Raw genomic sequence first — 72,089 nt, forward strand, 5'->3', positions numbered from 1 at the left:
AATTTTTATTGTTGCAGTTGCATGGTTTTTTCTTCAATCAAAACGGTTATCTTTTCCGAACCCTAACCAGGTAGTTTTGTGCCTAAACTGAGCAAAGCTATTATTATTATTACTAATATTAGTCTTTTAATTAAAGCTTTATAAATGATAGCAAAATGGACTTTACTGGAGCATTACAAGTTATTTATTAACTGCATACACAGTCTTTATAATAGAGTTACAACGAAAACTTATTAGCATTGAATTTTAAATAGCAAAACGTTCATCAGCTATCAATTAACTGTTTATTACTATCTGTATTAGAAAGTGTTACCAAGATGTTATCGTTAAAATATTTTATTATGTTTTAAATTTTTACTGTCTGAGTGAAAGAATCTGACGTCAATTCAACTCTCGCACAGATAATGAAATCCTGAATTTAACCTAAAATAAGAAAGTTCTACATTTTCGTATTCGCACAATAAACTCAAAGCTGTAACTAGCAGGAAGCAAAAAAAAAGCCTTTCTCTGTTAAAAGAGGTGAGTCTAATATTTTAACAAACACACTTATTTACTAGTTGTCTGAAAATATGATGAAATGCTCTGGAAGCAGCACCTGACGTTCACAAAATACTTTGTGCCAAATTATGTCTTGGCAGTAGGCACTTAGGGAAACAATAAAACAGTTTTGTTTTCAAGCTGTCGTCTGCAGTCCTCGTGGTGAGGTAGGTGTTTACTGTGGATTAATATTTGCCCCAGAATGAGAGCGGCAGCAGTATTCTCATCCAGTTATAAATACTCCAACTGGGTTTCCAGGATTAAGATAAAGGATGGATATTGTTTAGGGGAGGAGAGGTCACCTGACATTTTAACACGTACATATTTTGATTAAAGAAGGAACTGGAAAACCACTTGGCTTTTTTGAGATTTCTGCTATCTGAAGCCTTAGCTTACCTCATACATTTTCAAATTTAAAGTGACCACACAACATGTAAGTCAAAACTTTTGAAGTTGTTGTCCCTACTTTTTTCTGTGTGTTCCTGTTACATTCCTCCCTATAGTTCCCTCTTTCTCCCTCTGGTAATTTGACTGATTTCGGGGTTGTTTTTTCTTGCAGCTATGTGAGAATCGGAATGTGCTCAGTGAAGCAGCTCAATGTCTGCCCAGTATCAACAGTTGCCATGTGGCTCTGAGAAACCCTTTCTCACACAACAACAGTTTTGTTTATGCTTGGGTAGAGTCTTGACACTGCACTGTAAAAGAGGATTATGCAATCATACAGGTAGCAAGGAATGTTTTGCCATCTGCTAACCTCTGCTGCTCTATCAAAGTTTTTGCACAATAAGGAAGAAAAGTTCTAGTTGCTGTTTGGACAAACTGCTGTTTGTTATTAATTGAAGAAATATAACTTTATTCAGGTAAACATTTCGACTGGATTGCTGCAGTATGTCTACAGAGCACGATCACATACCTTGGCCTTGTAGAGGGAAACAGTGAGGCCACAGTGTACCCACAAGCATTAGCACTTGTAAAACACTGCAGGGAGCTGCCACATTTCAGACTGGGAAAAACAAGATGCTGTTCTTTCAACTTAGTATTTTAAGAGCTACTTTAAAAAAAATCTAGTTAGTTTTCAAAATGATGCATATTAAAATATGTTCTGAGACTGGATATGAAAAATATGTTTTATTGATATAAAATAAATAAAGGCAGAAATTCTTCAAGCACACAGGTGCATGAAAAAAAAATGTTCCGCAGACATTATAGAGATGAGCACAAGGTCCTCAAAGAGGTTAAAAAGAACCCAAGTGTTTCAACAAAACAACTAGAGAAATAGCTGTAACTTTATTTGATGTTTACTATAAAAAAGCACTAATAAAAAATGGTGTTACTGGACAGACACCAAGAAGGAAGCATTAAAACACTGCAGCACACTTGCAGAAAAACACCTGGATGTTCGTCAACAGGACTTAGATGTCCTGTGGAAAAACAACAACAAAAAAACCAGTTAAGGGCTGTGAAAAGAGTACTGCAATGCACCAAAATCTCAACTCAGCTCTGAGGGAGCATGTTTTGCTGCCTGGGAGCATGGACACCTTGCAATCAATTCACAATTGTATAAAGAACAGGAGTGTCAGGGCAGCAGTCCATGACCTGAATCTTAGAAGACAATAAGCCCGAGCATACAAGTAAATAAGCAAACTTAACTCAAGCTGTGTTATAGGATTGTTCCATCGATACACCCCACACACATACTGCTGAACAAACTTTTGGGTTTTGTGGGAGGAGTGGTCCAAAAGAACACCTTCCCATGCAAGACTCCAAGAAGCTTTGGGAAACTTCTGAGAGAGGTTGCTGCTGTCTTCAGTAAAGACATAAAAAGTATGAGTGTTTGTGCATTATTAGTTTAGTCAAATTAAGTTTGTCTAGATTTGCGACTTAGATGACAATCAGATCACATCTTATGAGCAATCAATTCCGAAAGCCTCGTAATTCCAAAGACTTTTCCTTGAAACTGTAATTAAAATTTAATTGAAAAATTAATGTGCAAACTGCAGCCTTTAAATCCCATTTACGTCCTCCGATCCCTCTCGGTAATTCTGCCAACACCACATCTTTATGATGAACCAATATCAGCCGGTATTTATTTTCAAAGTGACTGTATGTGACAGTGGTATTACAGAGCTGACGCTCGGCGATGAGGAAGAGGCAAACTATTTGTGTTTATCTATTTGCAAGAGGTCATATTACAGCAAGCAAATAACGCTGATAATATTTATTACTGCATCCAGAAAGTGCGAGTCATATTTACAGTAACTGTAGATCAAACATCTGCTGCGGCGCCGGCATTCATGTTTGTCTCTCTAAGCGAAAGACCTCTCGTAGAAAAAGGGAGGAAATCTACCGCTGGCAGCAGACGCTGAAGGACATTTGGATGCAAAACAAGAGGAAAATGTAGATATATACATATTACTGCCACAGAATTCCCTTTCACAACATTTCATATTCAGTAAGAACACGCTGGAGTAATACAATAACACTGGCAGACGGTTGGTTTACACGCTGAATTTCTGCGACGAGGGAATTAAATCAAAGTTGAAGTAAATTGTGTTTGACTTGAAAGAAGAAAGTTCGGAGAAAATGAACATGTCTGTTTTATCCATTTCATTTCCCTTCATGGGTCCTTTTCATTTCCCTCTGCCCAAAGAACAAAACCTGTCAAATATGATTTCTCGATCACTTCCTTCATTTCATCCCTTAAACCTTTGCAACATACATATACATACACATTTGAGCTGTTAGACTGGGTTATCTAAATTGAAAACATGGTGAGAATTTCCAAATATAAAGATCCTTCGTGTGCAGAACAAGGTAACTTGAGTGTCGGTATTTATGCCTTTAGCAGATGATTGCTCGAGTAATTTCTCTGGCTTTGATTGTGGCTGGAGTTCAGCACAAAGAGTGTGGGGTAATAGAAATGTCAGTATCAATGAGCAATGAAGGACAAAGATACAGTATATTTGATTCAGGCCAGTTTACTCAGATGGCTTTGTTACTGTATCTCCTTCACTCCCACACAACGTTGCTGCATAAACCCGATAGTCCTCTGAGTCAGAGTTGATGTAAACAACAAGGGAGCTTCATGTCCAGCCAGAGCCTAGCAGGATAATGGATATCAACCCGGCGACATGTGATTTGCATAGACAGCACAGAGGGATTAGGGTATGATCTGCAGCGTCTCAGAAAAGGCAAAGCAGAAATGTGCCGCTGTAATTTGTGAGCAACCCAAGCCTGCAGATTTGTTTTCATGTGATTCCAACCAGCAAATCCCGATCAGACAGTTATCCTGATAGGAGAAAAACATCCCAGCGTCACATTTAAATATCTGTGCTCCCAACTTTTATCAATGACAGACAGACAACAGTATGTCAAGCGAGCATCATTTGGTATTATGTACTCCTTTGCTCTATATCTGTGCAAAACAAACAAACAATAGGTCGCCTGATTTCTTTTTCATGTGTTTTTGGCCTGTTTTTTTTTTTAAATTCAGTGTTGTTGCCCTCTGACAGGCCTGCAGGGAAGTCATTTTTTAGAAGCAGGACGTGTCTATCTGAGTGTATTTTTAAAGGCCCAGGCAAGGCATGACATTATACCTTCTCCTGCTGCGCTAGCTGAAGGGGAATCCCCAGTGGCACCTTGTCGAGCGGCCATGTCAATTGTTTGTTTGCATACTGAATAGCTCCGGGCGTTGTGCTGTCGAGCTCAGAGAATAAGCAGCTCATCACTTCCCTTGGACAATCAGGAAATCTGTATGCCAACCAGGAAAACTCACAGGGACTGACAATCATGTAGCTGTCATTGAATGTAAATAAACACGTATGCCGGAGGACCGAAATGAAGCGGATGAGAAAAGTTCAAATAAAGAAAGAACAGAGAAATATGCAGAGCTGTGCAAAAGTCTCAAGTCGCTCTTTATTTCTTTATATTTAGCTTGAGTGTTTAAGGTCAAGACAATTCTAATGAGCTCAAAAGTCAAAGTTTGTTATGACCACCTTTATTCATCAACACAGCCTGAACTGTCTCAGGCATTTCTTTAAGTAGTCTTCAGGAATAGTTCTCCAGGCTTCTTAAAGGACAATCAAAGCTCTTCTTTGGATGTTTCGGCCTTTTGTTCTGTTCTCTGTCAGTATGATGCAGCTCTGGGAGGCCAGTCCATGACTGATAGTTTCCCATTGTGTGTTTTTATAACCAGGTATGTTTTTACTGCATTGGCAGTGTGTTTGGGATCATTCGTAAAAAAAAAAAGAAAAAAAAAAAATGAAGCAGTTGACAATCAAACTCTTCCAGATGGTATCCTATGTTTCAACTTTCACAAATCCCCCAACTCCACTGTCTGAAATGCAGCCGCAAACCGTAAGTTTATTGACCCTCACCCCCCTATTTCTTAAGGTCATAACTTTAAGATACTGTTCATCTCTTGGGCATCTTTCTTGGCCTTTAAACAATAATTCTGATGGCAAAAGAGCCAAACGGGACAGGCAAAAAGAAAAAAAGATACTGTTCATCTGCTACAGATAGTTTTTTAGTCCTGCGCCTTCTTCTTTAGTCCTCCACTCAATTCGTTTTCTTCAATTGTTTAAGGACAAATTGCACAGACGAGTTTTCGGGAAGTAGCTGTTTTAGGATCACCTTGTTGCTGGAAAAACACTATTTTATGTACCTCAACCTGTGTAATTTTTAACATTTTCATAGCTTAAATAAAAGAAAATGAAAATTGCTTTTATGTCATGCCTCAAAAAATATTTAAAAAGGTTTCATTGTGAAGTTGTTGACACCAACCTAGTTCATGCCTTGAATTGTGTGGCTTTTTATGCTTGAATGATTCATCAACATGTGAAATGTTAAATGGCATAACAGAAATTAATTAGTTCATTAATTAAAACAAAGATGTTTGTCGGTCAGTTATAGCAAATGTCCAAAGAAAGATTTTAAAGACCTTCAGAAACCATTGGTCGAGACCACTAGAGCCACTTGACAACAAAGAAACATGAAAGTCTGAATCCTTGGAGGCAAAATATAAATAAATGACGGGCAACTCAAAATTCTACACAGTGGTGTCAAGAGTATTGACATGGGGGCATGAGTTAGAATGAATTTTAACATTTAATCACTGTTGTGTATTGTTGTTTTATGCTCCTGTATCACAGTACACTGCAGGGAAGTTGTTGCTTAGCTTACTTAGCCATATTAGTGTCCTTGATCTCAACAAAAAAGGTGGTTTTAAAGATGAAAAGCAGCTCGTCACAGAGTTTTTACTTTTCTTTCGCTGCTGATAAGGTCAAAGATTACAAAAGCTTAACATGAAAGTAATTCCTGTTCTTTAATGTGGTAATAAACTATTTTCAATTAGTGTTTACCCTGAGGCCCAAAAGCTAAAACTTTGGGTTGAAAAGAATGATACATCTGAGTTTTACACTAAAATTTTTAGATTTAAAAATTAACACTGGGGACCACATTTAAAATCACTAAATCAGTTTTAGCTTTTGTCTTTCAGATGTCTAATGAAAAGTGACCTTAAATTTTTGGCAAGTGAGGAAGCCAAACTGTTCAGCAGATCTGCCAAATGCTTTCTGGAATTAAACAGTCTTCTGAATTAATACAATGCAATAATGCATTTTAAAGATTTGGATAGAGAACATGACCTGAATCCATATCATTTTCAACCAAGGGCGTAGATTTGGTTTTGGCATTGGTGGGGACGGATGATTCAACCACCGAACCCTGCCCTGTTTCCTTTTTTTTTCCTTTTTGTTTTTGCTTCTTGATAAAAGGAGAAATATATTTGCCTACATATGCTATTCTACCTGCTTTTAAACAATTTAAAATCACAATTCATAGTTTTATATGTAAATTATATAATGTTAAATTACTATTAAACAAATGACTAAGTATTTCAGGCTTTAGTTTACTTCAGCCATAATCCATATAAATCAGGTATCATACAAAAATAAAAATAGCTTCAAATACAGTCATGACAATAAAAGAATATGACTTTAAGGACTTAACAACATTACCTCAGTTATAGTCCACCAACATCTCTTACACATTAGCACTAAGGGAACACTGAATGACCTGGTGGGTTTTGTCCATAAAGCTACTCATCTAAGATTACCACAAAGTAAAAGATCTCTCAGCAAGATTATGCAACATTTTAGGCACACTGTTGCCCCTATCAAATCAGTGAGCTGAGATTTTCTATTCTAAACATAAACTACTGTTACAGCAACATGGACTACTGGTGTCCCACACAACTCAATGTCCACTATGTGAAGGAGCCAAACACATGCCTGCTCCTCTCGTTAACTGAGATAAACTGCTGGCATATTGGTTTTACATCTATACTGTCCAGTCTCTCCTGGTGGACATACAGCAGCATTGTTTAATCTCATTTGAGTCATTGTTGACCTTAGCTAACTTTTTAGTCTTCTGAGAGCACTGAAGCTTCTTTCAGCCTCAGTACATGCATTTTATCCTCAGATTAAAATTATTATTATGTGCTTGATGTGCCTCACCTTTGGCCCTGGCTCTTCCCCTCTGACTGCACTAGGACATATTGCCACCTGATAAAATAACAAATTGATTTGTGCCATATAAAAAGTGAGACATGTTAATTCAGATTCTTTGTCAAATATACACAAATGAAACAATTTACATCAGCAGCCTAACAATTGTCATGATAATAAATACTAGTTAATCTATAGCACCAAATCATCAGTCAGTCACCTGTGACCTCGCCTCTTCACCTCTGAGCTACAACATGGCAGAGCTGCCTCTGTCACCTGATGAATAACAGTGAGACATTCCACATACATTCAGTCACACATGTGCTTCAAATACAGTCATGAACCAACAAGTCATCATCCAATTTCATCTGTGATCTTGTGTCACCATTACTCTCTGAGCTTTGTGTTGGTTCTTCTGTCACCTGACAAATAGGACATACATGACAATAAGAATAAAATGTGGAGCTGCTTCAGTGTTTCTGTCACTTTGTGCAGATCTTGACTCATCAATAATGTTTGTAGGGTGAGTGCATTTTTAAAACAATTTGTGCAAACTGCACTACAAGGTGGATATTTACAAAATCATGACTACCTCATGATATTTGTCTCAAAAATTAACCCTATGAATATGTCAGTGCCATTAGGATGTAATTATTGTGTCACCAACATTATAATGTTAGACATATAATTCTAACAGCCTCTGTAAACTAATATCCTGGCTTGCTCAAAGCTGCTGTTTCCTCTGACAGTTTCAATCAAAATTAGAAATGCTGCACTGGGAGACTGAGAGAACTAATAGTGCTGCCTGCTGTGCAGTTAGTTTCCAAAACACATTATTAATGGGTAGATACAATTTTAGACTGATGTGGGCCAAAGCCTAGCATAGCCTGTAACGTTATTGTGACAGACACATTTTATGAGTTAATTTGGCTTTAAGTGACTTACAGGTTTCTTTGAAAAATACTTTCTTATATCCAGGTTCTTCCTTTTTGCTGCCATCCTCCTCTCCTCCTGGCAGCGCAGGCTTGCCGCTGCTAAAACTAAACAGAGCTCCCTGAAAGGCTCAGCCAATCACATTGGCCATATTTGTCACATGAGGTAGGACTCCAGTAGAGAACGTAATTTAACCCTTTCTGCACCGCTGGGTGAATGAGACGTTGACAGATCGTTTTTTTTTTCTTTCTATCGGGTTTGATTTTCTTTACTCGAATAGATCAAATTATTGGTGGGGACGGAAGGGACGTGGACGGAAGGGACGTGGACGGAAGGGACGTGGACGGAAGGGACGTGGACGGAAGGGACGTGGACGGAAGGGACGTGTCCCCACCAATAATCGCTGATTATTGGTGGGGACACGTCCTTTCCGTCCATGCCAAATCTACGCCCTTGTTTTCAACATAACCATGGCTCATGCTCAGTGCAGCAAATAAATAACATATGACAAAAAAAAAAGAAACATGGAAAATACAAACTTTTACCAAGTACTGAACAAGGAAAAAAAATAAGGCTGAGGTGGTGATACACAACGAATCTACAACTGAAAATCGAGATAAAGACAATTAGGAATGGCTGGAAAGCCTGAATGCAGGAAGTACAAAGAAAATGTGGAAAATGGGAGGTGAACTGCTGTGGGTGAACCATAAACAGCCTTAACAAAAACCACTGAAATGCTGTCATTGATCTGGCTGATCGGTAAGTGGGCTACTGAGATTGCTGTTTGGATGACTGAACAAAACACTGGCAGGAAAACAACCAACAAAGGCACAAAAAAAGGAAGCCTTAAAATACAGTATGTTAAAAACGCAACAGAAAGTGTTAACAAAAAAGCAAAATTACGATGCAAACACACATTTGGCTTCTTATTTCCGTTTTCAGTCAATCTATGAGTGAGTACACTTTCCCGATGAAAAGTAAAATTAACTATAACACGACGTGCTAACAAACAAGCTGTGTAGTGAATTTTGTGAATATCCCACAAAAAATCAGTTACTTTCATCCAGACAAACATGTAAGCGCCCATCAGTTGTGCCATGACCATACATGAGAAGCTGTCTTTTCTTTTTTAGCAGCTTGTTGTAAATACACTCTACATATACTGTAAGTAAAATCAATTTATATCTTCTGCAAAGCGAAGCCATTTTTTTTCCACAGCTGCAGTGAGAGAGCTATATGGCTGGCCCACTGGGCTGCCAGCTACCTTCTCCCTGGGGATAAATCCTAGAGCATCTTGTCTCAAAACACTACTTAGAATGGCCCTCTGGGACATGAGCTGCTAAGGGGCCCTGTCTGCAGGAGAAAACACCCACTTTTCTTTTTGCCTTGTGGAAGAGAATCAACAAGGTACTGTTCTTGTAGGATACCTCATTTTTAGCCTATTTTGAAAGATAACAATCATGTAAATTCCTATCTCGACTGACTATCCTACATTTCTTTTGCTACCAATTTGGAAACTGTGGACATAGAAACATTTAAATTCAACATAAATAGTGAAATTACATTCTTTTAGAACAAATACTGTCTTGATGTGGTCATGCTCTGCTTTTCTATTAAACAGTTGTCCAAATTGTAAGTGCGTGGAGTTTCACCTTTTCTGTCATCTTTTTTTTTTTTTTTTTTTTTTTTGCCTGTCCCATTTGGTTCTTTAGCCGTCAGAATTGTTGTCTGAAGACCAACAAGGATACCCAATGGATTTATTTTGCCAAATGGATCATCATGGCATTGCCGTATTGGTCCATTTGATCAACCTTTGTTTTTATTATTTATTTTATTTTATTTTCAGTTGTTACAGACGGGACAGACATGAGTGAAGGATAGGAAAGGGAGAAAGAAAGAGGAAGGAAAAGAAAAACAGAAGGGGAGAGGGACAGTGAGAAAGGGGGGGAAAAAAATATCTCCGGGATCACCTGTTGAGAGAAAAAGAGTAGAAAACAAGCAAAAAAACAAAACAAAACAAAGCAACATACTATACACAACACCATCGCATTAATCTAGCTAAGTGTAAACAGCAGCAAATACCAAATATTGAACGTTGTTGTGCAGCACACAGGACAGACAGCACACAATGTGCTTTGAGGTAGCAGCCAAGAAAGGTGTGATTCAAGTCTACGAACAGCAAACACCTGTGTGCACACCTGTGTGGATCGGCGCGCTTGTATTCAAATGGTTTCCCCATGTAATGGTCTGCAAGAGGATGTAGAGAGCCATAGCCCTGTCCCCCAGGGCATGAAGCAGGCATGGGGGAGATCCAGGCCCCAGACATCCAGAGGCCCCAGAGTGCAAGAGCCCAAGGAGGACCACCGGAGGGGCATCCGTGCCACCTTCATGGGAAGGGCTGAGGATCCCCAGACGAGGGGTCACCCAGTAGCCGCCAGGCAGAAACTAGAGGGGGCTGCACCGGCGTGCCCGCCGGCTCCGCCGGCAGCCAGCTGTGCCAGAGTGAACCGAGCCGCAGGCACAGAGGCCGGAGGCCCGAGGGCCCTCCGCGCCCCGGAAGAGGCCTGACCGAGCAGCAGGCGCCAGGCCCCGCCAAGTAGCCACCGGGAGTGAGCTGGCACATGACCTGAGCGCCCAGCCCCAGACACCAAGAACCAACAATGCACCGACCCCTGAGGGCATCAGTCACCGGCAGGGAGTGTGGTGAGGGGAGATAGGCCTCCACACTTGGAGGGCCTGGGAGTTCCCAGAGAGGTGGAGTCTAAGACCCGACCTGACATATAGACACAGACAAACAGGCACACACAGACACAGACATGCATTCCCACCCTCATGCACACATATACAAACACTCAGCACTCACCCAACGTAGGAATAAACGTAAATGGACATGTACACACAATCACACTCCCCAAACATACTCTATACCCCGGGTCCAGGTATCCTCGCCCCCAGAGGGGGAAACGGCACCCAGACCCAAGAGATGTTACCCTTCCCTCCGGGGTGGAGGCAAGCAGACCGCCCCAGGCTCCGCAGCAGCAGGGAGGCCAATCGGACAGCCAGCATCTCTTCCCAGCCCCCCCGCCCCGATGGCTAGCAGAGAACGGGGGTGTGTTAAGACCCCATACCCTCCTCCTCTCGCTCAAGTGTAGTGTTGCTGCGTGTTGCTCTAAAGTGTATTTAAAACAAGGGAGAGCATGGTGCTGCTGCCAGAGAGCAGCAGGTGTTAGCACGGCCCCTCCCGAGAACCCTCAATGTCTACATGGATTTAAAATTGAGAGGTGGGCACCGGCGCCAGAGGTAGGTTTGAATACACAGACCGTCTACTGGATGCCGTTAGCGTGCCCACCCTCAAGGCCCTATATATATATATATATATATATATATATATATATATACATATATATATATATACATATATATATATATATATATATGTGTGTGTGTGTGTTATGAGAGTGTAAGTAATGTGGATGTCTAAGTTGTGAGATAAAATTGAGGCACAGGTGGCCAGAAGAGGACAGAGGGGGGGGGAATGTCTCCCCTGCACCCTGGTGACACACCCGCACCCCAAAGCCCTACCTGTGTGGGTGGGTGTGGTGGAGCGGGAAGAGGGAGGCAGCCGGGGATGGGGAGGAAAAGAAGGGAGGGGAGGGTGTCCCTCCCTAGGGCCAGCTCCCCCGCTGACCCCAATAGGCACCCCCGTCCTCTGGTATCCACCAAGGCAAGGGAGCCCAGGCCCATCCAGACCGGGGCCTACGGCAGCAGCACCGCCAAGCCCCACAGGACCCGGGGCAGCCCACCCCACCCCACCCCACCCCACCACAGAGGAAACTGTACCCACCCCAACATTCAATCATCTCCCAGACTACACAAGACACAGACACCCAGGTTAAGTTTATTCTCCACCTCTCCTATGTCTCTCCCCCACCTGCAGAGTGGACTCCTGCAAAGATGGAACAACCTCCCTGCCAGTTGAAGAGCCCCCCGGTTAGGCCGATGCACAAGAGGCCCCCTGCGCCAGGGCTGAGCCCCCGTGCACCCACCCGCCCACAACCTCGGCGACACACCGACGAGGACCGAAGCCCCCAAGGCCCAGCCAGAGCCCCAGCACGGAGGCGAAGCACCCCCGAACCCCAAACCCCCACGCCCGCCCCGAATCCACTCAGGGGCAGCCAGGCCACCAGGCCAGTAACCTACGTCCGCCAGCACAGACCATCCTCCAGCCCCGCTGCACGCGGCCACGAGGGGAACAACCTCTGAGAGCGACCAGAGCCACTAACCAGGTTATGAACACAACCCCCGGGTTAAGCCCTCCAGGGATAACGTCTCTAGGGGTCCTCCAGGTGCCCTAAGCCCATCCCAACCTCCACATCAACCACAATAGCCAAGGCGGGACCAAACCACGACCCCCCAACCCCGCTAGGTGATGGAGCCGATCAAAGGAGCCCAGAGGGATTGATCTAATGTGGTGGCAGAGGCTATATCGAGACTAATGTGATCTATTAGATAGTTTCTATATTGGCTAGAATTAAGATTATTTTTATTTTTCCAGTTCATGAGGACCGTTTTCTTGGCGATGCATAGGGCAGTAAAAACCATGTGGACTGTATTAGTTTCTGTAGTGACATCATCCAAATTTCCCAACAAGCATACTAAAGGGGAGGTTGGAATTTTACATTTCAGACACTTTGATAAGTCTTCACATATCTCGTGCCAAAACTTCTGCACTGGTGGACAGAACCAAAGAGCGTGGATGTAATTGTCTGGTGTATTGCCTTGACAGTGTGAGCAGTTGTTGGCGGATGTAAAGCCCATCTTGAACATTCGATGACCTGTATAGTGCACTCTATGCAGTATTTTGTATTGTATTAATTGCAGATTGGGATTTTTAATCAATTTAAAGGTTTTTAAGCACATCTGAGACCAGACGTTTTGGTCTAAGCTGACTGATAAATCTGCTTCCCACTTTGCAATAGGAAGGGATATTGATTCATCTATTTTAGAAAGTGTTCTGTATATTTTAGATAATAGTTTGGGGGATTTAAGAGTAAGAAATTGAACCACACTTGGTGGTGTTTGTAATTCAACTTGACTGAGGTTAAATTTCTTTTTTACTATGGATTTAATTTGTTGATATTCTAAAAATCTTTTCTTGTTGATCCCATATTGTGTAACTAGTCTGTCAAATGGAATAAATTCTGTTCCCTCTAATAGATGTTCTAAGTATTTAATTCCTTTACAACTCCATTCTGGGAAATTAATCATATTATTGTTTTGTAATATGTCAGGGTTATTCCAGATAGGTGTACGTTCGCATGGGATTAATGAAGACTCCGTTATTTTTAGAAACTCCCACCATGCTGTCAGAGAAAAGCTGATGTTGATGCTTTTAAAGCATTCATGTCTTTTGATGTTTGAGCTAATAAATGGTAGGTCTGAAATCTCTAGATCATTGCATAGTGCCTGTTCAACATCTAGCCAGGGCTCATCTAAGAGGGTACATTTTAACCATTCTGAGATGAACTGAAGCCTGTTGGCTAAGAAGTATTGGTGAAAATTAGGCAGATCTAATCCTCCTCTATCCTTGGTTTTTTGTAGCGTTTTTAAGCTGATACGCGGGGGTTTATCTTTCCAAAGGAATTTAGAAATATGTGAATCCAGAGATCTGAACCAATCTTGTGATGGTTTGTTGGGGATCATTAAAAATAAGTAATTTATTTTTGGCAAGATCATCATTTTTATAGTGGCGACCCTTCCCATGAGTGATATGGGTAGAGATTTCCATCTAGTCAGATCGCCTTCTACTTTCTTTAGAAGTGGGATGTGGTTTAATTTAATTAAGTCTGAAAGCTTAGGAGAAACATTAATACCTAAATATTTAATATTTCCAGATTGTAGTGGGGCAGAAGATGAATTATGGAAGGAGCAGTTAATGGGAAGAACTGTAGATTTTGGCCAGTTAATTGAATAATCTGAAACTCTTGAAAACCAGTTTATTAGAGTAATTACCTCAGAGAGGTTGGTTTGTGAGTTTTGCAGAAAAAGCAACACATCATCCGCATAGAGACTGATTTTATGTTCTACGTTCTTACATTTTATGCCCTTAATTGTTGTAGCCTGTCTAAATGCTGCTGCTAGAGGTTCGATAAAAATTGCAAAAAGTGAAGGGGAGAGTGGGCATCCCTGTCTGGTGCCCCTCAGGAGACAAAAGCTGGAGGATGTCTGGTCATTTGTTCTGATATGAGCTGTTGGGGAATTGTATAATATTCTAAACCTTTTCTGTCATCTGCCAGCATCTGCTGGGCTGGCCCAGTGAAGCTGATCACTAACGTGATAAAAGATAAGTGTGCCCTGTGAGGCTACTATAAAATACCAAGATGAAAACAGGAACGAGCTAAAATGAATTGAAGCCACAGCTGAAACGTATCGGCATACTTTTCCCACTTGCCACTTATCTATACTTTTTCCCACTTCCTGTACTCTAATTTTAATAACTGCACTGTACTCTGCTTTGGTAACTATTGTCCATGATGTAAATATGTCATAATTTTGTTTCTGTTCTATGTCCTGTTCTGTTTGTATGTGGGCTTGTTTGTTTTTTGCTGCTGATAAAACAAAAGTTTTGGTGGACAATTAAAGGATTATTCTATTCTATTCTATTCTATTCTATTCTATGTGAAGGCAGAATAATTAGGAAGGAGTGTTAAATGAGTGTTTATGGCATTGCTGGAAAGAAAATAGAAAAACAAGTAATTTGGTAATGTATATGCTTTGTACCATGTAATAAACACTATCAGCGCCTTGGTAGATGAATGGTGCTTACACCTGCAAACACGATTATAGTATGTTAATGCTCAAATCATCACATTGTATCTTTTTTTGGTAGTAAGTTTATCTGAGTGTATGTGTTTTTCATCTTCATGCTGATCTAAAAAGCTCCTGAGCTACACATTAACAGTACAAACTTTTGTGTGACATTAAGCTTTGTTGCTCAGTGGCAGCATTACCACCTAAAGCCAGGCTTAGTGACCATTTAGCAACTACCTGGCAACTATCAGTGTCTGGGGAAAAAATGTGTATTCCCCAACTAGTCGGGGAGCCCTTGCTGAATGTTGCTTGCTGTCACAAGAGTAAATCGGTTGGAATGAGTGAAAAACTCCTTGTGATTGATTTGGTTGCTAATAGCTTGTCACTGTTCACTTTGAAGACGTCAACTTGTCCGGTAACTACTTGCTAAGTAGTCTTGATGCACGCTCAATCATCCAGGTAAGTAAATCCCAAAGGTTGATTCTGTTCATCTGGACGTAGAGTTTTCAATAGGAGAAACGCTTCGTCACTCATCCAAGTGACTTCTTCAGTCACTGGATTGAAAAAGTCAGACCGAACAAGTCACTTGGATGGTTGACGAAGCGTTTCTCCCACTGACAACACTCCATCAGAACAGAATCAACCTGTAATACTTGCTAAATAAGTGGTGAAACTGTGAAAAGTGCAACGGAGACTCTTCATCTTCCAAGCAAAAGGTGTGTCATTTGAGAAGTATTAGTTTTACTAAAGCAATTTGTTAGACTCAAAGCAACCAAAGCAATTACGAGGAGGTTTTGTGTTTTTTGTTGCAGCACCCTCTTTGGGTCAGATTTCATCAAGTGACAGGTAATCAATCTATTACCAACCTGTTGGGTAATACAAATTTTTCTTAACCAACCAGCATTTACTGAGTCTCTGTGTGATTAAGGCCTAACTATACATGTGTTTGGGCCTTAAGTTACTTTAGCATTATTCCCTCCCTTTTTGGTTTCTACCTAAACTGGAGGGAAATACTTTTGTATGTTACGTTTTAGCAGCTAAATGCTACATTACCTTTACAAAATATTCAGATTTTTTCCCCTCTAGTTTTTGGTACTGAACAAATAGTGTTCTTTTAAGTGATTTCTACCCATTGTGGCTGAAAACAGCAATAAATGTGAAAGTAGTCAAGTGTGAACCAAAGTAAAGTAGACCTTCAAATGAAAGCAATGTCTAGAAAGCTAGAAAGCTCCAAAGTGCAGACTTGGCTGCAATTTTATTTGAGCCCACACATATTCATTTCATCGTATTGAAATACTGTCCACAGCTGCTGTGATGCTGTTAATGTTGTTAAGGAGGATAGGAAAGCAGATTAACGAAAAAGGTGTTACTCCTCCCATTTTTATGTATATTTCTTTGTTACCGCCGACAACATCGCTGCAATTATTCAAAGCATCAACTCTTTCCCCTTGCCTGCTGATGCTCAGCACTCCTCTCTGCAGTTCGGTTGCTTGATATCTCCCAAGATAATTTGATGGGAAATTTATTTCATTTACACATCATACCACACTGGCAGTAATTAATTGTTCCGCAGGTTGGAGTACAATAGTTCACTGACTCCTTTGTGTGACTTCAGGCTCGTTACTGTTCCGTGATATGTGGTGAAAACTGGTAACAGATGTTGCCGTCAGCGAGCATGTCCACAATGATGACTGCAAAACAACAAATCCCTGGATTTAATCAACGGAAAGCTTCTATTTCGTTCTTTTTTGACAATAAGCTTCTTAGTGAATTTCTATTTTCCCTGATTACCTTTGACGTGATGGTGGAAATTATGTTTTAACCCTGCAGGTTTTTGGCAAACATCACTTCAGTGGTAGATATTTGAGCTACAAAACAGTATTGTGTTAAAAGCTGGTTTTAAATAAATGAATTTTATTCTCAAACCTGTTCTTTTTTTACTTTAATATCATCACATAATATGAACATGAGTAAATATTCACATACTTCCCTACTCTATCTTAAGTAATGAACAGAGTGACTCTCAAAACAGCATATTATTTCTCACAAAACTAGTCAAAGTGAACCAGTGGTTGCTCAGAGCACACCATCTGTACCCTCCCCACTTCCCCGTTTTTTCCATCACTTTATGCCGTGCACGAACATCACAGCCTTGAACTCGATTGCATTTACTTTTCAGATTTTCATGTCAACTAAAATGTTTGTGACTCTCACCGGCTATTTGACAGGCATATTTATCACTGTGCAGTGATTGAGCAGCAATGACACACTGAGGACATGTGGGTAATTGTCAGCTTGGTTTATAAACTTAAACTAAACATGTGAATATTGAAGCTTGCAAATTCTGAGAACGTGTGCACACAATCCTCCAAACCAGTGCAGTTTATATGAGGAACTGTTATATATTTACTGGTTGTTTGGACGATATGAGATTCATATCAGTTGAGTCAAATACTGAAGAGGTGTTGTTATACTCTGCATTACCTATGGGCTATGCAGATATTGATCTGGTGAGCCCACATTGCCTTTGCTAGTAGAACCAAGAATGTCCACATGTGCATAGCTTGAGGTATGTAGCAGGTCATGAAAGGGCTACTCATGTGATTAACAGGAAGCATCAATATCAAAACCTTATATTTAAGGCATTAAAATTCATGGTTCATGTATTATCTTTATATTTTCTATGACCAGATTTACCATTTTCCACAGCACATTTGTATTAGCTCTCCAGACTTATATTTTACAAAACAGTTTTCACAAGTAACTGAATTACATTTATCATTTGTCACGTCTTTAATACAATATTACGCATACACAACATGCCAACGCATAGCATAGATGCAGAGAGTTATTTGAAGCAGTGGAAGCTGTTTGTTTCAAGCTATGCTTAAGTCAGCAGGTAGAGTCTTCACCTTGACTGCAGTATCTAGGAGCAGGCAGCACATCACAATTTGTAGCTATAATGAATCTTAGTCCATTGCCCTTCATACTCTGCAACCCTCTTTAGTCCAGTCTCTTCCTCTTAAACCTAGTAAAGCAGTGCCAGTTTATAGACTGGCACTGCTTTGCCAGAGAAATACATTTCCCCCTGCTGATAAACATTCCCAACAACCATTCGTTTTCTTAATGGAATCGGCTGAAGGATGCTCAATAGCAGGCCCCATAAGCCTTCCTGTCCTTGTTGCATCTGTGCTAGAATCAATGGGACTGTTACCAGCAAAGCCCTTTTCCTTGTGCATTGCATGTCCTTTGGTTATGGGTGATGCGTTTTGTATTTTGAAAGCAGCAAACTTAAAAAGTTTCAGCTACCTGTTGTATTTTGGGCATCCATGTGTGGGTGGCATACTTTCAGAACGAGATGCTTTGATTGACTGAAAGAATTTTGTAATTAAATATGTTTATAAAAGGAAATAATCAACACAGTCAATTATATTCAAGTACATGAAAACATAAAACCCCAGGTCAGCTGTGTTTTTTTTTTCATACTCCTGCCAATAGACATGTATCTCACATTGTCAAGTCTTTACTATAGACTTCAGATAAGGATGGGTACAGCAAGGTGTGATGCGGCCTACTGATTGACTCGTGGCATATGTTTACTACCCTATTTGCTATTGGAAGTCAAGAAATTCTAAGTAAGGAGTGCAAAATACTGTGTGTTTATACACCAGTGTGTGCCTTTTGTCCCACCTCCCTCCCATCCAGTCAGACCAAATGGCTGCCCTGAGCCCGGTTCTGCCGAAGGTGTCCTCCTGTTGAAAGGGAGTTTTTCCTTCCTGTTGCCAATTGCTTGCTTATAGTGGGTTGTATTGACTTTAAAATATAAAGAGAATATATAGAGAATGCAAACGGTTTTCCTCAAACTGTTAAAACTGTCATGTAGCACCTTGAGGCAACAGTTTTTGCCATTTGGTGCAATTTTTGTGATAAAACTGACTTGAATTTCTAAACTCAAATTCTTGTCACTTGACTCCCCGCAAGTTCATGTCTGGAGAAAAAAGAAAGAACGAATGACAGCCTTCAAATCTTTTCAACCATGCAATAACTTCTAAACAACTGCCAGCCCAGTTTTTGAAAGGGTTATACTCACCAATTGAGTAAAAAAGCATGAGCGACCCGGGTTTCTGAGTAAGAGGTTAAGGTTTTTAAACAGGAATCTATTAAAGGCATTTTGAAAATATCATCGAGTGGCAACGTCGCAACCTTACAAGACAAACCGGTCTTCACGTTGTTGTGTCCATGGGTTAGAAGATCAAAACGTGAATCCCATCAGACTTGGGCTACGTACAGACGTACACGGGTATTTTTGAAAATGGAGATTTTCCGTTTTCATTTTAAAAAATAATCCCGCCCACACGTAAACGCAGAAATGAAGGAAAACGCTGCTAGGAACATGCCAAAGCAACAGGTGGCGATATATTCCTAACCATGCAGAAATGTTGGCCAATCAGAAGTCTAGAAGCCTTGGTGGGAAATAGTAAACAAAGCTGGGGCATAGAAGCAGAACCGAGTCGTATGTGTGAAGGAACAGTAACTGTGTGTGTATATGTAAGCATTTAAACACTGCAGAGAGTAAAATTAACAGTAACAGTATTGTAGAAATTCATTTCACTGAAACAATAACAATAACAGTGTGACGTCAAAAAATGCGCACACCTTTGACGCTGCGTTTTTCTCGTCCACACGTAAATGCAAAAACTGAGTTTTCAAAATTTTTTAAAAATCTCTGTTTTCAGTGACCGAAAACGCCGTTTACGTGTGGACGAAAGGTGCAAACGCATAGAAAAATCTGCGTTTTCAAAAATACCCGAGTACGTGTGGACGTAGCCTTGGTAAGAACCATCTGAGGAGCTGGAAGAGCTGCGCAGTTAGTGTGTACTGTATAAACCCACAGCAGGATGACGGGCTAATTGAAAACGAATTCACCCCAGGTGAAACCAATAAAGTCGGGGCTGATGATTACAATGGAGCTAAGCTTAATAGAGACAGGAAGTAAAAGTGACAACAGGGGAAAAATATACTGGTAATTGCAAAATAGAGCATAAAAAAGCCCATCACAGTTTTAGTGTTTCCAAATATTTTTCACAGAAAATATTCACAGTCTGTGGCTTCACTTTAATTTTGATGGATTAAATACAATTTTAGATTATTATTTTTTTTAATTTAGAGGTTGTTGTTGTTGTTTTTGTTTTTTACAGTTGTTACTAAACTGCTTCTAATTAAGACATACTAAAACATACCTCCATGATTTCATACAATATTCACAAATCAAAATGGTACACTGTCCATACGTATATATACTAGGGGTGCAACGATACTCAAAATTCACGGTTCGGTTCGATACTTTGGTGTCACGGTTCGATATTTTTTCGATACAAAAAATGTTCATGCCTTTTTAATTTGTCATTTATTAAAATTATAAATATATATTTTAACTCAAAAGTACAGTTTTTAAATTTAATGTTGCTGAAACAACAAAATAATAAAAAAATAAATCTATCTGATCGAGAAATCACTCATCTTTGGAAAAGAGAGTTTATAACAGAGAAATGGCTCTTTTCAAAATAAAAGTTACACTATACGCTTCTTCTGGGTGTGTTCAGTTTGCTCAGTAGGGATATATGAAAAATAAGAGGCAGTCTGTATGATTTGTTAAAAAGATCTATTAAGGCTGAATAACATCACAAAGGGAACTAAACATTTTCGAAACTCTTGATATCAGTTACTTTGTAGCTGAGGTGAAAATGTAAGATTGTTGTTTTTTTCACGTTACATAAATCATTCTGTGCTATTCTCACTTGAGAACCCATCACTGCATTGTGTGGTTTGTCTGAACTTTGAACACAAGCTGAAGCACTTTTTGGCAGACACGTAAAGTGACTTTGTCACTGGCGTTGCTCAGCTGCAGATTCATTGCTCGCTGAAGCAAATCTGACAAAAGGAGTAGAGGTCGAAAGAAAGGCGAGCTGATGTGGGAACGGAACATAATATAAAGTCTGTTAAAAACTTAATATGACTGAAGTGACACAAATTAGTAAGAGGGCCATCTAATCTGCGCGTTCCCATGTAGGCATAGTTCACAACAGGATTTTGGTCCCCTGCCATTACGGACTGTCACTGGAGCAAGGATGACGAGAAGGGACGTCTCTAATTAGCCCTTGTCAGCCAAATGACATTGTAATCACGTGATTCTGGTAATTACCTCGCTTTTACAATCTCGCCTCTCATCTTAGGTTGACACGTTAACACTTGTCACCGAAATGAACCTCTTGTATTTGGAGATTACTGGCTGAAGCCGGGAATGGAGGGAATGTAAAAATGGAAAGAAATATCTGCTTGAATCCTACACCGTTAAGCCCCGAGGCAACCTAATGTGAAAAAAGTCTTCTCATTTTATCATCTTTAGTGCGTAAAATTGAGAGGTTTTGGTGTATTTACGTGGACTTAAACAGTCTTGACACTGGCAAGCCTGTACTTATCTGTTTGCACACCTTTTAGGTAGCTTTGGTTGATCGGCCTGCCTTCCTGAACTTCTACCAACTGAGCTGGTTATATGTGAAATTAAAGACGGAAATTATTAAACAGCTGGCTGACGCTAAACACGGTTCCTGGACACAGGGCCGGGAGAAGGAATCATTTTCATCCCATCTTATCCAGCAAAATTGATTCAAGGACCTTTTCCGCATATTTCTGAGAGTCTTCATAGTTGCAGGTAGAGTGGGTTTTATAAAGAGGGGGGAAAAAAGACAAGATCAGCGATACAAAAAAACCCCATTTTAAGTCCAAATAAGGCGAGCTATCAAAACGTAGAAGAAATTATTTCCTTTTTTTCCTCCTCCGAGTAGAAGCATGTGTGCTTACCATGTATGAGAAACACTTTCTCTGGAGGATATTTCTGGAAATATAACACTTATTCTCATTACAGAGAATATGCTATATCCCTAACTCCATATAAGAACTCACTGAATTTTGAGTCCTGCAGTGGCCTGTGCTGAAAAAGAATTCCCAAGCAACTCTTGAAGCTTCTCTCTGCAGGGGGAAATCATTAGTTGGGACACAGGTGACATCATTTGAAAGCGTGACCCCGCAAGCTGCGTGGAAACCCTGGATCGGGAGACACATCATTGAATAATACCCGCCTCTATTTCTAAGTGAAGCACAGGGGACGGCAAGGGGGGAAGTGGCAGAGCATTATGCTAAAATATGTACCATTTCCATCATGGTCCGCTGGGCTTAGGCGGCTGTTGTTTGTGCTGCGGTGACTGTCTTGGTTTCTTGGTTCACTCCATCTCCAGCCTGGGCCTCATTATGTGTGACAGTGCTCTGAAAAAGCAGGTGGAGGCAGGAATGAAAGGAAGGGAGGGAGGAGGCTTGCTGTACGGAGATAGGCCGTCTCCTTCTCCTGATATCATGGATGAATCAATTGATGCTGCTTTGTGCACTTTTTCCTGCTGACCCAGCGCAATTGGGGGGAACGTATTCGGCCAGTTGCCTGTGGCATGGCAGCTAAAGTTGAGTTTAGCTCACTCTGTCACTATTACCTCCCCTCAAATCTGGGATTCTTGCTACCAAAAAAACCCCTCACACTTGAAAATTTGTGCATATACACCCCTCCCACACACACGAGCCATACCCTTCCTCTAAAATGCATTCCTCGCCTGTGGAGTTATAGCATTAGACTGTCTGCTAGATATTAGGGTTGTGAGGGTAAATCTAGATGATGGATGATCTCTGTTGTACTGTCAAAGCCAGTGCTTGATAAAAGAACAACACAGGACAGACGCACAAGACAAACGGATGGCAGAGGGAAAGTAAAACTCCCATCAATATCTGCTCTTACCCAATTCATAGCACTGAAGCTAATTGAATCGGCGCCTACAGTATACGGCATCGTTTCCACTTATAAGGGGCAGCTTGTTTATAATGTCACAGTGTCAGATGCTTTAAAACCAGCCAATACATTAAGCACACTGTTCACAGCAGCACCCACAAGGCAAACATTATTACAGGTCCTCAATCAAATGTTTTCACTTGCATGTTGTGTCAACTCACCAGGCATCTTCAGCCGACTGTGGGCAGAACAAACGCTGTCTTGTCTCTAAGAGGAATAAATATTGATATGCTCCAGTGGCCTAGTATGTTAATTAAATATGTGCTTATTGAAATTCAATGACAGCTGGAATTTCACAGTGAGCGGGGGGATCCAGCTTCTCCCCAAGAGTGTAAAACATAATTGGTTGACAGCAAAAAGTAACACACAATTAGTTAGGGAGGTTTAATTAATATTATTCAGGCAAGGTCCTCGGTTTAGATGCGTCCTGCAGCGCGTTTCCTCTCTGCTGTACAGATGCAGTAGATGCGGGGCTTTAGGCGAGCAGTTGACATGTGCAACAGGGGTCCGTGTTTGGAATTGTAACCTTCAGTGGAAAGAAAATAAAATCCCCCAGGAATCACAGTGTATATAATCAAAAAACCTGGGCTGCATTTAATTAAAGACCTTTTATGTATTTTTTAAAAAACACTGCCGTTTTAAGAACGATGCACAGCACCAAGTTAGCAACGAGCTAACTTTTTTTGGGTGGCAAACTTTGCATCTTTAATTAACACCAGTAATGCATTTTGCATGGCTGCAATAGCTGCAGCTGAGTGGAGACATCGCTGTGGATACAGAGCCCAGAGGATGGCATTAACAGAACATACTGATGCTGTCCTTACTTTGCTGAAGGACATCAAAAGCAATCTGAAACCTCCAACCTGAAGAAGTCACAGAATAATCAGTGCACTAAATCTGATTTTTTTTAGATCTCTAGTTCCTTTCCAGAAGTGAAGTAAAGCTTTAATAAACTCTTTATTTCACTAAAGTACATACTCTCAAGCTAATGGCTCTCTGCAGAGTAAAAATACAAAGGCAACCTCCTTGCACCTAGTTAAAATCCACAGCGCATCTCACCTGCAACACAGTAGGGGACTCATGTCAACTGGTTGCCAACTGCTTGCATTTTGGTCATATTCTTATACAAAAGAAAGGTTGCTGTGCAGCTGTGAAGTTCCGCAGTTAATTTCCCATCCTGCAGCAACTTTGTCACTGCTTGTAGAGGAATGTCTGTTCAAATCTGTGAGGTTCATGCTGGACTTTAAATGTGAGAACTTCTATTTACGTCGTGTCCAAATTCATGGGCTGCATCCTCCTGAGGCCGCATTTGTAGACCGATTACGTCTAAGAGACGCGCCGAAGGCTGTCCAAATTCGTAGACTCCTCCGAATGCAGCTGACAAATGCGTCCTCCTTTTCCCCGAATTTGAAGGATGGATCAGGTGTGTCCTTCGTGGCCCACCATATCCCAGAATTCATAGCGCGGCCCAGCCAAACTCCAGTTTCCAATAATGGCGGCCGCTACTAAGTTTTAAAATTACTCATACTAATGTTTCTGGGTCACAAAATAAACTTTTAACATATTTTCAGACGAGAAAGTAGCTGTGTAAACATCAAATATCTGCTCGGTTTATCAAGATATCGCATGTTTGCAAAAGTGCTTCGACGTTTCCAGAGACGTCTGCTACCCACCAGCTCAATAGCTAGCCGGGAGCTTGAGGGTCACTGAAGCCGCACAACTCCCGGCACATCATTTTCAGATCGCCGCGGACTTTCACTACTCGGGTTAAACGTAATATATAAGTCACTTAGACAACCTAAAAATGTTATTGTTGGGCTTTTTTCAGTGTTTTATTTGTTCGTGAGTAAATCGGTTTGGCTGAGATTAAAGTTATTAGATTAGATAAAATAAAACTTTATTAATCCCCCGGGTGGGTTCCTCCTTGGCTTTTACACAGCTGACTAAACGTCAAACAGAAAACTGATTAAACATAAGTATGAGATGATTGAGAATTTACGCCAGTGTCCTGTTATATTTTAGATAGCAAGGAGCAGACGGCCGAGTTTATTAAACTCCACCGAGACAGCGGTGACGCAAATCAGAAGGCTAGATCGTCCAATTTCCCCAGCCGTTTACTTCCGGCCTACCCGACCTTCTGAGGACCCGGCCCACGTAGACCACGAAGGCCGGGTCCTCAGGAGGATGCAGCCCATGAATTTGGACACAACCTTAATGTGAACTGTCTGTAGTTGACAATTCAATTCAGTTTTATTCATACAGCACCAAATCACAACAACAGTCTCCTCAAGGTGCTTAATATTATAAGGTAGACCCTACAATAACACATAAAACAACACATTTGCAGTTTTTGCATATTTGTCACCAGTTTTTGTCATAGTGGCTTCAAAGTGTCGTGGCTTATACATTTTTCCAACATGCAAACGATCCCGTGTTCAATCCTGGGAGGAGATAGTTTGGTCTGACACTTAGACCCTTTAGATTCCTAACAGGAAGTGTATCCTGTGCTAAAAAATGAAACATGGCTAATTAAACATGTGGTGTTACCTGCTGCGCTGACCCCTTGTAATGTAGTTGCTGAACTGATTCAATCACAAACTCATAGCAGACTCTTGTCTTATTGTCATTTTATCATAGTTTTGATTGCCTGTGAGAGAGTGAGGTCAAAGGGCACAAATACTAACAGTTATTATCTAGGATCATACAAAACACAGCAACAATTAGTTTAATACTCACTTGAAATCAATAATACTCAATCATCGTTAAAATGTCCCATTTTTTGAGCAGTTTGGACACTGCAAAGTATTCGACTTTGATCATTTGAAATCTTGTACCTGCTGGAGGCACCAAGGCTGAGCTGGATTTATTTTTCTATCCAAACTGCATATCGGAAAGCTTTAAAAAACGTTCTCGCTATTTGTAAGTCTGATAGGTAATGCCATACATTATTTCTAAAATGATGAAACCGACTATCCAGCATCTACGCCCACTTCACACCATGACTAGTTAAGAGGAGCTGCTCTTTCTAGCTCTGTTTTCAAAATCTGTTAATGTGTGGCTGAATCTTCCTTGGAAATGCTGTCATTATTGTTTTTAAATGGTGTCGCATCTACCACCTGTGGGAAAGACCTGCGTCTCAGATAAAGTAAATCACACGCTCAGACACGTAGCACCGGCTACACTGATGAGACTGATTAAGGTCTCATTTGACTTTAAACATTTTGTAAAGGTCTCAGTAAAGCTTGTGCCTGAGAACGTTTTTATCAGAGCAGCTGCTCCCTGAGCATTTATCCCACAGTAAGCCAATTCAACCTGAAGATCCCAAAACCTATAAACTTAATTCATGCTCACCTTCCCTTGCCCCAACTGTCTGTGCTTTCTTCCCACAGTGTCGCTGACACCTGGAGTCCTTCGTGAGTCATGTATCACACTCACTTAAATGGCCTCACATGGCTTATGGACAACAATCCGCTTTGTTTTGGACTGTTGTACGAAACATTAAAAAGCAATTTGCTGGCAGACCTATTGAGCAGACCTGCAATCAGTCCCCCAACATCACTCCCCTGGTGGATTGTTATTGTCATTGACTGGATGGGGGAGGGGGACCTCTGACAGTAGGCAGTTGGGAAATTACAAGCTTTATTGCGCTGGGCTCCACAAAAGGCAAATGGAAGTGAGTTTAAAGTTGGGACCATTGTGATAACACACAAATGCATAAAACGCAGACAATCAACATTTATTAATCTCCAAATTAGATACCAACACAAACAATGGGAAGAGCTGCCAGATTATCCCAAGTTAAATGGGACTCCTGCTTTGCATTTACCGGCATCCTATCAGGTTCTTGGCTTTAATTGGTCAAACTTGCAAAATCAAGATAATATGGTGGCAATATGGTTCACAATGCATTATATTACAGTACAGACTGAACAGTTTCATGACTACAGATCATCCTTCTCCGTCCTCTGTGTTTTGGACTTGTTTCCAGTTCAGTTAAATTCAGTTATATTATATTTATAAAGCACTAAATCAAGAGTTGTGTCAATAGTTAGCTGCTTCACTTCGAACAGTAAAGAAACTACAGTATTAGAATAAAAAGCTCAACAGTCAAATGGCCTCTTTAGAGCGAGCACCTGGTGACAGCAGGAAGGGGAAAAAAAAAAACACTTTTTTAACAGGAAGAAACCTCCAGAAAAACCAGGCTCAGGGAGGAGCAAGCATCTGCTACAACCTTGTGGCGGGGCGTGGTCTGCGGCACAGCTGTGTACCCACTCCTTGGTTGGGAGCGGCAGGTGCCCAGCAGGTGCCCGCACCCGTTCCAGCTCCCCGGAGGAGGGCCACCACCGGCTTACTCACCTGCCCAGCCAGAGATGGAGGTTGGAGCGCCAGAGGGTCCTGTCCAGCTGAAAATGGAGGTTGAGGAGGCAGCCGCTGGACGCGCAGATGGCCCCCAGACCCACCTCGTCACGTCTGCCGTAGAATACACAGGCGGCCCACTGAACTAACATCTCCCTATTACTGGGCCAAGGCCTGGTGACGCCAGTGGTCAGGGCTGATTCCCTCTCCCGCCCACAGGTGGGGTGGGGTTGGGGTTTAGTTTCGGCCAGATAGCTCCCAGGCCTCAGTCGGGCAATGGGGGTACGTGGCGGGGTGTGGTCTGCGGCGCAGCTGCCAGGGAGACAGACACACCTGGTCGGCATCCGCAATCACGCCTCACCGACATAAAGACTCTGTACTAGGACTGAAATGTAAAACATAATGTACCTGATTGAAAATGATGATATTGATAATTCAGCGTGCGACTTCTTTTTAATATATATTTACTACAGTACTGTTTAGCTATGAAGGCTGCATTTAGATTTTTTCCAAAGTGTCCTTGCCATAACAATGGGAGACAAACATTACAGATCAGGCAGCTGTTAATCTGACGTACTATATTGCTGCATCAATAAATCATTCATGTTATACACATAGTTACCCTGTATATTATGTGAAGTGATATTTTCAGGAGATAATGTATCGACTGTACAATACAAATTGTTCCTATCCCATCTAATGCCTTGGATCTTCCTTCTTCTCATGTTCCCAAGGACGAAATGAAATCTCAGTCCAGTGGGAATTCTGTGAATCTTGCTCAGGTTGGCGTCAGATTCCCAACATACACCAGCTTCTACTTTTGGCTGCCTTGGCCTCTATCAGCACACACATATCTCTTCACTCATTGTTTATTTCCCTGTACAGTAGACATCAAACAAACATGACCAGTCACGCTTTAATATCACACCAAACTAGATATTAAAACAAACAAAATATGAAAAAGTGGACTGTAAACCACACGTCTCTACAGCAAGTACTCGGCTACACCACACAGCTATTCAAGTAACAAATTAGAGATTAGTGGAACGCTGGATGACTGCTCTGTGCGCATTTGCATTTGTGTTTGAAAGGAATGTGGGTGAAGACGTGCTGAACAGGGGTTGTTTAGATTTAAGCTCTCTCTTCATTAGTCGAGCCTTGTTGCAGATGAATGCTCGCCCCAGGCAAGGCACCACAATCATTCAATGACACTGTTCATTCTTCTGTCCAGGCACTGATAAATGATCAAGAGTTTCTCCAACGCAGATGAGCTGAAGCACATGAAACAAAAGCAGCAGAAGTTTAAAGAGATAGGAAACAGTGATGACAACTGACCATTTGCTAAATCTCTCAACACAGCAGCCTCTCACGCTTTGGGTTTTTGAAGATGTTGAAGTCATACAGTACTGTGCAGCCACTCCTCATTTCTTTATATTCCAAGCAGCCAAATTAGTCTTGAGCAATAGTTCTCCAGGATTTCTGAAGGGATTTCACTGTGTTTCTTTTTACTTTTATTTTTACTTGACTGACTTTATCTGACTATTTTCAGAAGAATGTGTTTTTTGTGTTTGTCGGTTTTTTTTTAAGACACTTAACACAAACCTATGACTCAAGCATAGAAATGCACCTAACTTCATGGATGAACTACTGTTGTATCTACACATAACAGACAACTTAGCACAGAACCAATTTTAAATTGTGTCTTTAGACACTTTGTTACTGCAGCCTCTCACAAAAACATATTCCTTCTTTTTTTTTTTTTTGTTGTCTAAGAAAAAGATTACACTATTTGAAGTTAGCAGAAAACCAAGGGAGCAGAAAACTTGGACTATCTCAACATGTTGTCTCTAAAAAAAATTGAGGAAACTGGACAAGAAATGGCCCGCCAAAAAATTGTCGACAGTATCCAAATGTCATGTCATTGAGAAGTAGAAAAAAATCCAGCAAAAACCTGAAACATGACCTGTTGACAAGAAAGCTGCCAAAGAGACTTCAGGCTGTGTTGAAGAATAAAATTAGTCATACCAAGTACTGACTTTCAGGTTTGTTAGACTTGACCAAACCAGTGGTGTGCAGTGACTTTTACAGAAAGGCAAGCACAGACGATGAAATTATCAAAAGTAAAAGCAATTATTCTGCAGACGAATGTTCCCCATTGGTGTTATATGAATTGACATTACTGCTGAAGATGTTTAAGGCTGATTTCATTTTAAATACTTTATATTCTGTTTAATCTCCAGTAATGCATCCCATTCTATAAAGTCATATCTTTGGGCTGGCTGTCCTATGAGGACCACATATCTCTATAAGCCTACAGCTGTTAATGAGCTCAGAAAATGGCTTGAGAAGTGTGTGATCTGCTTAACTGTCAATATCTACAGGGGGATTAAAAATATTCAAGAAAAATCATTATCAGAAATGCTTTCTTAATCTCAAAACAAATTATGTGGACACATTAGGGAATCATGGGAAAAGTAAAGGTGGTGTGCTGGCAAAACAGTTGGTTCAAGACTTTTGCACAGTACTACTGTATATACATTGGGCTTTTAACAAGAGGGACCTCGCTAAATAAGTAGGATGTGGTTTTTAAAAAAAATAAAGAAAAAATAGACAATCAAATGTATGAAAACTGAATTGATTTAAATTGTGTGTTTATCTCTTCTGCCATGAGCTCCAGCCTTTTAAATTGAAGTTTTGCACGGTTTGCTGCTGTAAATGGTATGACTGTCTGCTAATCTGCTAAAAACACTGGTTAGTTCGGTACAGTTTATAAGTCTAACCTTTGCCTTTCCTTTCCCAGTCATCTTTATGGATAACCATCTGCTTGGAGGCTGGCTGTGCTGCCTGGGTCATGCACTTACGTTAGTATGCTTCAGTTTTGTGTTTTTTAATGTATTTATTTTTATTTTTTATTTTCACACATAGGACAACTTAGGGAAAATCGGGCAGGGATATTTCCGACAGCGTAGAAGACGACACGAGCCATTGCACACATATCGACCCCATTGGAACACACAACGCACAATCCATCCACATACTGACTTCATACTAAGGAGCTGACAGGTTAAAGACAGGCTTATAACTTTTTACTGCCTCTGTTAGATGATGTCTATAAAACCAAACTAGTTACAAGTGGAAAAACTGTCAACTGGAAAAGAAAACTGGTAACTCTGCCACTTTGATTTTTTCCTTAGTTCCTTATTTTTTTTTGTCAGCCTGAGAAGATGGAAAGCTGAACTGGTGAATACCATGAACCGTGTACCCATCCAGTCTACGTATAAGAAACGTGAGGTTTTTAATTTCAAATTTATAAAGATCCTAATAGGAGTTGCTACAATCTTGAAAGGACAAGAGGCCTGATACACTGATGTGTAATTACACGTGATACAAACCATTGAAATCACAAAGACACACTATGTCAGGAGCTCCTCCTAATAAAATACAACCATGTGAGATCTGTGACCAATGATTTGATGTCTCCATATTATGAATAATTTTACATCTGGTCACAGGAGTGATTATATTATTGATGTAGTCAACGCAGATTTGTCATGGACATAATAGTGCTTCACTGGTTCTTGCCAAATGATTACATTAATAACCATAGAAGGAACAATAGAAACAATAGATTGGTGTTTTCTAAGGCTGCCCAGCATTATGTGTGGTACAATATTCTGCACATACTGCTGCTGCATGTGATTTGACTGATCAAACATCAGTGAGATTTATTGCATTTGCCTTAAAATGTTTTTGAATAAGCAACCAGTGGGACGGTTTGGTTTATGTGTCAGTCACTTCAGTGAGAACCTTTGTACTACCTTTATATTTATACCTGATATTACTCAAAACTGATTTGTTTGATTTCTTTTAAAAATGGTGCAGTTAAAGATCATGGTGACAGCTGTTTTCAGCAACTAAAGGACAGGAAATGCTGCCACAGGCAAGTCTAAGGACCCTGCAACTCAGGGCGCTAATTACCACACATTTCCTCTTGCTTGGCAGTTTATGCCTTGTACAGAGTCATCACATAGCTGGGACAGAAGGAATTAAGACAAACTTTGAGCCTTGCATTTCCCAGCACAGATGATAATTTTCCAGGCAATTAAGATGAGCTGCGTTTGAGAAGGTGAGGTCACCGCATGCTCATGGGTAGTGTGATAAAACCAGCACAGCACTGTTGTTGGCAATGTAAAATGCTGCTTGTCAGCTGTCCTACAAGCTTGGGTAATTGACCAAGGTTTTAGACAAATTACCAATATCAAAGAGTCATTACATTCTTTAAAATGAGATTCCCTAATGAAAACTTTTCCTAAGTGCTGCGGTCTTAAACAGTGTCCACCGGTTGTGATTTCATCAGTTTCAAAGCCACTCACAGTGTCATGCGCGATGTCTTGCTTGTCCAAGCCAAATGGCCATTTTATTCCATATTCAGCAAATTGAAACTTTAATGCAAAGTACATTACATTGCTATATATGGTTGCTTTATGTTAAGAGGTGCGACAACCAGCAGAATGGGCTAAAACAGCTAGTCAAGTAAAACTACTGTCTACTGCAAGTTTTAGCCTTTCTTGGTCTTTTGTGTCTAAGCTAGGCCGGGAAGACCCAAGTAACGCAGGTCTAGAGACCGGCTGAATTAACTGAATTAACTTCCAACCACAGGTTGGAAGTTTAAATGTTAAAGGGAAAAAAAAATTATTTCCTGACTGGTTGACAAGTGGCTGCTGGAAGTTGCTTAATCATGCAGCCCTAAAGAATGTTTAGTGACTTCCTGGCAACCATGACTAAGCAAATTAATTTGGGTGTAAAGAGTTATTTTTTGCTGCAAAACCTCGTTACAATTCAATTCACTTTTATTTATATAGCGCCAAATCACTTGGCGCTATATATTGTACAGTAGATCATACAATAATAGATTCAGAGAAAACCCAACAATCATATGACCCCCTATGAGCAAGCACTTTGGTGACAGTGGGAAGGAAAAACTCCCTTTTAACAGGAAGAAACCTCCGTCAAAACCAGGCTCAGGGAGGGGCGGCCATCTGCTGCGTCCGGTTGGGGTGAGAGAAGTTACAATTTTTCGTCAGTTATTGTGGTCACCTGTAGTTTGCATGAAAGATGCCAACTTGTCTGCAAACACTTTACTGCTTGCAGAGTATGAAATGGAGAACACTTGTATTCAATGTAAACAACATTTAGGCAAATAGGGATGGGTATTGATAAGATTTTCACGATTCCGATTCCATTTTCGATTCTGTTTAACGATTCGATTCTTTATCGATTCTTTTTAAAAAAGGAGATCACTAAGGTCGAATAGATTAGAACTTTGTTTTATATCTTCTCTTTGAACAAGATAGAAATTTAGAAGTAACATGGCCTTACAAACCCAACAGTGAGATCTTAAGAGATCCAACCTACGGCTCTTCAATGGGGTGTCACAGGGTCCCCAGGAAAAAAAATTGTAAATGTAAAATAATAAAATAAATATTCTTCTGTGGCAATAACAAAGTATAACATAAATTATTCTGTAGCAATTACACAAGAATATCCAGTAATGTCCCTGCATACAATTAAACACATTCACTTACCAAAAATTGGGGCATCTGCTGTGGCAAATGGGTGCAAGCCTTTTACCACAAACTTAGTCTCTGCTCGGTGACATTCGTCTATCCTGGCCTGAAAGGGGACGCTACCGGTAGACTGTAGCGACAACTGCCAGCATCTGCGCCAGCCAGACTCTGTCTGTCTCTCTCTCTTATCACCTAAATGCACAGCAATGGCAGGTTTTGTAATAAGGCAGATCGCGCTAACATAATATGCACTGTTAGTTGATTATTTACCTGCCGCATTAACAGGAGAGGACATGCAAACGTTACCGCTGCTGCTGGGTTGAGATTCAAGAGTCCGGAGCGGAATTAAAAACATGACATTTATTTTAAGGTTATCGCGTGTTTTGTGAGCAAATTCTTTTGCATATTCGTAGTGTTTCCTCCCTTAAATGAAATATCTACTTTGCAAGTATTGCAAGTTGTCCTGTTGTCATCCATTCTCGTAAAGTATAATCAAACTTTTGAGCGTTTGAGCCGCTTAGGCGCCGTGTTTCCTGCCAGGTAAATGACGCTCCGCAACGTGGTGACGTCATTTGGTGCGACTGGAATCGATAAGGGAATCGTTTGCAAAAATGGCAAACAATTCCAAGGAATTGAAAAAGTGGGAACCGGTTCTCAACAAGAACCAGTTTTCGATACCCATCCCTATAGGTAAGTGTTCTCCATCTCCAGTTTGCATGGCACTTTTTTAGAGTTTCAATAGACAAGCAGTTGTGAAGTTTTTGCAGATAAGTTGGCATCTTTCATGCAAACTACAGACGACCAATCCAATCAGCTAGAGACAAAAGCAATCACAAGGCAGTTTTGGGCGTGACACCCTATTTGTAACCAATTTCCCCTGGTGACAGCCAACAACCATTCAACAACCAGTTGGGGAATACATATTTTGACTGGAGGTTGCCACGGGGTCATTGACGGTCTTAACGGTGGCTAACATTCATTTTCATGAACCACTTACGGGCACATAGAGGTCCAGAACATCTCCCAGTTTGTCAGCCACATTAGAGTAGACTAAAAAAGTTATCTAGTGATTGATTTAAAAGATTCATGCTACAGTTTGTATGGTCATTTATGGTCCCAGGAGAATGAATTCTACTCACTTTGACCCCCTTAATCATTCCTCTGCAAAACTATTAAGTTGACATTTCTAATGAAGAAACTGATAGTCATGTCTCTTTCATGAATATGTTTATGATCCAGTCATCTTGCCAGAATTTTCATTTGTCCAATACTTTGACTTATGATGAGTTACCTGCAACATTAATTGCATTCCAATCAGCCTCAATTGCTCTTTGTAATTGCACCTAATTAGCAAATGATAGCCAGATAACTATGATGAATGCTATAGGCTACACTGCCAAGTGAGTATGTGTCACAATGAGCATCTTATCACACTGATGTTAGCTTTTAGCTCCAAGCAACATTTCGTATAACTAGCATAGAAATACAGTGTTGACTGCCGATGAATGCAGCAGTATGTCACCATATGTGGAGCCCACTCCTCCTAATGCATGTGCTGTATGTCTCTCAGAACAAGATATCCATCCACTATTAGCATAGTTTCAGAAAAAAATAAACAAAAGTTTAAACTTTAAAAATCATCGTTTGCACATTTAATGGGATTCCGCTTTTAACTGCATTTCTGATATTTTGCCTCCTACATGTTACTTACAAGTTGCAGATTATTTGCAAAAATGAGTTCAGTTGTACAGCTGGAAATATACACCATCTCACAGTTCAGCACAACTTGATTTATGAATTTTAACAAAGCGTACTAAAGGTATGCAATGCTTCAAGTAAAGTTAAAACAAAACTACCCAAAACTGAGTTATATATAATAAAAAAAAACAGGAATAACCTTCTCTACTTTATCAAAAGCTTTCAGTGCGCTCTAACATGAATCCAGCCAGGGCACCTTGGTTTTGCTTTGGTTATCAAAGGTGTTCTTCACCAAAACACAAAGCTCACTCATTAAACTCATGCAGGTATTTTAAAATTCTAAACAATCTTTGAAATTGCCCTCGGAGTATTGGCATCTAGAGGACACTGGTAGTGTTAAAAACAGCTGGGTTGAAGATCACTGTTCGCAACCCACGTGAATTTGGAATACCCCCCCCCCAGAAAAAAAAGAAGCTATCAGCACTAATCCTGAAGGTTATCAAGAGTTCAGAAGCTCACAGACAGAAACTTTGATGCATCCTTTCTGTGTTCGCGGGAGCATACTGAGATGTTCCAATTTGATAGTTTCACTTTCGAATGAGACGACAAGGACGGGCTCACGCATATATATCGAGCATACCACACAGACTTTTTTTTAAAGACATAACTTCATTAAGTTAGAAAAAAAATCTGTCTCTGAGGGGAGTTTCAGATGTAATAGACTATTGCTTTCTACAGCGCCGCTGATCCCAGATGAGAAGAGGCGGCTTTGTTGCCATTATCTTACTAGGTTCCATCTGGGCTTCCTTTTGCTTGTATTCATAACCCAACACACTTCACTCATCTTCCATGTTAAATAATTTAGCAGCACATACCGCATTAATGGGGGCGATGAATCTCTGGGAGATGAGAGGTGGAGAGTGGTTATTTATGTACGATATCAACAGGGGAATTAGGCATTGTGTTTCAAATGAACAGGAGATGAAAAATATAGGGATTTGAACCGTGGGTTATGCTGAGAATGTGCCAGAAAACAAGCTGTGCGTGAAAAGTTGTGCTGGAAATTTGGTAAGCAGGCATGTAAAGAAGAAGGAATGGAGAAGTCGTGCATGGATGCATTACTCAGGACATCAGTATGCATGCAAGGAAACTGCACAAAGTAAATAGGAAGAGTGCATTTTAGGAACATGTAGGAAGTTTTTCTCAGGCTGCTAAGGATTTGTTTTTTACACAGTAAAGTCACTAAAGACAATTTCTGTATGAATTAAGAGATCATAGTAGAGTATTGTAGCATTGTTTTCTTTTTCCTATGACGTGCATTCAGTTTGCACAGGAAAATGTCAGCTGTGGCCATTCAAAACAAACAAAACAAGTTCATTTCAGTTAAATAAATGGCTCTCAGTACATCAAGTATGCAACAGCAGGCTAACCTCTATCATCCACAGTGCATAATTATTAACTTAAGCACATAACATGACTTTGAGCCGATTGTTCCTGTGCAATATTTTAGCATTGATTAACGACAGTTCACAATTAGTACCAATACAAATACTGCACGAAGAAGGATGAAAGCTGTACAGCAGCAGAAATTAGCATCCAGAAAATGTCACGATGTTGCCCACATGCAGAGCAATAACACAGCCAGCCGCCTCAGCATCCTCATAGTTTTCTGATATTGCCTAAGCACACAAACCAGCAAGTGTTTGCAGCTGTTTTACATATATTTACTGCAGTCTGAAAATCAGAAAAAAAGGCTGGGAAGTGGAGTGGAAACTTAAATGGGTTGTCTCAATGAACAAAGTGCATCAGATATATACGTTTAATATGCTATTGCGTGTCTTAGAACTGCGATGGGGGGTTTTGTGTTTGTTTTAAATAAACACCAGATACTCCTTGACCCCAGAACTGACTTGCAATTATAATAGAAAACATAAATTCCCAGTGCCAAAGGAATAGTGGTGAATTGTGTGCATATTTTTACTCATGCATTACATGCATTTTGGTTTAGAGATCTTGAAATGTGTAGAAAATCTACTTTCTTTTTAGTTTTGTGGCAGAGCATACAGTGAAAAAGAAACTCCCACCAATGGCCTTAAGCAGCATCTTACTCAGGAACTTGAAATAAGCAAATAACAAAAATGAAAAAGAAAAAAAAAAAAAGGGGGGGGGGGGGGGTGTACAATGACACAGTGCAAAGCCACGTTCGCCTTATAGTCATGTTGGTCCTGGGTTCAAATCCCTTGGTTGGCCGGGGCCTTACTGTGTAGAGTTTGCACGTTCTCCCCTGTGTCTCACTCTAGCTTCCCCCCACAGTTCAAAGACCAGCATATTAGGCTAATTGGTGACTCTTAATTTAAAATGAATACTTAAACTGTAGGTGTAAATGTGAGCGTGAATGGTTGCTTGTCTCTCTGGAGATTAGCTGCTCGACGTGTACCTCCACTCGTCCACTGACAGCTGGGATCAGCTCCAACCCACTCGTGAGCCCACTCGTGAGCCTGAATTGGATAAGTGGATGGATGGTGAAAATATAAGTATAATATTAAAATCCACTTTTAGACTGTCCCGTGTACTGTAATTAGTATAATTTAAAAGGCTGGACACACTGATGTTCATAAGTAAATAGGTAAACATATAAATGTTTATTTTCTAGTGGGAATTTCTGTGTCATGAAGAGACACAGCTATGTAAGTTTCAAAAATAACAAAGAAGGAGCCCAACAGTTGCAATGGACCGACTAAGGGATTGGGGCACACTCTGTATGCAACTTGTATCCATGCCTATGCAGCTTTCCCCTCCATGGTTTCGGGTCCAACTCAGAGGATTTAGAGAAACAGAGAAGCAGCAAACTTTCACCAAAAGTTTACATACAGTTTTATTTGAGACAAGCAGAGGGCAAAGCTGTCATGCATCTTTGTCTTCTTCAGGAGCGGACTGCTTTCGTTTAAGCCTATTTAGTGTACTGAGAGCAAACATTTGTACTGCAAGCTGTCTTTGGCCTACTCCCTAACCACTTCTAAGTACATTTACAAGTACACTATAGAGGCACTGAAGAGGCACCCTTATTAAACTCTTCATCAGTAATTAACCTACCATCTATCCTCTCCCCGTGATCATGCTAACGAGCAATCTAATAATCCCTAGTGACTTGTAAAGTGCATGCGTCATGAATCACTCAAAGTAACTCACCCTGTCCATAGATGGGTCCATGCTGTGTCTATATGTCTGATATATTGTTACATTATTTCCTTTTTTACATTTCAAAATATCAGTTTACAATTTAAGTAAAACAAATGAAGACGATTTCCTCTGTTTCTGAGGGGGGGATGCACACAAACAGTGTGTGTTTGTGTGCGTCCCCCCCATTACCTTGAATGACATGTGCATTCTCACTTTAACTTTGCCTTCACTTTTAATTAGTGGATACATATTTTAAGTTGACCGAACCCCAATTGCGCACCATTTGTGTGTCCTCTGGCAACAGCGAACAACTTCTTGATTTTTTTCTTTCTATTTGAAACAAATGTGGGTATTTTTCAGCCTGTTCTGACAGTATAGCTCCTTTATCATTCAGCAGGCGCACACACTTCAGCAGGAGCTGCATTACAGTAATTGATATTTGTATCCTGAGACAGTTAAGTAAAACAACCTCTCTGGCTCAAGGCATGAGGAGTTCCCTGAAATGTAAATGGAGCTTGAAGAAGGCTGGGAGTGATTTAGGAGTCAGTGACATCCGCACTCTTTTTTGCTAAGTCAGTGAAAGTGCTGAGTGCAGGGCGCCAGGTCTGTCGGTTACTCTCTCCCTCTCCTTTTCCTTCTCCCAGTCATCGGCTCCCCTTTTTTTTTTATATCACACCCTCTCCGTTTCTGTCTTAAGACAGCACACTCAGCCACATTAGAAACATCAACTCAAAGGGGCACTTACAGGCTCATTATAGGCACAGGAAATAGTTTTAAAAATCTCCTATGAGAACGATCCTCTTGTAGCCATTGTCCTAGGTAGTCAACCCAGCATTTTGTATTCTGAAGTTCTGGTTATTAAATTTTATATAACTAATAAGTATATTAGTTAGTCTTGAGTTTTGTATCCTTTGGTGCATCTGTGCTCGTTGTTTCCCTTCTATCTAAATACCTGTTGTGTATGTATTGTCCGATCCCTTTATTCTCATTGATGTACCCTCCTTCGCAGTATGTTTTCCTGTTATTTTGAAGGTTTGGTTTTCCTGGTTGTGTTACTCCTGTTATTTTGTACTTTGTTTGAATTTAATAAAAGACCACTTTTTAGTTTCTCTCATGTTTCTGAGTTCTGTGTTTGGACACTGCTCCTGCTTGCTACACAGCCAGTCTTGACAGTTAATTCTCTCTTGGACCAAGATGGGACCACAGACTGGCAGCAAACCAAACCAGGGTTAACAGATGTGTATGTGGTTTAACTACACGACGGTGTAATAAAGACATAAAGTACAATGACACAAAATATACTGTTGAAAATATGCTGTTAAAAAAAATTCATTCTTTCAGCTGTGTCTTCAAAACAAAGAAGATATGTTTGCACATGACAGCACACAGTTGAGTCAGCGCCATTGCAGGCAAAAAGAGATTATTGTTCCATCTGAAGTTATTAACAGGGAGGCAGACCTGCACCAACAGCGCCAGTACACAACAGATCAGACATCAGAAACAACATTGACATTGATGAAGTCAGAAATGGAATGAAAATGAGCTAGGGTGGAGGCGGGTTCCAAAGTAGCTTGCAGAGGGCTGGCATTGAGATCAGCTTTAATCAGATGATGTGGTACCACCATGGGCTAAGTTTGACTTTATGGCCTGCAGGAACACCTTACTCTATGTCAAAAATGTATTTCCATCCGGACATTTTCTGGAGGGTGGAGGATGACGGGTAAGATACTCCCTGGATGACTTACCACTTTGTCACAGTGGTAACACATCGTCTGCTATGCTGACGATATACAGATCTACTTTGAACTAAATGATGATCTTGCTTTGTCCTTGCACTGTTTCCAAGAGTGCATGCGCGAGGTCAAAGAATGGCTCCTAGCAAACTCTCTTATCCTAAATGATAAGAAAATGGAAATCGTGGTATTTGGCAGCAACGTTCCTTGTGGCCAACTTCGTGATCCCTTACCAGCTCCCTTTCTGACACTATTAGCAATCTGGGCGTGTTGCTTGACAGCTCGTTCAAACTCGATAAACAAGTGCCTGCTGTAGTTAGATCTAGTTTCTACCAACTCCGTCTCATCTCTAAGGCTAGGCAGTATGTTCTGCATAAGGACTTGGAAAAGCTCATCCACGCCTTTGTGACCTCAAGGCTGGATTACTGCAACTCACTTTATTTTGGTCTTCCTTCATAGACTGCAGACAGTCCAAAATGCTGCGGCACGCATTCTGACCAGAACTGGGAAGTTTGCCTGTATCACTCCTGTTCTAGCTGATCTGCATTGGCTACTGATAAAATACCGCATCCAATTTAAAATACTGCTGCTTACGTTTAAAATTACCAACAACACAGCACCGAGCTACCTTAAGGAACTCCTTAAATCGTATGTTCCTGCCAGAGCATTAAGATCATCTACTCAGCTACTCTTGGTGCAGCCTAGATCTCGGCTGAAGTCTACAGGTGACCGGGCGTTTGCCCTGGCTGCACCAGAGTTGTGGAATAACCTTCCGATTGTGATCCGGGCGTCCGATTCTATAATAAAAACTTATTTGTTTAATCTCGCCTTTCCTGCTTGTTAATGCTCGCACCTGACTCTTAGACTTACTCTATTTTTTCTTATACATATTTTTTATGGCTTGTGCTTTTATTATGTTTTTATTTTGATATGCATTTTATATTACCCCTGTGTATTAGTGGCATTGACCTGTGAGTATATTTGATACTTTGCTAAGGCCTTATAATACTCGTGTTACTTCTCTGTCTCTTATGTTAAGCACTTTGGTATACCGCTGGTTTTTAAATGTGCTCTATAAATAAAGATTGTTGTTGTTGTTGTTGTTGTAACACCTAGGCAACAATTCATACTCATATTCCAGCCTACAGTCAATTTTGATTCACTAACATGGGTGTCCTTGGACTGTGGGGGGAAGCTAGAGTACCCACAGAGAACCCACACAGACATGGGAAGAACATACAAACTCCATGCAGAAAAACCCCAAACTAGATTCAGTTAGTGTGAGGTAACTTAGAGAGAGAAAATAGGAATATCTAACCTATAATCGTTAGTTCACCTAACTAATGTTTATAGTTAGGTGAACATTATTTTTCCCATCTAATAGACAGTGTAAAAGATGAACACAGTTCATGTTAGGTAATCCATTTGTTTGTGAATTTCTATTATGAAGCCTTGTGTTGTGTGTCTTACTAAGTGTTTTGAAACTGGATGTTGCAATCTACATGAAAGTGCACATTCATTAACAATTCATTACTGAAAAGTCAAGAACCAATGAGTTTAACTTGGATGGTCCCTCTTTCTCTCATAGAATGACCCTAATTTACAAAAGGGTCTATATGTTCTATTTAATACACCCACAAAAATCAGTATAGTGGTCCTAGGTCAACAAACAAGCCAAGGTCATAGAGCAATGAGAGTTTAGGGCTGTTTTACACTGATTTCTGTAAAACTGTAAGTCTTTTTGGGAGCCCCTTTAGTGGTCATAAAGATGTTGCAGGTTTAAGACACCTACGCTTTGGCTTTGCATTTGTGATAAATAAATTTCTCATCAGCTAGAATTGCAAAATATTCACAGAGCATAGTATTTGCATACAGTAAGAAATTCTAATAATTATTGTTGTCAATTGTATTTTACCAGTTACTTGTTATGTATCCAGGACGGAGAGCCCGTGCTGCAGTGAATTTTGGCAGATAGGTAAAAAACTTTACAGTCAAGCTGTGGTCACAGTTGGATTCAGAAAAGTTTTCAGCAAAAACAGAGAAAAGTTATTGCTGTTTGGGTACAGAGGTGAACTTTTAGTTCTGTAGCTGAGTTCTGTTAAACATTTAGACAGTTTTATTTGTTTTTTGCTCAGAGCTATGGGAGAAGATTGATGCCAAAAGAAAAAAAGAATAAACCACTAGCCATCTTAGCCCAATTTTCAAAACTATGCCTCTCAGCACCACTAAAATTCAGAAATTATCATGATGTGTGTCTTCTTTGTTACAGAGAAATGAGAAAAAAAATGAAAAAATGTTTTATAGAGCTGAAACTCTTTCACTGCTGGGCCAATAGTATTTATCATCCACCTCCTGATCTCATTCCTCTAAAAAAAATACTTCTGCTTTCAAAATGTAGGTTTTATTAACCTTATTAAACTTCATCCTAACAACAAATATGTAACACATGAGAACTACTAAAAGCATGCAGTAAATAGAGCGCCAAATCCCAACAGTCACCTCAAAGCACTTTTATAGTCAACAATAGAAAGAAAACTCCATCAATCAAACAATCTCCTAAAAGAGTATTTGGTGACAGTGGAAAGGAAGAACTCCCTTTTAACAGGAAGAGACCTCAGAACCAGTATCCAGTATTATGTATCTGTTTGTGGATGTTTGTGTTAGTGTGTATACTAAACATTGTTTATGTCGGTTTGTCGTCCATATTTTTGTTCACATCGACCTTCTTCAATAAAGTCACCATTGGAGTACACATCCTCTTGCACATTTTAACCTCCTAAAACCATGCATGCATTTTAAATATCTCTTTGCTATTTGGGCTGATTGGGACCAGATGGTTGTAAAAACAAAGAATTACATGATTTTTTTTTTTTACCTGATTTTTGTTTCTGAGAAAAACAGAATCCACATATGAGGACATTCGCTTTAAATTTCAATAGGACAGTGTCAGTATAATGTCCTCATAAGTGGATATCTGGCCCTTGTAGAGCAAAATTTAGTATTTTGGTCTAGACAACCCAAAATGTGATGTCCACATATGTGGACGCCAGGTCCTAGGAGGTTAATTGGCTGCACCACAGTGGCTTTTACACATTTTTAACTAGAGAACAAGCCAGCCTCCACAATCACAGAAAGCTGTTTCAGAAACAAGACACAGGTAAAACCACTGGGCCTGGAAAAAAGCCAGAAAGGAAAACCAATAAAAATACATAAAAGAAGAGAGTAGCTCAATAAAAACAGGAAATAACTATAACAGAGACACTGAATGTATGCATAGACCAGACACAGACAAGAAAGTGTGAGATAATTCTTTTTTTCCAAGACAAAAACAAAGTACAGCAGAAAAACAAAAACACTGTCTGCTTATTTGGTATTATAGTGAAGGAGAAACTGCCTTCAGGGTTGATAGTCTAAATGCTGTAATCACTCTAAAATTAGTTAAAAGTACACACAAGGCAGTGACTTATTTAATTTCTCAACCCATAATGAATACTAGATTAAAATGAGTGAAAAGATAGTGTACCCCTGGAATAGTTAGGGTTTACTTCCTTTCTTTACCCACTTCTGCTATAGTCCAGCTCCCAGGGACCTGGCTAACCAGTACCGACCTCCTCCACTAACAAAAGCCTTTTGTGAAAGTCTTGAAACCCACTTATCTAGTTTTAATCTCTTTCACTCACTGTACTGATACAGTTCTATATAAAATGAATAGAAATGTTATGTACAACAGCCTATTCAAATTCGCATACAAGATAAAAAACGCAAATTCCTGGATATGTATGCTAAACGGAGAGTGGGTGCAGCAAACGGGATGCACAACCCCTGGTTAGCATGGATTCTGGGATGCTACAAGCGCACTTCTGCAAATTACAGAAATGCATCTTCCATTTTAAAACTCCTTTAAGTTTACTTCTTGTTTTCAGGGTTTTCAACAGAGCAGACATGCCAATGAGAGATAAATGAGGTGATTTAGCGTGGCAGTCAGATATAATAATGATGTCATTTGGGAAGCACTGCGTTCATATCCATGTATGGTAAGCGAACGTAGTAATGAAAAGGACAAAAATAGACAATCACTCGAATGTGATAAGGGGAAGATGGCTGGGGAGATGACACTAGCCAACTGCTGTAGAGAGAAACTCAGCTCTTGTTAATGTAAAATATGCTGAATGCTTCATTCTTCAAACAAACTCGCTCCTTTGATCATGTCGAGGTCCTTGGATGTACAGAGCAACCGCAGTAAACATGCTAATTTATTCCAAAGAAAAGGTTGTAGCATGTATTTACAATTAAATGTGAATTACCACAGGGAATACCACCTTTCGCTAACGCACAATTCCATCCCTCGCTCAGATAAAATTATAATGTCCTCTGTGGCAGTTAAACAAAACTCTGCAAATCTGAAATAAGCTTGTGTTCACATAATGGAACAAACACATGAAGAGCCCCGCTGGTTTGCCTTTGTGGCCTTATCTGACCAAGGCCAGCTCACGGCACGTCATGGGAGACTATGCGTGAGAGAGATCCAGTGTATCACATCTCGGTGACTGTGGGGAGTCAGTATCACACCAGATCTCCAGGTCATTTACCAGGGTGGGTGGTTTCATTAGTCTTCTTTGCAACAATACTCGCTGATTGCCATCTTGCTTCATGGTGATTTATAATTCTAGGCCTCTGGAGTTTGCAGAAATACCTAAAGCAACTGCTCAAATAAGATAAGAAGGGTTCTTTATGTATGGTGTTGTCTGTGGTGTACATCAGACGGGGAGAGGGAGAGAGAAGCCTCAGGGAGACACGTTACTTTATTTTTTTGCAAGCATTTACAGTTCTTGCCAGAGATGCAAGAATACAAGAAGGGCTGTTATTTCTAACTTCCGCAACAAACACTGGCTGCAAGTGAATGAGGCAGTTGTCAGGTTCAATTTGGTTAACGCGCGGTGTTACGCCACCTTTAGAGGATTGCACAGCATCTGTGAGAATAAAGCCAAACCTTAGACAAAAGGCTGCAATCATGGTACTTCTGTCATTTCAGAGGGAAAGATTCTGTCTTCATCATTGTACAATTTACATAAAATTGCACAGCCTTAAACCTGAACAGATTGAGAGAGGAGGAAAGGGAGGTGGGGAATCGCGCAATGGGCTTCAAAACCAAACAATTAGAGTGAAAATATGAAAAAAGAAACCCATTCAGCGGTGTAATGGTGTTAATTGGATAGCCAAAATTATATTTAATTACTCAAGGAACCCTTTCCTAAGAGGAACCAAGCATTAGCAACCCATTTGTTTTGTTGATGCCGTTCAGTTAGCTGTAAGAATTTAACCTACAGGCTCAAAGGTTCAGTCGTGTTTTTTTTTTAAGGTTGTTTTAATGACTTATGTTATATTTGATACGCAGTTAACTTCAAGCTGCTCTACCTTTACACCGAGACAGTCGCTGAGAGCAGAGAGCCATAAATTATGCACAAGAATTTTATTACTGCCGCAAAACAGCTAATGGTCCATGCATTTTCCCAGATTAACACTGGCACTGCTTATTGCTTCTCTGTAACTGTACACACATTCAATTCAGCTTTAGATTGTGGCCCCTTAGTTGTAAAGGTACATGTACTGTGCATATACATATAACGGAAAATCGGTGTTTGGTTTCATTTGAATGAGAATATCCATATGTGGTTACTTAACTCTTAGCTCATCTATTTCCCGTCTTCTACATGTTCTTACCTTTACAGGAAGACACAATCATGAGATAATCACGAGGCCATGTGGAGCCTCATTATACCCCTTGAATGTGCCTCAGGGGCACCGAATCGCTCCCCATTCACTCACTGTCAGAGCCCTCAAAGCAGATGAGGAAGATGCCCATCAATACGGCATCACATGCCGCTCCCACATATATAGGTTTGCGGCAGGGTTACACTGGCTTCCTTATTAAGTTAGCCACATGTCTCGGCACGTTAACTCACTATCTACGCGAACGGCTCATTATGGTTATGTAGGGCAACGCATCGCTCAGTCCCTCTTGCTCCCCTACCAATCAGAGGGGACAGGGCAGGAATTAGTCTGACCCTCAGCTGTGTGGATGAAAAACATAGCCTGGGGAACGTCTTTGGAAAGGACTTATAGTCTGACTTGGCCTTTACTGACGACTGAGGAGTGGACCACTCGTAATGTGTACTGCAGGAGAATTAGACGCTGCCTTATTTACAATTCGGTATCCTGTATGATTGCACTTTGCCCCGAAGACAGGAAATTATCCTCTGATGAAAAACAACAGCCATCAGCCCAGAGCCCTGAGTGGTTAACAGTAATTGGTGTTTTTCTTATTATGTCACAATTGATCAAATGCATGCTTGAACATGGTTCTAAAACAAAGCTTAGAAGGAAGGGCTGGAACTTGTAATAGACATAAACATAGTATATAGTCTCAGGCTAGTCTGCTTAATTACAACAGTCTGAAAGTAAAACTTATTCAACACAAAGAAGGCTGACGTGCAAGCAACAGCTAGTTTTTGTTAGCAACCTACGAACCAGCTGAAAATGTACTAAAGAGAACTGAACAGTGTGTGACATTGTTATGAATGCATGATACCGGAGTAATACACATCTGTAAGTCATCAAAAGACAAGTATAGTGTGAATATGAACACACACTCATGGTTTACATCTGGCAAATATTAAATGCTATTTGCCACCAACAGCACAGAGGCTTAAAAGTAAAGTTAGAAAACCTCCAACCTGAGAAATGATCATCATTTAAAAACTGCATTTTGCATTTACTCAGGTTAACGTGCAAGTGTGATATTCCAAAATAAGGAAGGGGACAAACATTTCTTACGGCACTATTTATAGAGAGATGTTTTTAATTAGTTTTTAATTTCAGCATGCTGGCAAGTTTCATTTTTTAACATATAGCTCAGGCTGAAAAGGATTCGGTTATAATTTTTAAAAATGCATTTTTATTTTGTGGAGATTATTCCTCAAAAAGAAGCCGACTTGCTGTATTTGTTTGTTCTCAGCTATTTAATCTAAAATACAAAGGTAGCCAGTAAGTACAGACAGGATGTAGAAAGAGATATCATACACTATTTCTCATATATTCGGTTCTTTTTACAAGCTCCATCATATCTTAAAAACTTTATCCCAATATTCCAATAAAGTATTTTGCTTTCAGAGGGCAGCCTTACATTGGGTTTAAAGTTTTGTTTTTTTAAACTATAATGGAAAAGCCAGTCTTTAGCTCCTATTCTCCTCTCCAGTATATGCAGTTCCCAGATTACAACTTTAGTTTTTGAGCTCCACTATCCTCCGTACTGCTAGATGACATCAACCAGGACAAAGGTGAACTGATCTAGGCTTCCTGTTTAATGTGAATTGCCTGGATCACCAAACTACCAATAAGCACTTAAGACAAAAGAAAACTGACTGTGTTACATTAAAAGTCAAACAATTGCACAGAATGTCTAAAGTCTGACAATAGAGGTTCAAACACTTAAAAAGTTGAATGCTCGCTCGGTGGATTTATGCTTTTCGGAAAATCTTGGTGGTACTAGCAGGCATAGCCTTGGCATGTTGTATATAACAATCCTGCATAATAGGTCACTCACATACCTCATGCTGACACACAGCCTGCCCACTTCCTTGACGCAGGCCATGATTCATTACTGAGATTCTCTAACTGATGTGCAAGGTCAACTTTATTTTAGAAACCATTTTCCATGCTTTTTTTTCCCAGAATATAAGTTTAAGACTTAGAAAGCTGGAAAAAAATGCCGTCCCAGTCTGGCTTGAAAAGAATTCAGGAAGAACAAGTGTATGCAGGAGGTGTACTCTCAGCGCAGATTAAACATTATATGTGAGACTAACTCTGTAAGAGAAGTACATCGTCCTTGCTTTAACCTCTGCCATTGTCTTATACCACGGTTGAAGTTCATGCATCATTTAGTTATTAAAGAATACTTTACAACGGGCCCACTTCAGATTGGATTTTCAGCTTAAGGGATCCTTTTCGTTCAATCTACCTAAGCTCCTAACTGAACCTGACAGCCAGTCGGCAAGAGCGGGAGGATGTGTCCACAGTTTAAGTTTAAAAGAAAACAGCCAACCTTATTTCACTGTACATTAAACCAATTAAAGGGGTGGGGAGGGATGAAAGGGGGGTGCGATTAAATGTTAGAACGATTTAGCCAAATGCTTGTCACGGCTGCACGTTTTACGATGGTTCACGTGTATTCATTTTAAATTTTTTTGGGGGGAGCAAAGACCAAATGAATCTGAATGTTACATGCTGATACTAGCGGCTGCCTACAGTTTGGTGCTGGGAAAATTCATTGAAAGAACGCAGACAGTTGCAAAAATAATGATGTTCATGAATAATGATAGAGGAGGTCTCAGAGGCTTCACATTTTTAGTGCCAGGCAGCTAGAAACTGGCAGGATGAGGCTTATCGGGCGTGTGCCACCAGATTCTTGGGGGAAAATACTACAAATCCTACTTGGCGGGAAAACAGTTGTGCGTGCGCGTGTTTGTGCGTGCGTCTGAGTGTGGAACATGGGCCTCCCCAACAGCAAGTCCTGAGGGTTTATGGGTACAACGTGTACGCATGAGCTTTGGCATACCAGCAATATACAGTGAGTGGTGAATAAATGAGAGCGAGAGAGAAAGAGAGGGAGACAGCGGGAGGGGAAGAGAAAAATACAAACTAATCCTCTGGATGATTTGGCATCACAAGTTCGGGGACAATAACAGCCATGGGGTTTTCTGACCCTGGACGCAGGCACCGCAGAAGTCCCACACCAGCACCAGCACCCAGGGCGATACATGGAAAGGGCATCTCTGTACAACATACTAGAGGCCAAGCAAATCAAACACAAACACGAAGAGAGAAAACAGGAAGAAGGAGAAACACAATAAACAAGTCAACTCTGTCATATTCCTGGTGGAAATAGTTAATGTCACTCCAACTCTGCTGAATCACTTAGGATGAGAGCATTACGGGAGATTGTGGGCATAGTGACCAGCACGGCGTCAACGGGATCATCACAGCGATGCAAAATCAAACAGCGTCTCGTTTTTTTGTTTTTTCTTGAAAGCACATCAGACGAGCGAAGAGCAGCGTCTGCTTGACCTTGATCTGAACTCTGTGTGTTTGACGCAGCATTTGTAACCAATAAAGGCTCCACGGACTCACGCTCCGATCTGAACTGGGAAGGCATTCAAGTTTTATCCCTACTGACTTTACGTGGGAGCTTAGATACACATACAGGAATTTTAAACATATAATGCCCCAGATTTCACAAATCCTGTAAAGAAAAGGCAGCTGAGCAGACACAGGGGATCGTATTTCTTATTCGTCTGTTTTCTTCCTTTCTGTCTCAGGGAGGATTCTGCAGGTTTGAATTATTAATTCTCTCTGCATTCGATTTGTATGGCTTGTCACTTTTATGAAATTATATGTGGAATCTCTCATTCTTCTGAGCACATTTTTTAAAATTCAATATCCACATTTCACCTTGCTAGAAATTCAAAAGCTTCAGCAAGTGCTATATACTGAAGTCATATTTTGAATTAAAAATAAATCTCATTTTTAGACACCTTATTCCAAGGGGATGTACAATTATTTTAAAAATGCACAGGAGGTTTTATTTTTCAAAGTCCAACATTATTAGCCAGATCCAAATATTTTTTCACATAATCACTGAGGCACCATTGAGAGTTAAAATTGTCATGTTTTTCAGCTTCAATAAAGTAATGAGTGTAGCTGTTCCTTTAAGTGTTACGATCAAGTGTATTGTCCACAGAAAAAGCAGCTTTATAAGATTTAAAAGATACAGTGGGAAAACTTTCAGTTGATTGGAGTAATCTGAATCATGTTTTATTACCCAAGTGTGTAATCCTAGCTAGGGTGGCCGCTGTAAGACAAACAACTCTGGTCGCCCTTCATCTCTAGTGAGTGTAGGTTTTCAAGCTGCTGTTTACCTCAGCTGCCAATATGCTCGGTGTCCACGTCTATTTACTCTGAAGGAAGTTGTAAAACTTTCTGAAAGAAGCCCGATACAAATCCAAGAAACAGCGAAGCTCACTTTTGCCAGATGACAGCGATACTAAAGTGAGTTGTTGAGGAAAATCCTGAACTTTCCTGTCTTTCAGTGCTGCTGTTAGCTAGCCTTAGTGAAGCTTTGCTTGAAGTGGACTGGGATACTTAGCGAATAAACTCTCATGTGAACTAAGAATGTAGTCAAACTGTTTGTCGTTGTTTATCCGGTGTGTTTTTAGCTCTAGAGATAGCAGTTTCTTTTAAAGAATTAATGATAATACTTGTTTTCAATAAAAGCACAAGGTAAGGGTCAGTCAGTGAGCTCCCTGATGGGGAAAGACAAGCGCCATCGGATGGCAGGATAACTAACATTAGCTGCTGCATGGCTGAACTTACTGAGCTACTAAAAAGTAGTATTTTATATAGTGAAAAATTAATTTTCCTGACAGTGATTGTTTTTTCAAGCATTATTATTAGTGTCACACACAGGACACCATGAGCCTGGGGGCTGAAGTGTACACACTGTCAGTTATCAAAAAATAGCTTCAAGAACTGTGCAACTAAAAAGCTGTAGAGGAATAAAATGGCAACAGAGTCGAGTCAATTTAAAAACAATGGACACAGCACTGCAGCATATTAAAAAAGATGAGAGTCTTAGTCATGCACTAGAGGCTTGAATTTTTAGAATCAGCATGGAAACTGGCAGGAAACCAACATGAGGACTTAAAAACAGACGTTGGGCCTTAGAGTTCTGGATCAGCTGTAGTTGGTTTATAACATGTTTAGGCAGACCAGATAGCAGATCATTTCAGTAGCCTTCTTGGTATGAAAGAACATATCAGTTTCTCTTTGTCACTAAGGAAGAGAAATGGTGCTGCTCTTGTAATATTTCTGAGGTAATAAAAGTCAAATTTTGAGACAAACCCACACATAACCCTCAAAGTTCAGGTCTGAGCTCTCTGGCTTTTTGGCCTGAGGTAAGTCCACTGTCCACTCTCGGGACGCTTAGGTAAGACATTGTGAGATTAGAAAAAATATATGGTTCTGAAAATATCTCAGCGTGAATGAGTACCTGAGCTCTGCGGTGCTATAGTGTCGTGTAACATCATCATCTGCTATAGCAAGTTATTCTTAAAGGATTCAGGTGCCAAGATTCTGGGTGTGACTATGGGGTTTTTTAAATTTTGAGATGGAATTCTATATTTGCGAGATACTAAAAAGTTTAAAAATAAATGGTAGAGTTTGTGTGCTCAGTGTTTCACATACATAACTAGGGTAAATATTTTTGAAAAAGCATAAAACTCTTAGGAGATACACAATTAAAATCCATACCAGAAGGGGGCGCTGTGATGGACGGTTCACGCCTGTTACTTACGGGCGTTCAGTCAGACAGGAAGTCTGACTTGATCACCCTGTGGACCAAATCACCTGAGACAGCCAAGCTTGAATGGAGTGAACGGGTGTATCTGATGAGCTAGAGAGCAGTAGAGCATGTCAGCATTTTAAACAGCGAAGTGTATAAGTGCAAGCTTTCTGCAGTATGAAACCAAACCCTCATGTCTTCAGCCAACAGTGGGGATTGATTCAGCACTGAAAGCCTAGCAGCTCTGAGTCTTTTCATTGTCCTTTAATAATCGAATAAGGTCACGTTTAAGCAGTTCAAACTGTTGATTTGTGCCATTTGTTCCCAAGCAGAATACCATTTGCTCCAACTTTGGATGGTATAATCTTCGGAATTTTGCTGGCAATTTACTGGCCTTGGAAAACACAACATTTTCTCTGACTTCTTCCTGACATTTCTATGAAATCTCGTATAAAGTCGTATGGCTTAGGAGCTGAGCTGGAACTGGTTTCTATGTCACAGGACAGCAGGGCTGAGGAAATGCAATATGGAGCGGAAGCGGCACAGTAACCGACACCCTGGAATACTTTCACACAGTCTGAGTCACTGCCTGGGGGAAGAAAGGCTTCCTTCTGAGAGTCCACCCAACTGATTACCATGCTGAGGGAAGCTGGAGGCGTCCCCTTGGAAGAAAATCCTGCTCATTCCAGATGCTAAATTTGTTGGCTAGCTGGATGTCCGAGGAGGGTGACAGGGAGTCTTTTTTGCTGTACGGACAGCCATCCATGGTGGAAATTGCTCCAGGGATCTCCAGACTGTGACACCCCCACACTGGCAAAAGCCAAGTCAGTTAGCAAGTACAACTCCTCACATGTGCACGGTTGCTGCCTAGGTGTATACTCACAGTTGACTTTGTGGACAAGAAGTGAACAGTGAAATAACTTTTTGTTTTGATTTCTTTTGCTCATGACCCATCCTGGTAATAGAGTCTACAAACGATGCCACTGAAGCCTAATCTCTCTTTTAAGTACTCAATCTTTAGCCAGTACCTCCTGAAAACAGTGTACTAATAGTCCTGTCCACCATTAAATCACATCTCATTAATTTAATGATTACAACTGTTAATAATCACACTGTAATTTGTGCATTTATCTTTGCAACACTCAGCACTCTCCACACTAAAACAACATTCTGCTGTGCTGGCATCCTACAAGTATTTCCTTTGATCGACGGAGACGGTCCTCTGTTTTCGATTCAAAACGTCCTTGCTGACTGTGGATATTTGGATAGAGAAAATAAAATCCATTCAGCACTCCTGCTAATGCATCTTTAGCATCGAGGCTCAACAGACGGATTGAGACATTGCTTGCCGGTACTTCAGGTTGTCTTTTTCACAGCGTGTGCTCTCAGTTTTCACCTATTATGAATACTAAAACTGCATTTTTGAATTGCCTTGGTGGCCCCTACCGCCCTCTCGTATAGGCTCAAGAGAGGAAGGCATACTTAGAGACCTGAAATACTTTTAGCACTAATGTGCTGTTCAGTGAACCGTCACAGTGCCAAGATTGACACCATTTTTTACGCAGCCCCCCATTAGTGTCACTCAGCCTCCACCGTGGCACATTAAAATAAACTAATGATGTTTCTTCACCAAATGTCTTATGGAGTATTAGTCAAGAGAGTGGCTGCTCTGTACTTACTGCACTTTTCCCCATAAAAAGTAGTACAAAAGAAACTCTGTGCTGTGTCAGAAATGTAATGCGGTTACAGTTATGTTACATGCAAAATTCTCGCAGCGAGATTATTTTTGGCAGCAGAAGTCAATTGATGCAACTCTCAGAAGTAACACAGAATCATTGAGATGACACAAAGGGAAAACCTCCATTTTCCCTAACCTCTGTTCCCATGGTTGCTTTATTTAGGCTGTGTAGCGATGCAAGGATAGAGGATCAGTGTCAGCGACGCGAATATGAAGCTTAGTTCCAGCCTCGGGCTATCCCCACTGCTCTGGTGGCCTGCATAGAAAGCATCTCAGGGCCATTTTGCATGGACACCCTTTTCCCCCCGCAAACCTCTCTGGACACCACTCTGGAACTACTGAAGGGGAAACTGAAATATGCTGCCTTTCCGCAAGGTCGGGCTTAGGCAGGACTGACACCTGCTGCTGGCCATGTTTAACCTGGCATCCAGAGCCTGTGTAAGCCCCGTCTTACTACTCTGTTGTGTAAGGAACCTGCTGTCATTGCAGTTTATTTTGTAGTTAACCTCTATTGATAGCAAAGTCTGATTGGTATCTATTTTCTGCAGGAAATGAGTGACTGTAGCTTATTACACCTACGGATGTACCGGTACAGGAAATATTTCAGACCTCTACAACGACATCTCTGAAAAATGTTCTGTACTGTACCACCTTTTATCTCACTGTGTACTATCCCTCAGCGTGCACACACGTTCTCACGGAGCAAAATGAAATTAAATCTGTACTAAAACAGATGTTTTTTTCCTTTCAGGTCTGCCCTGCCTTATCATTTATTCAAGTTCCTGCGTAACCAGTTTCTCTGTTAGTTAACAAATTAAACGGATGCTCAATGCAGTAAGCCATTACCTTTTTAAGCAGGGGTTACGACATGAAATGAAAGCATATCACATCGGGTTTGATGGAAGTTCAAAGCACACCTTGACTCTTTTAATGAGAAAACAAGCTTGAGCTGGTGTACTCGCCAGGGTCCTCCATGTTATGAATAGCTTGGTCGCCTATACATTACAGCAAGAAATTCAACATGTCTGCCAGGGGTACTTGGGGAAATCACATTCCTTGGTGTGTGGGAGTGTTGCTTTTTATTACCTGCCTCAGAGCTTCAAATCCAATTCCATCTCCTCACTTCTCCCTGGGCCTTCCTCTGTCAGTGCTGAGAGAACATTGGATAGGCGATGAAGCAGCCTCATGGATGGAACGGCTATAGCCTGCAGGTGACTTTAAATTAACACCCTTCATTAAGAGCATCCATCACATGGGATCCATAGGGAATCACCACAGAACACCCATGACACCTAAGTAAAGAGCTCATAGGAAAAAAAAGCACTAATGCTGAATATTTCCACATCAGTCTTCAATGAAATAATCCACCTGTCTGACGAGAATTTCCAGAAAAGGTTATTCTGGGTACAGTTAGAAGATGTCACGAGTTCTTATTTTTCTAGCTTTGGCTGGTTGTAAAACAAGGCAGACTTTCCAACCAAGGGTTAGGAGAAAGTCTCAACCTTACTGTGACAATTCAGTGCAGGAATGGAGAAGGCCTGAGCATAAATTTACAAAAGCCATTTTTTTACAGCACAGCTGCATCCTTTATGAGGTAGAGAATGCCTAACCAGCCATCCACGGCAGAAGACAGGCCAGGCATCCACGGTGACAGCAAAAGGGTGCTTCGTTTACATTCAGGGCGACTTAGACGCTATTCCCTTTGCCAACTTATCCTGCTGAAACAGCGGCCACACTTGGCCGACAGAGCTGTGATTTTTCAGCGGCCTGGAAGCTCCGGGGCTAGTGGAGGCTTTAGCAAGGGGAAGAGGCGAGAAATCTGGGCTGCCGAGCACACCACTGGGCCGAGATCCCTGAGCTGAATTTCTGAAAGGCTCATTATTCTGGATTGGAGAGAAAGTGGCATTGAGGGGTGGAAGGGGTGAACGGGAGCTCAAGGCAAAGTGTCCGTCAGAGCTGCTGTGGTGCGTTTAGACACATCACCGCTGGGACAAATGGGGATCAGGGGTTGGACTGAGATCATATGACTCACCCAATCCAACATCACGGTGTTTCACTGTACAGACGGTGTAAGTCGTATAATTGACGCCCTGTGGACTAGGTCGCATTTTTCCTCCTCCCTGTCCTGATCAGCCAAACTCAAAATCATAAACAAAAACAAAGTGCTCGTTTGAACGTGCTTAATAAATAAAGACGACTGCCGACGGCGCCGCTGTGACATAACATCAAATCCAAATTAAAACATAAGAGAATGCTCTTTACTCCCTTTTATTTGAGTCCAGTCTCGGTGCAGCAGAATACATTACTATCTCAGCTTAGCACGCTCATAACTGACATCTCACCAATCTACATTCAAGGGCTTCAAAAGGGAATAAAATTATGAGGAAATTACAAGGCAAGTGAGTTTTGGTCCCATATGGGGAATTAAAACTTATTATCTGTGACAACCTGTCAGCCAGTGAGAACTCAAACATGAGCACAAAGCTCCGAGAGCCGCAGAAGGGAGCAGGGAAAAAAAAGAATGATAAAAGAAAAGGGGAAGGAAAAGAGAAAGGGGCAGTTAGAGACATCATTTCTGCGCAGATAAAGCACCTCCCGGTAGGCTGAACAGTAAATGTTTTCGACGACTGTGATTTGACAAGCTTGATCTCAATGTACAGTGTGGTCATATTGGTTTTTTTTAGATCTCACGTTTTGTGTTGTATCCTGTGTGGAGCGGTCCAGGTTTAAACAACACACTGAGTGCTTAGGTGCGGTTTCTTAAAGCGGACGGCTCAATCTAAAGTATGAGCGTAATAGTTAGACGCTGCAGTTATTCAGGGGAATGTGTGCTGGCGATATTGGGGAAGCTAACAATAAAGGATAGGCTAAACAAATCATATATCTCCTGCCATTTAACAAGTTCAAGCATAGCCCTTCACAGTCACTTTAACCAGTTCAAGGGAATTAGAATACTCTCCGGAGTCGGCAGTCAGATGCAATTAGAGGGAATGATGGCAAATTAGACTAAATGATCACGCTGTCTGATTTAATGGGCCCGAATTGGTGCTAGCTTACACTCCCATAGCCATGATGTCATCACCATGAATCCCAAGAGTGCAAGTCAAACATTTTACTTTAATGTTCCCTGAGGAAATCTTCCATTCTTATTTGGTCCACCACCCGACCCGACATCCCACCTGGGAATGCCGAGAGAGCCGCGTGAAAGTAGAGCAAAGCCTCAAATCTTCAGAAGGAAAGAGCTTCTCAGAAGCTGGTCCAAACATCCGAGAGCTACCAAGTTAAGGCAACTTCAGAAAAGGCCTCCAAAACGTGGCTACTGCTTGGAGTTTCCTTTTGTTTTTTTCTTGCAGAACAGAAAACTGCTTTGCATGCGGTGGCTTTTTACGACTTCGCCACGGCTCGCCCTGCATATGCGAACAGAATTACGAGTCTACGGTGCGCTCCGGCAGCCACAAGTCTTCCTGTAAAATAATACAGTGGCAGGGTGAGGAGGAGGAGGAGGGTGAGGTGGTGGGGATGAGCTGAATTTTGGTTGCTCATTCCTCGGCTTTGTGTCATCCTGCTGACATCTGCTACATTTGCATGGCAGCTGGAGATCCTTGGATTAAGCGCTTACAAGAGTATTGCCATATCTCATTTAACAACATAATCATCTTATGAGGGAAGCGATGTTTCATCCCCGATGCTTTACAAAGCTTGGTGTGCAGCTTCCACTTACTCTCTCTCCCTTTCTGCCTCTCGTCTCCCTCTGTCCCTCCTCTCTTTCCTCGTCTCTGTTTTCCTCCCAGCCCTATCCCCTCCAAGCTGTCTCTCTTTTGATGCTTGTAACTTGCTGTTTGGGGTAATCTTGCTGTACAGGACGTAATGTGTGCGCGGACGAGTGTAGATCACATTACTTACCAGACAAGTCCTTCACTTCTTCTTTCTTTTTTTTCCCCCTACCCGCCACTCCAAGGCTATCTGGTCCACAAAAGCTCAATCAACATTTCGCCAAGGTCTCTGAAACAACAACAGCAACAAAAAAAGAATGAGCCACATCAAAACATGAGCTCCAAGGGATTTCTGAGCTCTAATGCCACCTCTTGTGGGTAAACAAGAGGTCAGTAAAAAAAACAGTAAACCTGGAAAAACAGTGTCTTTGCAGTCTGTTATTTTCTACTACTAATGCTAAAATGGACACTATTAACTATTTTATTTTTGATGAAAGTATTTTAAAATGCCGTCCACATATTTTTAGGATGTTCCTACAATGTTAAGATAATCTTTAAACACTTCAGGTTCATCTTAATTTATATTCTTCATTTTAAGTGTTGCTTGGTTTTAAAAACTGGGCACGGCTCACGTTCGGTTCATAATCCCCAGTGGAAGAGGATTATTGATTTTGGTAAGGCCCTGAATTTTTCTTAATGCTAACATAAGGTTGACAAAATGAGCGGGTTTTAATCATTGCACAACAAAAAAATAAAAACAACCATAAAGGGAGAAAGATATTTCCATATCATCCCAGAAGCAAAACGTCGACATTAGCTCCTAATAGCCTGATTACTAACAGGAAAAATGACTCTTTTTTTTTCCCCCTCCACTCTATTTGTTTCTTGATGTTTTCTTTTTAACAGCATTTAGTGGAAAACCCACCAACTAATTTAATTCAGCTCAATTTTATTTATAGTTCCACTCAACAAACAGTCATCTCAAGACACTTTGTATTCTAAAGTAAAGACCCTACAATATTAGAAAGAGAATATTATATAGCCATGATAATAATGAATAGTTCCATGTCCGACAAGAGGCACAGGCTAAAAAAAACAGGTCATGCACCGTGAACGTGACAGAATAGTTTGGGTTAGTGAAGAATTCTTAGTGTTTGTAGTTTTGTCTGAAATGTCAAAATCCTGAGTGTTTCTTGTTTAGTGTATGCTACTACACTGTACACACTGTACTGCGTTACTAAAACCGTGATTTTTTTGGCGAGAATGTCTCATGACAGTGAGGTAAGCGAGTGCAATGTTCGTGACAACAGCTCTGCACAGATCAACAATGGATAATATATCGAGTGCGGGAGAGAGTGTGAGGTGCAGCGTTTAAAGCGTGGAAGTACTGACCTTACTTTGAGTTTGATTCCATAAAAAGTGACAAAAACATTAGTGTCCGTTGTGCGTGGGAAGAAAACTTCTTTTTACAGCGAAAAAGCCCCCTAAACTTCCAAGCAAGCTCCGAGTGCGCTACCACGTAATGGGAAACTCACAGAGAAACTCGCGGATTCTTCCACTGACCGCTGCGGCACACCTGCACCAGGATAAACCTCCGCCTACTCTACTCCTGCTTTACAGGTGAAAATAGAGCAACAGGACGCTAGTCTTTGACTTTATTTATTTTCTGCTGTGTTTTACTTGCATCTATTTGAAAGAGTGAGTGTAAACACAAAAAAAATATTTTATTTTATGTGCTGGAATGTGCAGAAAATAGGTTTAAATATTAAACAAATTTCTTCCAGTCAGTGAATGTTGCATATAATAAAGTTTTTGCTTGATGCATAAAGTTAAAAGATTAAAACTAATAAAACAAGTTTTAAAAAGAGACTTTTCCATTGATTACATTTTGTATGATGGATTATGTAGAAAAAGTAGAATTGGGCTGAAAGATCTATCGCTTTATTACCTATTCAGGTTGTAAATCGTGTTTTTAAAAAGTAACTAAGTAATTAATTACTTTTGAAAATAAGTAATCAGTATAGTAACGGGATTACTTTTTTGGGGGAAGTAATCAGTAATTAGTTACTGATTACTTTTTTCAAGTAACTTGACCAACACTGGTACACACACATACAAATGCAACATTCACAAGTAAGCACTGCCTTAACACAGTAAGGGTTTTGGCCATTCTATAATACAAGGCACTTTACATGTTAAATTACTGCTTGTGTTGCATCACGTGCCATGTACGGTGCAATATTTACATTTCTGTGAAGAAAACTTTGATAAAGTCTCACGTGGTTGTTCTGATGTCTGCATTACCCTCGGCTTATTTCAACCATCCTAAACATTTGCAAAGTGGAATGTTCACTTTTCAGTGGTTAACAGAAGACAGTAAATAGTCTTATCTGTATATGATGGGTAAAAAAAAAATTCTTCTTCCACATGAGATTTCAGAGGGTGCAGACTTCTCACATCGCCTGCGATAAATTTTAGAAGCGGCAACAGGGGCTCTCTAATTGAAAAGTTGCATTTAACAACATACAGCTGTCTCTATTTCACATACATTCAAGTGCAAGATTACAAGTTTCATGTACATGAATTGTGTAATAAACACAAGTACAAACTCAGTTGTGTTTGCCTGATATCCACAAATTCTCTTTGTTCTCTTCTTCATTTAAAACAGAATCAAATCCCTCCCGTCATAGCAACATAATACCAAACATGCATGGGAGACGAATAGACTGTGAATGTAAATATACAACCAAGTAAGTGTCAATTATCAATTAGTCAATACACAATTAAACTACATCAAATAACAGAGAGCGGGGGGGTGGCATGATTTAATGACCTAACATAAAACATTCAGTTTTATAGTCATGCTGTACTTTCAGCAACTACATTTTCAGATCATTTAACCAAGTGCTGCAAACATTAATTTAAAAGAAGCAAAGGGATCCACTGGCTGCAGGGCACATGTGTCCCCTTTGTCCTCTGGTTAATCCACCTATAGCTGCACTGATCACAGACCAAAGTCAGCTTATAAGAAAGATTACTTGTTATGGTCTGTCAAATCAAACATACTTGTAATAATAAAGTGTTTTCAGATTGTCACCTGTGAAGTTTTGCCATTTGTTTTAATGGAATATTAAAAAGCAGCAGAGACGTTTGGCCTTTTAAATACAGCAGGAAAGGCCAGAAACAAATTCTGAGCAAGATGGCAGTGCAGGTGATGTTAGTATTATAATGAGTATGTTAGTAGTGTCCATGCAGTGCTTTATGTGAAAGTGTGACGTCTTTCAGCGGGGATTTCAATGAAGAACGTCCTGTAATTTATAAGAGAAAGCATAAATAAAACAAAAACATAGCTGTTATAGCAAAAGGCACAGAAAAACAAGAAAATGTTCTGGTAAAGGACTTTTTTTTTTTTTTTAAGTCAGTTCTTTACCGTGACCTTTCTGAGCTTGAAATTTTCCTCCCTTGCTTCAGACAGGGAGATAAATGGGTCCGTGTCCGCTCAGGTTACCGACACAAGTCCAATTATTTTGTCTTGGTTTTCCAATCTGGTTTGCCTTTTTAGCTTTTCCTTGAGTGTGTGATCAAATCTGTGCCTGTTCCTGAAATCCTGGCCCGCTCGCCTTTTCCACACCATGTTTATTTAATAAAGAAATCTACAATATCAAAATCATCTGATGGGCTCCTGATATGAGATAGCAGCATGGTGCAAAAATGTGCTGATGCTGTCAAGCCCTTTTTCGTCTCTGTAGTTGCTCTGGTAAGCAATTCACATTTTCTTTTTACAGTGCCTCGCAGTCATGATTGTCTCAACAAGGAGGGCAAATATTCTTGAGCGAGATGACCTTGTTATTTCTTCACAGATGGACCAATTTTTAAAGCCATGGACGCAAAAGCATTATTCAAATTCTCCTGGTTTCCATGTGCATTGTTGTGCCTTTAGTGGTCATGTACACTACTACTCCCTATGGAAGAAAGTCTTTAACCTTAAAGTGTTGCATATATGGGTACAAACAAAAGTGTGTTTATGTGGAAATAACAGCAGTTATTTTGTTGATAATTTATGCTACAAATAGAAAATCTGCATTATTAAAATATTGCTTTTTATAAATGCTCCGTTAAAGTGTTATTTTTCTAATTTAAATTGTATTTAGAGGCTTTAACTGTGACGTTATGAAGACAAAATATGATCCTACAGAGACAGATCTCTAATAAGGTGATTGGTCCACTAACTCATGTGCATGTTTTGTAGGTGGAATTTAGAAAAATACCTTCATGTTGATTTCGCCATGACTTGAGACTGACGACTGAGACCATAAACGCATCAAAATAATGTTTAGTCATGTCCTCGGTCAAGTAAGAAGCTGGGTGGGTTTCTTATAGACAATTACAATTAGGGCTGGGTATTGTCACTGATTTCTAGAATCGATTTCATTCCGATTCACAAGGTCCCGAATCGATCTGATCCACGATTCAATTCGATTCAATTCGATTTGAATCTGGGAAATTTTGCCCAGAAATATTATAGTCAGAAATATTATAATTCAGATCAGTACATTTACATATTTTTGTATCTATAAAAAGGAAGCTGACACTTTCCAGACTTTATCAAAGGTGTGAGCATCACAGCAGGTGCCTTTGTGTCAAAGTAGCTGAAGATAAAACACAGAAAAACATGAAGGTGATTTTCCTGGCCTTGGATTTTATAAAAATATTCTGCAGTACATCAAAAACGAAAGAAAACCATTAATCAACATGAACATTATCTCTGAAGTTACAGCGGTTTTATTAGACACAGCTAAGCGTTTTGCATTTTGTATCATTTTAAAAAGTTTACATTTGTTCGGAAGCCTATTGAATGGCAATGGCAGAACTTAGGTTTTCTTTTCGGAAGTAAGTAAAAGGGAAAAAAAAACATCAGCTGAAAGCACTGTAAACAACGGTAGTCTTGTGCGTAACAAGCAAGCGAATAATGAAGAAAACAGATTTTTAGACGGGAAACTGTTCTTGAAGTACACTGAGAGAGAGAGAGAGCTGTGCATGAAGTGTGATTTTATTGTGTTGGAAGCAAAACAGCAAAAGTAATAGTGAATTCATGCCAATGTTCATGTGAAGCTTAGTTTGGATCTTCTTTTGCTGCTGGTTCGGTCAATATTGTTTGGAGAGAGATAAAACTAACAGCTCTAGAATCAGCGCAAAAACGGCGTAAACACAAAGCGCGGACCCGCCGAAACATCAGAATCAGCGAGCTGTCGGCTTTCAGCCCCACCGTGTCCATGCTGTCGGGTGAGAAAGGCGACATCACACTGATTCTGATCCGCGGGTCCGCGCTGTGTGTTTACGTCTTTGTGCAGAATCCGTGTACCTGCTCTCATTTACTGTTTTAGCTGTTTGGTGGTTGTCGAAACTGAGATTCTGGCATTTCGGGCAAAATAAATTTGTATCAAAAAAATCGATTCAGGATTTTAATGAATCAATATCACATTATCCAAGCCAGAATTGATTTTAATCGATGAATCGATTATCAAAACCCACCCCTAATTACAATTATCCATGACGGACTTTTATTTTGCAGCCAGAAGAGTCTCCCCCTGCTGGCCTGTAGATAGAATGTAGGTTTAAAGCTACAATACAGTCACAATTTTTATTTTTAAATACGGTTTAAAATGTTTTTATTCTTCACACAGTCGGGTTATTTTTGTGGAGATGTGTACAAAAATTTACATCTCACTAGTAATACTTTTTACTTTTTGCTGGTGGAACCGTCTTGATGTGTTGATTTCTAAAAGCTTTGCTTTTATGCAAATTCACATTTAATCATTATCCTTAAATGAATCTATGCATGTGTCAAACACACTGTGGCTGGGATAGAAATCCGTAGTGATCTCGCAGTTTCTACCCTACATCCCATCCTAATCATCTTTTTTCCCCTTTGTAGGTCAAAACTTCCCCAGGACACCACAAAGCAACAAAATACAGTAAAAGTACAAGGTGATGTTAGCCTTTGAATGAACCGTTTATATAAAAGGACGTTTGCCACAGGGTGTATTTCTTCTACTCTGAGACCTATTTTATGACTAAATTCATTTGGGGACATTACAGGTCACAGTGTCCATTTGTTTAGTACAGTTTCTGGTCATTGTGAAGCAACCTTAGCCTGTATCTACCATATTATATGCTCTGTAGCGTCTGGGTGTTGTGCACCAGCGTGGCTTCTTCACAACCTAATTTGATCTTTTCTTGTCTGAGTTTAGTTTACTTACTAACTCGCAAAAAGTAAATACTAAGGAAATTTTCCTTATATGTTTATAGTTTACATATATTTATTCTCTATATATATAAAAAAATAAAAACAACTAAGCTCAGAAGTCTGGCTGGTGTCAGGCATAGATTGAATGGGCACCTGTGAAGGGGGCCAGGAGCCTGCACCAGAACTGGACTCAAGTGTGGAATGAAGTGCCGAGGCAGAATAGCTGAGCTAAAGTAGTTTTTATTTACAATGGCTTAGGGAAAATGAGGAGACATAAAACCGAGGAACTTAGCGTGGCAAGATGTACAATATAGTGCTTGGTGGGGGAACGCTAGTGAAACCTAGAAACTTGGCTTAATGCACAATACACTAAAAGGCAAAGAATCCTAGCATGGTAGTTGAAGGCAAATTCTCTTAAACAGAGACTGGTGGTGTGGTACTCACGGAGCACGGGTAGAGAGAGAAAAGGAATTAGTGGGTGCGCTGGTTGGGCCAGGGGTTATAGTGATTACTGGAAAGGAGTGGCTTACTTGGGCAGGAGGGGGGCTGAGACTCGGAGGTGGGAGGCAGAGGTTCAAGTGAACCAGCCTCCTAGATCGACATCAACAGATTGATGGTGCTCCTAGGAGTGTGGCTGAGAATCCTGAGAGGGTTTGTGTCCAGAGTCCAGAAGGCGAACCTTAGTAATAATGTCATGGTGTAGATGGCCAGTACAGCTAGGAGAGAAGATGACAAGGTAAGCATAGAAGGAACTTGGCTCTTGCGCTAGAGTTTGAGCCTGTTACCAACTTAGGGGGGCAGACAAACTAGTGGTAAGGCAGCAGTGAAGCTGGCCATTAATACTCTCCATTGATTGCCCAGAATTAACTCCAGGTGTGCTGCCCAGGTGAGAGTATGGTAGGCCTGCTCCAAGGTGAGTACAGGAGGCAGGGAATCACATAGGCCACACCCAGCTGCTTACACAGACCATGACAGGCACCATCTTTGTTGTTTTTTTGTTTTTTTTACAGCACCATGCACATCTTGATGAAGTAAATAGTTGTGCAACGGATCCAAAATCTCACAGATCGGATCAATTTTCGAATCAGCAAAAAAAGACAAAAAATTAACTCGCCATTTACTTATTTAGGTATTTTTTGCCTATTAAAAAACATTCAACTCAAGACTCATTCCACGCAATTATATAAAAACAACTTAAGGTGCGATATAGGGCACTACAGTATCTACCACTCCGCTGTGATATAATGAGCTGTCACGGTCACGAAGCTTTCCATTGCCCTGGAGGTCCACCCATTTGTAGTTGGGCAACAGAAGATGCCTGGGACAGTTCAGCCATAACTTTAGACTTTTCCTGCTCATACATGCTTGGAACGATCTTGTCACTGAAGTGGACGTGCCACAAGATATCATAGCGTGGCTCAAGCACGTTCATCATAGTTTAAACCTTGTTTTGCACAATGGAGTACGGCCTCCCATCTGCAGCTAAACTCCCCAGTAGCTTTTGTAATAGCTTTAGCCCGGTCGGATTGGGCAGCAAAGGGCTGCTTAAATGCCACAAACTCCTCTGGTCCTCCACCTGGACCGCTAGCGCTGCCCATAACTATGGCTTGACAGACTGACCACGCGCACCATACACATACTCTTTTCTTCTTTTTTGAATCTTCGGATCACGTGTGTGCCAAACCGTGGAGTGGGAACAGTGATCCGTTGCACCACTAGAAGTAAAGCATCTCATCAGCATACTATCAACGTCCTACTGATACTTGCGTTATTTGTCAAACTTTGGAAAGGTTGTGGTGTTTTTTTAATTTTAGTCAAGACAAAAGCACAGCTTGTGTCTATCAGAGGGGAGCGCACTCTTTGCCATGATGCCAGTTTTTTTCCTCAGAATTTTCAATAATATTAAAGCATTTTTCCCCCATTTAATTTGATTAATTTCTAGCCATGGAAGAGAAACTCTCCATGTATTCACAAAGACTGCGCATACTTACATCAGTATTAGTGTCTGTTCAAAGTTCCCCACATTAAAAAAAATGTTCTGATTATTAATAGAGATTCTAGTCTTCGTGTAAATTTGTCATGACCAACAAACGTGACAGGATTAAAAGAAAAAAACAAAACAAAAAACACCAATGCTGTCGTGGAGCATAGCGAAGCTCTGAAGAAGCCCAACCAGAAATCACCCAAAACCATCACAGGACACGCAGCCTGTTTTCCCGTTCGATCACTTTAACCATGACTAATGTCTCAGATTAGATATGGATGCAGAGCAAACAACCAAAGCGTTTGGGTTGGAAAAGACAGTATTAATTCACTGCGTTATTTATGAGCTATATGTTTATTTTCTTCAGTAGCTCCAGCTAAACATATGGTGTGGTAAATTGAGGCGGCTGAGAGGAACAGGTGGTCAGTTTTTTACAGGACGGTTTCTGCATATGAAAAAAGGGAGAAATAGAAAAGTGAGAGAAAAATAATCTAGAGGGACACTGGATGATTTTTTTTGAACTACTAAATAAAGACAGAAACAAATGGACCCGTAAACAGAACTTAACTGATCAAGCAGTGATCACTATTAGAGTTACAGTTAGTTATAATTAAAGTTAGGTTCATAAGTATAAGTAACTTTTTGCCTTGTTATAGTGCCACAGTGGATTTTAAATCAAATGATCAAACTATGTGATTGAAGTGAACTTTCAGCTTAAATTCAAGAGCCTCAAAATGAATCGCACAATTGACTGACAAGCAGTTTCATGGCCAGGTGAAACCTATTCCCTTGTTATTTCATGACAGAGTAAGCAGATAAAAGATCTGGACTTGATTCCAAGAGTTGAACGTTGCATTTTGCAGAACTCTTAATCTGAGGTCCAAAGAGATGTTGGTACAAGTGAAGGAGGCCAACGTTAGACTGAAAAAAACTGGAGATGGGGACGAGGTGTGCACGAATGAGAGTTTGAAAGGGAGAATGATGGAGCACTGAGATTTAAACCGCGCAGAGTGGAGACTGAAAGAAGGCGGGCAAGAAGATAACTGAACTAGTTTAATGATTATAATATTCACTTTACCAGTGTAGGAAAGTGGTAGTGAAGTAAAGAGCACACTAGCAGCCAAACACAGGAAAGAAGGCAGATGAATGATTACAGACCTTCCTTATTGAACTTAAAATGGATGATCACGAATTATTTCCTTGGATAAGAAAACTCCTCTCACATCATCTAACCCAGACCTTCCCAAAGTGTGGGGCCCGCCCCCTAGGGGGGGCGCAGAGTCATTGCAGGGGGGGGGGGGGGGGGGGGGGGGGGCGAGGCATGAAAAGGGAAAAAAAAAAACCAATGCTTGGACACTGCTAGCATGGAGCGCCCACACAAACGCAAAACAGGAGATAAAGCATCGCTGAATATGTTTCCAAACCAACTTCATTCTAAACCAAAGACTAGAAAATATGGTGAAGCATATCTTCCCTTTGGCTTCACCTGCACAAGTGCCGAGGTAGGTCTCCCCTGCAGAATTGGTTTTCCGTTTGTCGGGAGCAGTGCTGGGCTGTTCAAATCACGGACAAACAGTATCCCACATTCTTGATTTTTAGTTCACAAACACTTCTCATAATGACTAACTACTCCTGACATTTTGGAGGTGTTAGCTCTTTATACGGTAAAGTTACAGTGGGCAGAGAGGCATTTTTTGAAAAATGTATTGATAGCAATGTTGAATATTATTACACAGGAAAAAAACAACTACATGTAAAATAATTACACAATGACGCCTCTGCCTTTCTAAATAGAGGGACAGTAACTGCGTGTGTCTAAGCCTGTAAAACCTTAAGATAGAGACAAAATACTGTTAATCTATCTGCAATTCATCTCATGTAAACAATAACGTGGCGCACAGCGTGATGTGAAAAAAGGCACATACCTCTGACGATGCCTGACGAACTCTGTATTCCTCGTCCAAATGCAAAAAAGGAGTTTTAAAAATCTCAGTTTTCGGTGATTTGAAACGCCGTTTACATGTGGACGAAACAGCTGCGTTTTCAAAAATACCCGAGTAGGTGCGGACGTAGCGTAAAAGAGTTAGTAGTTTATTTTAGTACTACCTGTAATTTATTTCAGATTACTTGTATTTGCTTTATTGTTTACTAAATGTTTGAGGTATGAAATAAATCGCAATGGAGCAAAATATGGGTGTGTGTGGTTGGAGGATGTGTTTGTGCGGTGGGGGCATTTTTCTTGTAAAACAAAGGGGGGCCTAGCAAAACAAGTTTGGGAACCACTGATCTAACCAATTCAAGAACACTCTCAAGCAAATATAGTGGGTTTGCAAGATGCAAACCACTGGTTATACCCGAAGACTAATAAGGCGAGATTAGGCTTTGCCAGAAAACATCTAACAGAGCTATTAGCTCTGAAAAACAATCTTTGGACAGATGTAACCAAGGTGTACTTTTACAAAAATGATGTGAAGAGAGAAGTATGGTGAAAGAGAGAAACAGCTCTGTTAAATCCCTTGAATTAAACCTGAAAGTGTGCACTTCAGTCCAATCTTGTTTCAATTATAATCCACTGGAATGGTGTACAGCGGCAATACTACAAAAGCTCAGCTGTTGGACAAATATTCACGGATCTGACTCCATGTGTATCCATCATGTATGAGAACACTGGGAATTTCAGAGAATCTTTTCATGATCTTGTATACTCATTCATTAAGAGTCAATAAATCAGTCGTGTTTACTCTCATTAAAGCCTTTTGTTGATGGATTTCATGGCACGTTTTTGTGCACTGAGTAGAGAGAGGCCATGGTTTGCTAATAAGTAAACTCGTTACCAGTGTTGGTCAAGTTACTTGAAAAAAGTAATCAGTAACTAATTACTGATTACTTCCCCCAAAAAGTAATCCCGTTACTTTACTGATTACTTTTCAAAAGTAATTAATTACTTAGTTAGTTTTCTTCCCACGCACAACGGACGCTAATGTTTTTGTCACTTTTTATGGAATCAAACTCAAAGTAAGGTCAGTACTTCCACGCTTGAAACGCTGCACGCTCATACTCTCTCCCGGACTCAATATATGATCCATTGTTGATCTGCACACAGCTGTTGTCACGAACGTCGCACTCGCTTACGTCACGGTCATGAGACATTCTGGCAAAAAAATCACGGTTTTAGTAACGCAGCGTTCCTACGGGAAAGTAACGGTAATCTGATTACCGTTTTTGCGATAGTAATCCCTTACTTTACTTGTTACTTTAAAAAAAGTAATCAGATTACAGTAACGCGTTACTTGTAACGCATTACTGTTACAAGTAACGCGTTACTGCCCATCTCTGCTCGTTACCACGCACATACAGGATTGTTCCATTGAATAGAGACTTCTCTCGGAGGCATTGGTGTAATGTTTCCTCATGAAGCTGCTTGTGGGGTGTTCACACTACCCCATAAACAGTAACCCTCCACTTACCTTACAAGCAGCTATCCTTCAACTCTTTCTTTCTTTATCTCCTGTGAGTAGCCACGGCCCTGGGGCACCCTTTTAAATGAGCAAATATCTTGTGATTACCCGCTAGAATTCTCTCCTCCTTTTTTCCTTTTTTTTTTTTACTTCCTACTTCCTTCCTCAAAGATTGAAATTCCCTTAAAATAAGATTCTGCACTGATGTGTGTTTGTCAACTTCTTCAATGTGTTGCTTCTGCTTTAATGAGACAAGACTACACTCTTTTGTTTCCTTAAAGCAGCTGAATGTTAAACAAAATAACGCCGATAAAATAGCGCTTAAAACAACAAGGGTACTACCGGCGCGGCGCGCAGCTTTGTTTTGCAAAAAACAGCATGTTTCATTACCTCTCACTGTAGATCTTACACAAAGCAACAGTTGGCCGGCACATATGGCAGACAAAAACGTGGGCACTGTTGTGTGGCCCTGCTTCATTGTACACAGATGTTTGGCTAGAGTAGGGGAAAACATAACAGAAAAGGAATTTGGTATTAATTAAAATTTCCAGCTTCCTAGATTGACATCAACAGGAAATGTTGTACAATTGTTTCATCATTCCAATATAGCATTTGTAGGTTTGTTTTTTTAAATAAAGCATTTTATAACAGTTTTGTGTTTCCCGGGTTGAAAGCTAAAGTTAAGATATGCGGTCACTGCTGTTTGTCTGATGTTAGCAAGACTGCTAAAAAGCTGTCAACCCAATATGTTGTGGGGTTTTTTGGAAGGTGGTGTCTCTCCTTGGTTCAAACCTCCTGGTTGCCTCAGGACTTCCTGCGCATCCCTCAGTTTCCCCCCACAGCCTAAAGACATGCTTGTTATCTAAACTGGTGTTTCTTAATTGGCCTTGTAAATGTGAGAGTGTGTGGTTGTCTGTCTGTGTTATAGCCCTGTGATGAACCGGCGACCTTTACAGGGGTCCCCCGCCTCTCATCCAGTGTCAGCAGGCATAGGCCTCAGCCAGTGGATGGATTGGAATCTCCTTCTTGCTCCCTTCAGTGGTCGGCACGGAGGATCATCTGCCTTCATCTCACCCTATCCCTTGAATCGTCTTCTGTCACACCAACCCTCTGCATGTCCTCCTTCACTACATCCATGAATCTTCTCTGTGGCCTTGAACACACCTTCCCCTCTTTCCTCCTCCTTTGTCTTCATGCAACAGCAGATGTGCACCGTTTCCTGCATGGAAATCTCCTCCTGAATTGGTTTTTGCATCAAATGCTGTTTCTGAGACAACCTTTTCCATTTATCCAGGCTTGAGACTGGCACTAGGAGTACAGCAGCTTGTCCTGGCACAGACAACCAGCTAAACTGCCATGTTTGCTTGTGCTGCTGGCTTTAGGCTGCTCAGGAGTGACATTTCCCTAAATGACTACAAACTGGTGCCGGGCATTGTGCTTTACTTCCTGTATAGCTCCAATTTCCTCTGTGTACAGCAAAGCTGAAAGTGCATAAGCTTCCAGCATAACGTTCACCAACATCACCTCTTCCAAGAGGCAACGTTCACAACAAGCCCTCTGAGCAAGCGTTGCAAATAAAACGTGAGAAATTACGAGTGCTGCGCATCAATCACATTGATTCTCCCGGCCTCATCATCCTGTATTAAGTCCTTTAGTATAATAATGTTGTCAGTGGATTTGGCGCAAGGTGTCTTCACGCTGCCAGTGTCAGTTCATTTAGACGCTCCCCCGGAGCCCTGGCAGCTATCATTGCTCATAACCACCGTGTCAGTCAAAAACAGGGGCAGAAACACAGCATCTTGCCCTGCGGAGGTGCTATCACGATGAAGGGAAGAAAGACGCCACATCTTGGTGAAAGGGTGTGTTAAATGTTGTTTCTATGAATATCAGATATGTGACTCGGGCAGAGGGAGGATTTAATGGAAGTAAACTACTTCTGACACTCTTGACTGGCAGTTTGCTTTCATGGTAAAGCACATTCGCCATGACACGAGCACTCCCACCGGCAGCCAGCGAATGCTCGCCCCTGGATCCCTCACTTGTCAAATGTTATTTTTGAGATAAGCACGCATGATTCGTGTTTTGATAGCAGAGTCTCAAATGTCACCTTGCGCTGATCATCAGAACTTAAAGTCCTTCCAATAACAATAGCAAGGACTGAGCATCCTAAAACTGCTCGTGAATATAATTTTTTTTTTTTACAAAAAGAAAGAAACTGCTCTTGGTGTTGGTCCAGCTCAGCGGGGAAAGCTGCGTACTTTTCATTCCGGAGATCGAAAATGTCCATTTTTAGGCCAAATTCTCCATTCTAAATCTGTTTTTCCATTCGGTTTCCAGGTGCATGCAATGTGAGACAGCGTTCGCTCTTCCCTCATTTTGCATTCAGGGGATGTATTTATCGACTGACAGTCAGAAAATAGGACACAGGAAAACATGTGCAGCCGGTACATTGGGGTTTCTGGAAAGATACACGCATTTCCAGGGTTGTGTTCATCGCCACAGCTATCGTGGAAGAGTCCCGTCTATCTTGATGGACCCGAGGTTACAATTTGCATGTATGGAACTATTTAATAAATGTATTTGATTGATTTGGTAGCAATCTTTTCCCCCATTCTATCTCCCTTCGGATTAGAAATGGAAATAAATCCTACTGCATATGCCATAAACCCATGCGTTTCACATTTTTGCTCATGCAGATTGCAAAACCTCCGTCTTCTGCTCTTTGTGGCGTCTTCCACTTCCATGTGAAACATCAGCCTCAACATGTGAGCGCTGAAGAAAATGATAGAAATAGCTTTTTTTTGTCATATCCATCAGAGATCAATTAGAAATGATTAGAGGTGGATAATTGTTACGTTTTTTTTTTTTTTTTATATATCTAGGAAAACAAATAAAGAGGCGTAAATCTAACATTATGCTCACACCTCCCCTTTTATCACAGTGTCTGCAAACAGGGGATTATAAGCTTTCATCAACAACTGCATTTTTTCTTCTTTTTTTTAACAAATAATGGCCATTTAATTCCCCCAATAAAATGAAGGTGAAAAAGTTTTAACAGCTTTTCCTTTCCATGATCATTTTCTGTGTTCCCTATTCCTCCCCATGTTCCACAACCCAATTAGGGCTGCGCAGAACTGTGCAATGTTTCCGAAAAGCCTTGAGCTGCACGATGGCTCCGAATGCCCAAGGTGTGTTATTATCTTGTATTAGTGCACCACCTGCCTTGCCATAATGATTAGGTAATTGGCTCAGTGCGTGTCTTGAAATAATAAAGAAAGGAGACGTTTTACTCTGATTAAGGAAAGAAAGCGGATCAAGTGAGTGAGAGCGAGGCCACCAAGACCTGCAAAACACATTTGCTGGTGTAAAGTCAGAGTCTATAAAAATTTAAATATAATAAAAATTCACTGCGAAGTTTAAGTCAGTGATTTGGAAGCAATAGATGTATCATTAAATAGCTATCGGGGATGCCGACTGGCTTCAGGAGGAAGGAAAGTGAGCTTGAGACAGAAACTTTATACATAACGGAAAAAAAAATCAAATATCACAAAGAGAAATTAAACCAGCCACTTAGCGAGGCAACAGTGCTAACGGTGGTTAGCATTGTGGCCTCACAGCAAGAAGGTCTTTTCTGTGTGGAGTTTGCTTGTTCTCCTGGTGTCTTTGTGGAGTCTTTCCTGCTACTTTGGCTTCCTCCCACAATCCAAAGACATGCAGTTAGTGGGGTTTGGCTGATTGGTGATTCCAAATTGCCCATAGGTCAAATAGAATAGAATAGAATAGAATAGAATTCAACTTTATTGTCATTGCACAGGTACAGGGCAACGAAATGCAGTTTGCATCCATCCAGAAGTGCTTTAGTGATATAGATATATTACAATATATATTAGCAATACTATAGATATGTAAGTATATTACAGAAATGGGTCTATTATGGTATGTTATAATGTACACGGTATGAAGTATGTTATGAATATTCTATAACTATAAGTATGTACAGGCTGTAGTGAGTACAAGCTATGTACAGGCTATGAACAGGATATAAATATGAAATAAAAAAAAACTATACAGAAATCTGAGATATACAGTTATACAGAAATCAAAATCAAATCAAAATTTATTTATATAGCACATTTGAAAACAACAACGTCGATCAGTGCTTCACAAATTAGGAAATAAATAAGATAAGACAAATTTACCAAACAGCAACACAAGACAAGACAAACTTAGAAGCCAAGCAAATGATAGTCAAACTAACTTAAGTCAGAGCCACTGTAAGGGGTAGCCTTTAAGCGAGATTTAAAAGACTGAATAGACTCAGAAGAACGAATGGCAATAGGGAG

This window comes from Neolamprologus brichardi, chromosome 3, assembly GCF_056152115.1.
Source record: "Neolamprologus brichardi isolate AB-2024 chromosome 3, ASM5615211v1, whole genome shotgun sequence".
Taxonomy (NCBI): domain Eukaryota; kingdom Metazoa; phylum Chordata; class Actinopteri; order Cichliformes; family Cichlidae; genus Neolamprologus; species Neolamprologus brichardi.